The 60,948-nt window shown below is 48.3% G+C and overlaps 1 protein-coding gene across 1 annotated transcript; it reads left to right on the forward strand.

Annotated features, from left to right (window-relative positions):
• The first annotated feature begins 5,668 nt into the window (after window positions 1-5,668).
• On the forward strand, window positions 5,669-57,198 carry GPR68 (G protein-coupled receptor 68). The gene is made up of 2 exons (XM_089655709.1): window positions 5,669-5,801; window positions 52,449-57,198. Exon 2 carries the CDS (start codon window positions 52,519-52,521, stop codon window positions 54,166-54,168), a length of 1,650 nt encoding a protein of 549 aa, XP_089511835.1. The 5' UTR covers window positions 5,669-5,801; window positions 52,449-52,518; the 3' UTR covers window positions 54,169-57,198.
• Window positions 57,199-60,948: the final 3,750 nt, after the last annotated feature.

A 60,948-nucleotide genomic window follows, 5' to 3' on the forward strand; every position in this document is an offset into this window, starting at 1 on the left:
GACATGAAATACGAACAAAGCACATCCCTCTATAGTGTGTACTTGTCTCAATCCAGAGCACTAAGTGTTTCCTTCCTCTGCTATCAGCATGAGTCATATCTGACAAGTTTTCCTGACACCAAGAGAAAAATGGTGACGGGGAGGGAGCTCAAGCAGATCGACAGCTTCAACTCTGTTCCTGTGTGCTGTGTGAAGGGGATGTATACCTTCCCTCCAATCAGCTCTCCTCACTGAGTTCTGCAGTGTCCTTTCAGCTCCTCCTCTTTTTTCTGAACGCTCAGGCAAACATTATAAATTTTGGACTTTAAACGGATATAGAGAAGACTACAGATAAACAGGTACAACTTATGAAGGAGGATTTGTTTCATCTCTGTGTATCATCTGGGGCCTGTCACTTCAGTTATATGTGCCCACCCACATAAGAGACCTGTTTGAAAAGGTAACTCCCACGTTTGTGGGAAAAAAAATAGCACACAAAAAACAAACAAATTAATAAATAATAATAATAATAATAATAATGATACAATAATAATAAAGACCCTAACATAAATTCATAAAAAAAATGATTATTAAATATACCTACCTGTGTGAATACACACACACACACACACACACATTATATATATATAAAAAAATATAAAAATATATCCCCCCCCCCCCCCAATATTATACACATATACACAGGTGAAACTCAAAAAATTAGAATATGGTGCAAAAGTTCATTGATTTCAGTGCTGCAACTTAAAAGGTGAAACTAATATATGAGACTCATTCCATGCAAAGCAAGATAGTTCAAGCCGTGATTTGTCATCATTGTGATGATTATGGCTTACAGCTCATGAAAACCCCAAATCCACAATCTCAGAAAATGAGAATATTGTGAATAGGTGGAATAATCTCGGCTCAAAGTGTCCCACTCTAATCAGCTCATTCAGCCATAACACCTGCAAAGGGTTCCTGAGCCTTTAAATGGTCTCTCAGTCTGGTTCAGTAGGAATCACAATCATGGGAAAGACTGCTGACCTGACACCATCACTGACACCCTCCATAAGGAGGGAAAGCCTCAAAAAGGGAATTGCAGAAGAAGTTGGATGTTCCCAAAGTGCTGTATCAAAGCACATTAATAGGAAGTTATGGGGAAGAGAAAAGTGTGGAAGAAAAAGGTGCACAAGCAGCAGGGATGACCGCAGCCTGGAGAGGATTGTCAGGAAAAGGCCATTCAAAAGTATTGGGGACTTTCACAAGGAGTGGACTGAGGCTGGAGTCAGCGCATCAAGAGCCACCACACACAGACGGATCCTGGACATGGGCTTCAAATGTCGTATTCCTCTTGTCAAGCTGCTCCTGAACAACAACGTCAGAAGCGTCTTACCTGGGCTAATGAAAAACAGATCTGGTCTGGTGCTCAGTGGTCCAAAGTCCTCTTTTCTGATGAGAGCAACTTTTGCATCTCATTTGGAAACCAAGGATCCCGAGTATGGGGGAAGAATGGAGAGGCCCAAGGACCCCGAGTATGGAGGAAGAATGGAGAGGCCCAAGGACCCTGAATATGGAGGAAGAATGGAGAGGCCCAAGGACCCTGAGTATGGAGGAAGAATGGAGAGGCCCAAGGACCCCGAGTATGGAGGAAGAATGGAGAGGCCCAAGGACCCCGAGTATGGAGGAAGAATGGAGAGGCCCAAGGACCCCGAGTATGGAGGAAGAATGGAGAGGCCCAAGGGCCCCGAGTATGGAGGAAGAATGGAGAGGCCCAAGGGCCCCGAGTATGGAGGAAGAATGGAGAGGCCCAAGGGCCCCGAGTATGGAGGAAGAATGGAGAGGCCCAAGGGCCCCGAGTATGGAGGAAGAATGGAGAGGCCCAAGGACCCCGAGTATGGAGGAAGAATGGAGAGGCCCAAGGACCCAGAGTATGGAGGAAGAATGGAGAGGCACACACTGCAAGATGCTTGAAGTCCAGTGTGAAGTTTCCACAGTCTGTGTTGATTTGGGGAGCCATGTCATCTGCTGGTGTTGGTCCTCTGTGCTTCATTAAGTCCAGGGTCACCGCAGCCGTCTACCAGGAGATTTTGGAGCACTTCATGCTTCCTTCCACAGACCAGCTTTATGGGGACGCTGACTTCATTTTCCAGCAGGACTTGGCTCCGCCCACACTGCCAAAAGCACCAAAACCTGGTTCAATGACCGTGGGATTACTGTGCTCGATTGGCCAGCAAACTCGCCTGACTTGAACCCCATAGATAATCTATGGGGCATTGCCAAGAGAAAGATGAGAGACATGAGACCGAACAATGCAGAAGAGCTGAAGGCCGCTATTGAAGCATCCTGGTCTTCCATAACACCTCAGCAGTGCCACAGGCTGATAGCTTCCATGCCACGCCGCATTGAGGCAGTAATTGCTGCAAAAGGGGCCCAAACCAAGTACTGAGTACATATGCAGCTTCTACTTTTCAGAGGTGCGATATTGTTCTATGTACAATCCGTGTTTTATTGATTGCATGGAATATTCTCATTTTCTGAGATTGTGGATTTGGGGTTTTCATGAGCTGTAAGCCATGGATGGTATTTGGATGGTATTAATCATTTCCTTTTCAACCTGCATCCGCTGTAATTTTTTGTAAAATGCAATATGGCCACCTAGAGGCATTCTGTACGCACATGGTATACAGAACACCCCCCCACCAATACTTATCTGAGCCTGACCTCGATCCAGAAATGTGCACAAGAGCATATGCTCTCTCCTTCCTCATTGGCTCAGAGACAGCAGTGGAGCCATTGGCTCATGTTACTGTCAATCATAGCCAGTGAGGAGGGAGCAGGGGCGAGGCTCAGGAGAAAGAATGCATAAGTGCCCCCATAGCAAGTGGCTTGTTATGTGGACACACAGTTGGGGGGGGGGGGGGCTTTGGATCCAGGAGTACAAGTGAGATACCCAATAAAAGGGCTGCTTTGTGCAAAACCATTGCACAAAACCAGGCAAGTATACCATGTTTTTGTTTTGTTTTTTAATTTACATTTAGTATCACTAACACAGGTCCCTTAGTGCATTGTGTGATGATTTATTACCATTGACTGCTCAAGCCCTGAAGAAGGGGGGAGGCTTCCCCCCCCTGAAAATTATTGGCTGTAGTTGATGCTCCTAACTATGGAATATTTCATAATCCTTTTAAGTGAAAATTAATTTTTGTAGCAGGCGCTTCTTCGGACACATTCTAGGATTTACTGTCTGTTCTGGCGAGCACTCCCTACCTATAAAGAGAGGCAGCAGCCTAGGACCAGAAGAGGGTCCCCCCCCCCCTCTTTTCTTCATGGCTCGGTTTCTCTAAAGGAAAAAATAAATCACTTGCCTGGCGCCAACATGGCAGCATACATGTGGTCAGCATACTGCCATGGATTGGCGCCAGGAAAGGAAAGTTACGGTAAGTAATAGAATTTTCGGTTTTCCTTGTGCCAACATGCCAGCACCCTGACCACATGTATCCTGCCATGGATTGGCGCTAGGAAAGGAAGTTAATGCCAAGTATTTGATACCATTTTCCTTTTTACGGTAGACCCATCAGTACCAAATTTTCCCTTCTATTTGTCCAGCACCATCATACACACATCAGTCACCAGAAGACAACAAAATTGAGAGGAAATCTCAAGCGTGACTGGTCACTCCAGAGAACACGTCTTCTCTGCTCTAGAGTCCAGTGGCGGCGTGCTTTACACCACGGCATCCGACGCTTTGCATTGCACTTGGTGATGGAAGGCTTGGATGCAGCTGCTCGGCCATGGAAACCCATTCCATGAAGCTCTCTACGCACTGTTGTTGGGCTCATCTGAAGGCCACACCAAGTTTGGAGGTCTTTAGCTATTGACTCTGCAGACAGTTGGTGACTTCTGCGCACTGTGCGCTTCAGCATGCGCTGACCCCGCCCTGTCATGTGACGTGGCCTACCACTTGGTGGCTGAGTGGCTGTTGTTCCCAGTTGCTTCCACTTTGTTATAATCCCACTAACAGTTGAGCGTGGAATATTTAGTAGCCAGGAAATGTCACGGATGGACTTATTGCCCAGGTGGCCACCTATCACGGGACCACGCTTGGAGTCACTGAGCTCCTGAGAGCGACCCATTCTTTCACCAATGTTTGAAGAAGCAATTGGCAACTTCTGCACACTGTGCACTTCAGCATGCGCTGACCCCGCTCTGTCATTATACGTGTCTTCACACGATTTGCCACACGACAATCATGACAAAAACCGCACTACGTTTTAGGCAGCACTGAAAATTACGACACCCAAGCCTGCGTTTTGTAATCATGGCGATCCTGCTGCAATCCCAAAATGCCAAGGTGTGAACGGAGCAGCACTGGTTCCGAGATATACGATTCTGGATTTATTTTGAAACTCACAGAGTTGCTTGTATGACCCTTGAGGGTTAGGGACCTTAGATTGCACGCCCCTTGAAGGTTAGGGCCCTTAGGATTGCACGCCCCTTGAGGGTTAGGGCCCTTAGGATTGCACGCCCCTTGAGGGTTAGGGCCCTTAGGATTGCACGCCCCTTGAGGGTTAGGGCCCTTAGGATTGCACGCCCCTTGAGGGTTAGGGCCCTTAGGATTGCACGCCCCTTGAGGGTTAGGGCCCTTAGGATTGCACGCCCCTTGAGGGTTAGGGCCCTTAGGATTGCACGCCCCTTGAGGGTTAGGGCCCTTAGGATTGCACGCCCCTTGAGGGTTAGGGACCTTAGATTGTACGCCCCTTGAGGGTTAGGGCCCTGAGATTGTACGCCCCTTGAGGGTTAGGGACCTGAGATTGTACGCCCCTTGAGGGTTAGGGCCCTTAGGATTGCACGCCCCTTGAGGGTTAGGGACCTTAGATTGTACGCCCCTTGAGGGTTAGGGACCTTAGATTGTACGCCCCTTGAGGGTTAGGGCCCTGAGATTGTACGCCCCTTGAGGGTTAGGGACCTTAGATTGTACGCCCCTTGAGGGTTAGGGACCTTAGATTGTACGCCCCTTGAGGGTTAGGGACCTTAGATTGTACGCCCCTTGAGGGTTAGGGACCTTAGATTGTACGCCCCTTGAGGGTTAGGGACCTTAGATTGTACGCCCCTTGAGGGTTAGGGACCTTAGATTGTACGCCCCTTGAGGGTTAGGGACCTTAGATTGTACGCCCCTTGGGGGTTAGGGACCTTAGATTGTACGCCCCTTGGGGGTTAGGGACCTTAGATTGTACGCCCCTTGGGGGTTAGGGACCTTAGATTGTACGCCCCTTGAGGGTTAGGGACCTTAGATTGTACGCCCCTTGAGGGTTAGGGACCTTAGATTTTACACCCCTTGAGGGTTAGGGACTGATGTGAATGTACAATATATATGTAAAGTGCTGCGTAAATTGACGGCGCTATATAAGTACCTGAAATAGATAAATAAATATAATTAATGACTAGATATTTTGTTTTCCTATTGAGGCAGTTTATACAGATGGGACCCACATGCATTGTGTTCTGAGTGCCATTAGGAAACGCAAATGTTTTCTTAGGTTTCTATTCCCATTTCCTTTTTTCTTTTACAAAGTAACAAACAGACACCCGTGTGCACTAGGAACATGTGCAACGTTGTAGCTGCCTGTGAATGAAGTGTTCCATGCAGAGCAGCCAGGGAGGAGCGAGGAGGAGAGCAGAGGCGGACGGAGGAAGGATCACACACACAGCCCAGATCTGGGATGAGAGGAGGAGATCTGCCGGATGACAGGGACCAGAGAGGAGAATATCCCATACTACAGAAGACAACTCCATGGATCAACAAGCCCTGCAGGAGCGATGAGGTGAGAACTCATTTCCTAAATTGTATTCATTTCATTTCATTTCAGGTACTTATATAGCGCCGTCAGTGTACGCAGCACTTTACATATATATTGTACATTCACATCAGTCCCTAACCCTCAAGGGGCGTACAATCTAAGGTCCCTAACCCTCAAGGGGCGTACAATCTAAGGTCCCTAACCCTCAAGGGGCGTACAATCTAAGGTCCCTGACCCTCAAGGGGCGTACAATTTAAGGTCCCTGACCCTCAAGGGGCGTACAATTTAAGGTCCCTGACCCTCAAGGGGCGTACAATCTAAGGTCCCTGACCCTCAAGGGGCGTACAATCTAAGGTCCCTGACCCTCAAGGGGCGTACAATCTAAGGTCCCTAACCCTCAAGGGGCGTACAATCTAAGGTCCCTGACCCTCAAGGGGCGTACAATCTAAGGTCCCTAACCCTCAAGGGGCGTACAATCTAAGGTCCCTATCCCTCAAGGGGCGTACAATCTAAGGTCCCTAACCCTCAAGGGGCGTACAATCTAAGGTCCCTAACCCTCAAGGGGCGTACAATCTAAGGTCCCTGACCCTCAAGGGGCGTACAATCTAAGGTCCCTAACCCTCAAGGGGCGTACAATCTAAGGTCCCTAACCCTCAAGGGGCGTACAATCTAAGGTCCCTGACCCTCAAGGGGCGTACAATCTAAGGTCCCTAACCCTCAAGGGGCGTACAATCTAAGGTCCCTAACCCTCAAGGGGCGTACAATCTAAGATCCCTAACCCTCAAGGGGCGTACAATCTAAGGTCCCTAACTCTCAAGGGGCGTACAATCTAAGGTCCCTAACCCTCAAGGGGCGTACAATCTAAGGTCCCTAACCCACATTCATACATACACATACTAGGGACAATTTAGACTAGAGCCAATTCACCTACCAGCATGTCTTTGGAGTGTGGGAGGAAACCGGAGTACCCGGAGGAAACCCACACAGGCACAGGGAGAACATGCAAACTCCAGGCAGGTGGTGCTGTGGTTGGGATTCAAACCAACGACCCGAGTACTGCCAGGCGGAAGTGCTAACCATTTAGCCGCTATATAAAACACAACTAGGGTGCAGAAATATATCAAGTCATTAAATCGGTATTAAACCCAAAAGCAAACATTTTATTATATTGCATCTTACCAAGATGTGATGGCTGCTCTAGTTTTCTTTTTTTTTTTGCCTTGTGATCCAGCCAGTAGGTCTGTTTTTTTTTTTTAACATAACAAACAGTCCTGCATAGGGGTGGATTGACAACTTATGGGGCCCCCAGGCAATAGGGGATCATGGGGCCCGTGTCCTTGCCCAAACTAAAAAAAACCTATGAAAAAGGTACCAGGGGCATCTCATGGGGCCCCCTACTGACCCTGGGCCCTCGGGCAGTGCCCCAGTTTCCAAATGGTCAGTCCACCCCTGGTCCTGCAGATGTAGCAGCTAGAGGAATGAGAAAAAAAAAAAAAACATATACCACTGCCAGGGGTGCTTACAATGATCAGCGTTTATGTAGGACGATTATACAACAGGCACAGCGCTGTCAATGTAACTGCTTTTAAAGTGTGAGCTGGTCTTTGGCTTCAATTTGCTAGTCCATCTAATACGTCCCTCCCCCCAGACTGAGAATGCTGCTCACCAAAGCTGCCCCCTGTGCCCCTTCACGTGCAAGTGAGGGGGGGGGTTGCTTTAATATAGGAGGTGTTACTGGCCAGATCAGCAGGTGAAGGGGGGGGGGGGGCCTTAAAATAATGAAAATGCATTCAATGGTTGGTAAGCTGTAATATACTACTGTTAGAAATTCTGTACAGAGCCCTACAGGACAGACGGGGTACATGTGGTTTTTCTGCTTCACTGCAACCAGGAAACTCTATTCGGAGAAAAGATAGTATACCAGGGGTCTCCAAACTGCACCTCGGGGGCTGGATGTGTTTTTTAACAGAATAAATGGTCCTGCAGATGTAGCAGCTAGAGGAATGAGAAAAAAAAAACATTTCCCACTGCCAGGGGTGCTTACAATGATCAGCTTTTCTGTAGGACGATTATACAACAGGCACAGCGCTGTCGCTGTAGCTGCTTTTAAAGTGGGAGCCACTGTGCTGCCCTTACGTATGAAAGAATTGTATTCCTGAGTCTACAATCGTAATCATGTCCTGAGAAAAATACGGGAACGCCAACGCTGATCATCCTCTAAAGCTGGCTATACACTGGGCCAGGGGCGGACTGACAACTCATGGGGCCCCCGGGCAATAGGGGATCATGGGGCCCGTGTCCTTGCCCAAACTCAAAAAAGCCTATGAAGAAGGTACCAGGGGCATCTCATGGGGCCCCCTACTGACCCCGGGCCCTCGGGCAGTGCCCGAGTTTCCAAATGGTCAGTCCACCCCTGACTGGGAGATTTCTGAACGCTTGAAGGAAAATTCCCGGTACATTCAATGACTTGATCTCATTCTCAGATGAACTACACAGAGAACTGGAGGGGACGAGGGACCTGATGAATGTTAATTAGCATGCTGTTTAGGCTCAAAAAAACTCTGGAAAAAACAAACACTGGTAAAAGCAGTTTTTAGTAGCATTTCAGTAGCTACATCGTTACATTGTTACATAGTTAGTCTGGCTGAAAAAAGACAAAAGTCCATCCAATTCAATCATAGTAGCGTTCAGAAGCCTTCAGAAGTTTGCTTTTTATTAACGGTTTTATAGTACATGTACTACAACACAGGGTCTGGGGAGAGCGGATACAGTGAACGCGGGGTCCGGGAAGAGCAGATATAGTGAATGCGGGGTCCGGGGAGAGCGGATATAGTGAATGCGGGGTCCGGGAAGAGCGAATAGAGTGAATGCGGGGTCCGGGGAGAGCGGATATAGTGAATGCGGGGTCCGGGGAGAGCGGATACAGTGAATGCGGGGTCCGGGGAGAGCGGATACAGTGAATGCGGGGTCCGGGAAGAGCAGATAGAGTGAATGCGGGGTCCGGGAAGAGCGAATAGAGTGAATGCGGAGTCCGGGAAGAGTGGATATAGTGAATGCCGGGTCCGGGAAGAGCGGATATAGTGAATGCCGGGTCCGGGAAGAGCGGATATAGTGAATGCCGGGTCCGGGGAGAGCGGATATAGTGAATGCGGGGTCCGGGGAGAGCAGATACAGTGAATGCGGGGTCCGGGGAGAGCAGATACAGTGAATGCGGGGTCCGGGGAGAGCGGATACAGTGAATGCGGGGTCCGGGGAGAGCGGATACAGTGAATGCGGGGTCCGGGGAGAGCGGATACAGTGAATGCGGGGTCCGGGAAGAGCGAATAGAGTGAATGCGGGGTCCGGGGAGAGCGAATAGAGTGAATGCGGGGTCCGGGGAGAGCGAATAGAGTGAATGCGGGGTCCGGGGAGAGCGGATACAGTGAATGCGGGGTCCGGGGAGAGCGGATACAGTGAATGCGGGGTCCGGGAAGAGCGGATATAGTGAATGCGGGGTCCGGGAAGAGCGAATAGAGTGAATGCGGGGTCCGGGAAGAGCGGATATAGTGAATGCCGGGTCCGGGAAGAGCGGATATAGTGAATGCCGGGTCCGGGAAGAGCGGATATAGTGAATGCCGGGTCCGGGAAGAGCGGATATAGTGAATGCCGGGTCCGGGAACAGCGGATATAGTGAATGCCGGGTCCGGGAACAGCGGATATAGTGAATGCCGGGTCCGGGAACAGCGGATATAGTGAATGCGGGGTCCAGGGAGAGCGGATACAGTGAATGCGGGGTCCGGGAAGAGCGGATATAGTGAATGCCGGGTCCGGGAAGAGCGGATATAGTGAATGCCGGGTCCGGGAAGAGCGGATATAGTGAATGCCGGGTCCGGGAACAGCGGATATAGTGAATGCCGGGTCCGGGAACAGCGGATATAGTGAATGCCGGGTCCGGGGAGAGCGGATATAGTGAATGCCGGGTCCGGGGAGAGCGGATATAGTGAATGCGGGGTCCGGGGAGAGCGGATACAGTGAATGCGGGGTCCGGGGAGAGCGGATACAGTGAATGCGGGGTCCGGGAAGAGCGGATATAGTGAATGCCGGGTCCGGGAAGAGCGGATATAGTGAATGCCGGGTCCGGGAAGAGCGGATATAGTGAATGCCGGGTCCGGGAACAGCGGATATAGTGAATGCCGGGTCCGGGAACAGCGGATATAGTGAATGCCGGGTCCGGGGAGAGCGGATATAGTGAATGCGGGGTCCGGGGAGAGCGGATACAGTGAATGCGGGGTCCGGGGAGAGCGGATACAGTGAATGCGGGGTCCGGGGAGAGCGGATACAGTGAATGCGGGGTCCGGGGAGAGCGGATACAGTGAATGCGGGGTCCGGGGAGAGCGGATACAGTGAATGCGGGGTCCGGGGAGAGCGGACACAGTGAATGCGGGGTCCAAGGAGAGCGGATATAGTGAATGCGGGGTCCGGGGAGAGCGGATATAGTGAATGCGGGGTCCGGGGAGAGCGGATATAGTGAATGCGGGGTCCGGGGAGAGCGGATATAGTGAATGCAGGGTCCGGGGAGACTGCACATGTGCACAAACCGCAGTCACATAGCTAGGGGGTGAAATGTTCACTGCAGGGGCAGACTGACAACTCATGGGGCCCCCGGGCAATAGGGGATCATGGGGCCCCTGTGTCCTTGCCCAAACTCAAAGAAGCCTATGAAAAAGGTACCAGGGGCATCTCATGGTGCCCCCTACTGACCCCGGGCCCTCGAGTTTCCAAATGGTCTATCCACCCCTGGTTCACTGTGACTTTTACCAAGACCTGGGTCACACTTTAGCATTTTGCAGAAAAAGATGTTTGAAAAAAGTCAGGAACTTTTTCCAAAACACAAAACGTGGTGTTTTGGTTCAACAGACTTCAATGGAGTTGCTGCAGAAATGCATGTACTGCGTTTTGATGCATTTTTTTAAACCTGCCCAGCAAACAGTGCCCCCCCCTAAAAAAAAAAAATCCTGAAAAATGCGTCAAAAATGCATGTGCAAAGACGCAAACACGCACCGCAAAAAAAGCGCTGCAGAAATGGATCAAACGCAAACTGCATCGGTGCGAACCAGGCCTTACCCGTCTTCACTGGATCAGGGAACAGCAATAAAAAACGGATGAAACAATGTTACTATTCTTACTCTTGGAGGTCTCTTTGTAAAGCAGTGAATGTGACTTTCCCCAAGCATTCTCTGGTGGAGAATCAGTCACTGTCATTTGAAACACAAGAACCTGGAAGATTCACCTGCAGAGAATGTTTGCTGAAATTCAGATTCGCTGCTTTTTTAGAATACGCCCCATTAGGTCAACAGCGCCAACATGTTCTGCAGAGTTTTGTGGAGTACAATCCGGGGAAATCACAAAATAGACACAGGAGGATTATTAGAATGGAAGAAATCATGAAACAAAAGGTGGAAGGGCCCCGCCCACAGGAGCTTACGCTCTTGGAAAATTTGGGAAATGTGGCGAGAGGGCTTTTCTTTCTTTATTTTTTTGGTGCAAAAGGACCGGGCTATACACAGAATTCAATGCCAAGGCTGCAACCAAACTGTCACCTAGAACACGTTTGTGAGAGGACCCAGAATAAGAGCGGTTGGGGGGAGCAGATTTTGGGAATAGCGGGGGCAGGGGGGAGAATCATAATGAAGATACGTTGTAGCAATCAAAAGTACAGATGTATATGAGGTCAGGGCTGCTGTTAGAAACCACAGAGCCCCATACAGCCAGCCTGACAGGGCCCCCTTGAAAAAAAAAAAAATAACACCAAAAAAAAAAAAAACCCCACAGTTTACTGTGCTTTAGTTATGAATGAACACAGCGAGTGATCAGTGCTGATCACTCAATTGTGTTCATTCAGGAAATTTAGGAGCTGGTTAATGTGACTATATATATATATATATATATATATATATATATATATATATATATATATACATACATATACACATACATATACACACACACAGTGGGGATCGAAAGTTTGGGCACCCCAGCTAAAAATTTGTATTAATGTGCATAAAGAAGCCAAGGAAAGATGGAAAAATCTCCAAAAGGCATCAAATTACAGATTAGACATTCTTATAATATGTCAACAAAAGTTAGATTTTATTTCCATCATTTACACTTTCAAAATAACAGAAAACAAAAAAATGGCGTCTGCAAAAGTTTGGGCACCCTGCAGAATTTATAGCATGCGCTGCCCCCTTTGCCAAGCTGAGACCTGCCAGTGCCATGGATTGTTCTCAATCATCGTCTGGGAAGACCAGGTGATGTCAATCTCAAAGGTTTTAAATGCCCGGACTCATCTGACCTTGCCCCAACAATCAGCACCATGGGTTCTTCTAAGCAGTTGTCTAGAAAACTGAAACTGAAAATAGTTGATGCTCACAAAGCTGGAGAAGGCTATAAGAAGATAGCAAAGCGTTTTCAGATGTCAATATCCTCTGTTCGGAATGTAATTAAGAAATGGCAGTCATCAGGAACAGTGGAAGTTAAAGCAAGATCTGGAAGACCAAGAAAAATATCAGACAGAACAGCTCGCAGGATTGTGAGAAATACAATTCAAAACCCACGTTTGACTGCACGATCCCTCCAGAAAGATCTGGCAGACACTGGAGTTGTGGTACACTATTCCACTATAAAGAGATACTTGTACAAATATGGTCTTCATGGAAGAGTCATCAGAAGAAAACCTCTTCTACGTCCTCACCACAAAAATCATCGTTTGAACTTTGCAAATGAACATATAGACAAGCCTGATGCATTCTGGAAACAAGTTCTGTGGACCGATGAGGTTAAAATTGAACTTTTTGGCCGGAATGAGCAAAGGTACGTTTGGAGAAGAAGGGGCACAGAATTGAATGAAAAGAACCTCTGTCCAACTGTTAAGCATGGGGTTGGATCAATCATGCTTTGGGGTTGTGTTGCAGCCAGTGGCACAGAGAACATCTCACGAGTAGAAGGAAAAATAGATTCAATAAAATTTCAGCAAATTTTGGATGGTAACTTGATGCCATCTGTGAAAAAGCTGAAGTTAAAGAGAGGATGGCTTCTACAAATGGATAATGATCCTAAACACACCTCAAAATCCACGGGGGGGATTACATCAAGAGGCGTAAACTGAAGGTTTTGCCATGGCCTTCACAATCTCCTGACCTCAACATCATTGAAAATCTATGGATAGACCTTAAAAGAGCCGTGCGTGACAGACAGCCCAGAAATCTCAAAGAACTGGAAGACTTTTGTAAGGAAGAATGGGCAAAGATACCTCAAACAAGAATTGAAAGACTCTTGGCTGGCTACAAAAAGCGTTTACAAGCTGTGATACTTGCCAAAGGGGGCAGTACAAGATATTAACTCTGCAGGGGGCCCAAACTTTTGCAGACGCCATTTTTTTGTTTTCTGTTATTTTGAAAGTGTAAATGATGGAAATAAAATCTAACTTTTGTTGACATATTATAAGAATGTCTAATCTGTAATTTGATGCCTTTTGGAGATTTTTCCATCTTTCCTTGGCTTCTTTATGCACATTAATACAAATTTTTAGCTGGGGTGCCCAAACTTTCGATCCCCACTATATATATATATATATATATATATATCTCAGACCCTTCCCCCACACTCCATCCTGAAGGATCCTATTGTGTGCTTGCAGCTGCCAGTGGGAAGGAGAGGAGGGAAGCCGGCACCGTGGGGGCCCAGGCAGCTAGGTGAGTCAGATGTGCACAGGGTGGGTGATCGGCATGGTGGGTGGGGCAATTACTGGAACCGATGCCCTGTATGGCTCTCCCTGCAGCAGCTGAAATCCAGCGGGAAGGAGAGGAGAAGAATCCAGCTTTCAGATGCTGCAGAAAAGAGTTATACAGGGGATCGGTTCCAGTAATCGCCCCCCCACCGGTCCGATCACCCTCCGTTCCCACATCCAATTCGCCTGGGCCCCCCTGTTGGCCTGGGCCCTGTACAGGAGACCTGGTGGTACCCCCTTATCCACGGCCCTGTATGGGGTGTACAGAAGAGACACTCCAGGATACCTGGACATTTGTGAAATGAGAGAGACAACATTAAAGGGGATGCCTAAAACAAAGCTGAACTCCAGGCTGATATAAAATACCCAAACGAATGCCGCTCTGAATTTTTTTTTTTAATACATCATTAAATCTAATTAAAAGGCAAGCAGTGCAAGGACCTGGATCTGACCTGGCATCAGCCTCTGGCAGTCTCTGTACAGCAGAGCTCAGACTGGGAGAGGGAGAAGTAGCACAATGAGGCTGTTTTGCTGCAGTAGTCATGTGCCAATTAGAAGCATGCTGATAATAGGAGAGAGCGGAGTGACAGATGAGCTCATTCGTTTGCCGCTTCTCCTTTCACTATCCAATCACTGGCTGGGGAAGGATTACTGAACCGCAACAGAGAAAAATCAGGTTTCCTGCCCTGCCAGACAGGACTGTGTAAAAACAAAAGAAAAAAAAAAAAAGAAGGGGGGCGCACCAGCCTTGTGCATTACCTAGGGGGATAGCTTTATTAATCCGAAGGAAAATATACTCACAAACATTGTGGAATACAAAAGCGTGTCAGAAACAAAAGCGACCAGTACACAGGATCAGCTCCCAAACTCGTGAGAACCCTCTTAAGGCATTTCAAGGAGCGGTCTCCTCTTCCTCAGAGCCCGAGTTAGTTCCTGCGGGTTTTCCCCCCAAACCCCTAAAGGGCAGCAAGGCCAGTGCTAGTATTTGATGCACGAAGGATCTGTTACGGTTCCATCTTTGTACACCACTCTTGAGCACAGGGGACCAATATATTTCTGTTATACAAGGACTGTGCTGCGTAGCTGGTTAAATCGCAGGACTGGATGAACAGAAATTACAAATCCTTTAGGATTTCAAAAAAATGGGTGCAGCACGGGAGAAATTCTGAGCATAGCACCAAGGAGGGAAGGTATCTAAAAGGTCCTACATTTTGTTGTAGAGGTGGTTCATGGCTTATAGAGCAGTTAAAAAAGAAATAAATATATATATGAAATTAAAAAATACATATAAATTAAATAAGTAAATAAATTATATATATTTTATTTACTTTTTTAATTTATATGTATGTATGTATATACATAAATATTTGTGTGTGTGTGTGTGTGTATTTATTAATTACACACACATTAAAATGTATATATTTTAGTGTGTGTATATAGATATATATATATATATATATATATATATATATATATATTTTTATTTATATATTTATTTTTTTTAATTCTTGTACTTATATAGCGCCGTCAATTTACGCAGCGCTTTACATATATATTGTACATTCACATCAGTCCCTGACCCTCAAGGGGCGTACAATCTAAGGTCCCTAACTCACCTTCATACATACACATACTAGGGCCAGTTCATCCTCAGTTTTCTTTTCTGCCAGCAATGTCTGATGTTCATCAATAGTGAGCGAGAGGCCATAGGCAACTTCTACAACAGTACCATTATCCTGCACTAGTACGCCGAAGCAACAAGCGACCGGAAAAATATAGATTGAACAAGTATTCTTTACTTGGCACAGCTGACTCTGATCACATGCTCACTCGCACGAACTGCAGAAAGCTTCAGGTGGTGACGAAAAATGTAAGGCTCCATTCATACTCGTGCAATTTCCATTAGGACTTTACATGACAGCTTTGGTTGGGTGCTGTAACGGAACCGGAACCCAGACCGCACTGAGTTTTTCCGTTATAGCACAACTTCCCCTGTCCGAACACCATCCACGGACCACGCCCTTGAAATCCCTCAGGAAACAGACAATACCCAGCTCTTCATAATACAGGAAGCCAACAACTCTTTATTTTACACAAACAACATGTTTTATACAGAGGGCGGGGAAACACAACCAGGAACAGGAAATACATCATCAGCCCGCCCCAGCCCACCCAGACACAGAACAATGGGATGAAACACATGGTAAAGGACATCGACCAACCCCCACACCAATACACAAACAGTACATCCCATAATAGTTGGCTGGACAGGAAGACACAGCACAATGGGGGGGTAGCACATGGCAAACAGACAATGGACAGCCATGTGGCCTAGACAAAGGAACACACATTATACACAGGACTCAGACATTCACATACACACCCTGTACCCCTTAAACAGGCACAGGGTGGGTTAAACAATGATTTGGGGAGATGACACAGAGGTCCCTCCACCCCCAAAAGTCACTCCCGTCACATATCTCCCCTTTCGGCAGGAGACTAACGCAGGAGTAGATCCCAGACGGATGTACTCTGAAGTTAGTCTGCACCTCCAGTCCCCCAATGCCAGCACCCGCACAGTACCCCATGCAAATTGTCCCACACCAAGCGTTACTCACCCAGCCAACCTCTGCCTCTCCCGTAAAACATACCCACCACTGGGGAGAAGTACGGACTGGTCCTTCTCCCAGAAATCCTCTCAGCCGCTGGAGAGAAGACAGGGTGGCTGGGCCGACTCCATCCTTCTGTAGGGGATCTGGGCCAACTACCCAGCATCCCTGGGGTATCCAAGTGGTGACTGTAGTTGCTAGGCAGAGGCCAGTGGCACTCTGCCCTGGTGCCAGCGCTTCTGCTGGGGACCCCACATCTGCTCCGGCTAACCGTGGGGGAGGGAGGCTGTCTTCCTCCACTCCCAGACTGTGGATCTGCTGCTGGGATGGCATTCCTCTGTCACTGTCCCCCTGGTGCCCAGATCCTGGCTTGGGAGGGAAAAGAGTTTCCTCCACTTTGGCTGACTGTGGGGGAGGGAGGACAACAACCTCCTCTCCCTTCTCACGCTGGGCCTCTGAAACTACCACAGGTGTGGGGCAGAGGTCCTGGACCCTCTGTCCGGTTGTCAGCGCTTCAGCTGGCAGCTCCCCGGATGGTTCCTTAGAAAAAAAATCAGTACAATCCCCAGTCTCTGGAATGGCTAAATGTCCAGGGCACGGGCTGGTGGCTCTTGAGTCCAGTGCCAGCACTTTGGCAGGTGACTCATCACCCCCAACGTCCTCCATTGAAAAATCAATTAGATCCATACATTCTGGGATCTGTACTTGGAGGGATGAGCCAACTTCTCCATCTTCCATACCCTCATCCAGTTGTTGGACAGACACGTCCCTCCATCCAAGCTCATCCCATGTAGAAACAGGATCGTCTAAATACACCAGCACTTGCTGCATCTGCCATAAGACCTCTGTTTCCATAGCTGCAGGTGGTATCTCTCCTCTCCTGCTATCTGAACCTTGGATCCTGGTGGTGGTTTGGATGTCCCAGACTGCAGGTGATTCATCACCCATAACATCCTCCAGCGAAAAATCCATTAGATCCATACATCCTGGGATCTGTAACTGGAGGGATGCGCCGACTGCTCCATCTTCCACACCCTCATCCAGCTGTTGGACAGACGTATTTGTCCATCCACGCTCTTCCCATGTAGAAACCGGGTCATCTAAATAAGCCAGCACTTGCTGCATCCGCCATAAGACCTCTGTTTCCATAGCTGCGAGTGGTATCTGTCTCTCTTCTCCTGCTCTTGGATCCCGGTGATGGTTTGGATGTGTTTACAGGTTGGAAGCACAATCCCACCGCTGCCACCAATGTAACGGAACCGGAACCCAGACCGCACTGAGTTTTTCCGTTATAGCACAACTTCCCCTGTCCAAACACCATCCACGGACCACACCCTTGAAATCCCTCAGGAAACAGACAATACCCAGCTCTTCATAATACAGGAAGCCAACAACTCTTTATTTTACACAAACAACATGTTTTATACAGAGGGCGGGGAAACACAACCAGGAACAGGAAATACATCATCAGCCCGCCCCATCCCACCCAAACACAGAACAATGGGATGAAACACATGGTAAAGGACGTTGACCAACCCCCACACCAATACACAAACAGTACATCCCATAATAGTTGGCTGGACAGGAAGACACAGCACAATGGGGGGTAGCACATGGCAAACAGACAATGGACAGCCATGTGGCCTAGACAAAGGAACACACACTATACACAAGACTCAGACATTCACATACACACCCTGTACCCCTTAAACAGGCACAGGGTGGGTTAAACATAATGATTTGGGGAGATGATACAGAGGTCCCCCCACCCCCAAAAGTCACTCCCGTCACAGGTGCAACTTTGGCTTTGACTGTTGCACAACTGTCGCATGGATAACATTAAGATGCAACTTTTGAGAGTTTACATTGCAATCTATGGCACACCCAAGTCACATCAAAGTAGTAACCACTGAACAGAGGGATAAGCAGTGCTGGGGGGTAACCAAGAGGGGCATCAGCAGTGCTGGGGGGTAACCAAGAGGGGCATCAGCAGTGCTGGGGGGTAACCAAGAGGGGCATCAGCAGTGCTGGGGGGTAACCAAGAGGGGCATCAGCAGTGCTGGGGGGTAACCAAGAGGGGCATCAGCAGTGCTGGGGGGTAACCAAGAGGGGCATCAGCAGTGCTGGGGGGGTAACCAAGAGGGGCATCAGCAGTGCTGGGGGGTAACCAAGAGGGGCATCAGCAGTGCTGGGGGTAACCAAGAGGGGCATCAGCAGTGCTGGGGGTAACCAAGTGGGGCATCAGCAGTGCTAGGGGTAACCAAGTGGGGCATCAGCAGTGCTGGGATTTACTATTGAGTGGGGCATCAGCAGAGCTGGGAGTACGATGGAGGAGGGGATCTGCTGAATGAGGGTACTGATAAGCTGGAGATCGGCTGAATGAGCATACCAATGAGCTATGGATCTTCTGAACAGGGGTACTAATGAGCTGGGGATCTGCTGAGTGGGGTTACTACTGAACTGGGATTCTACTGGGCCCTTTTGAAACAAATACAAAACAAAAACCAAAACACACACAGGGCATTTGCCAAGCTTCACTAAAGCTTCAAAAAAGCATCAAAGAAGCATGAAAAAAGTCGAAGCAAGTGTAAATGAGCCCTAATATAGCAATGTCACTACTGAGCCAGGTGGCCACTTACTGGACAATTTGGTTTGTGGCACTATATGGAGATGTGACTAGATCGCCCTCCCCCCCACTCCTTATATAAGATCGCTAGTAGCCACTGTTATTCATGACTTGATAAAGCGCATGCACGCGAGACGCGTTGTCATGGCAACCAGCTTAGATTGCAGTTCAGCCTGGTTCTTGGTGGCCGACTTCTGATCCCTCCCGGAACCCTTGACGTCAGTTCCGATGTGCCATGGTCCCCGGGACGGCCAGCTTGCTTCCATTGATCAAGGAATCCCCTTTGTGTTGCCATCCACTCCGGCTTGGGGGCTCATGCTGCCTAGGTGAGCGGATATTCCATCATGGCCAGGGGTGTATTTACCACAAGGCAAACAAGGCATTTGCCTAGGGCGGCATTTTTCAGGGGGGGCAGCACTGCCCCGTGGAAGAAGGTACACACGCGGCATGGGGACTTGGGGGGTTCCGAGAGAGGAGGGCGAGTTTCATGACGGTGTATGCACAGCCCGACTCTCGTTCCCGGGGACGTTCAGAGCTGTGAAGGTGAGTGTCTCTCTTTCTTTCGCCATGGGGGATGGTGGCTGGTATATGGGGGGCAGTGGTAGTGGAAGGCTCTCTTGGGTGGGGGGCTGGGGTGTTGTTGGTCAATGTTAGTCTCTTTCTGGGGGGCGGGGTCAATTTTTGTGTTGCCTAGGGCAGCACAAATCCTAAATATACAACTGATCATGGCCACAATTGGGCGTTAACATACTGCTGTTGGATGATACTGTTCTTTTATCGGAATGAATGTATATCTTTCACTGCTGAGGTATTACAACTAGAAGCCTAACGTCGGCCATACGCGGGTTGAATTCCGAAAGAATTTTCTTTCGAAAATCTTTTCTAAGAATTTTTGTTCAAATTTTGCACCATAATTGGGCCACAACAGCCGATTTTCGAGCAACCATCAAATTTGAGTAAAATCGGGCATGTTGAAAATTTTCAGAAAAACGACATAATTTCTAATCAACGATGGGAGAAATTTAATCAAAAAAAGAAAAAATAATGAGCTTGAGCCATGAACTGGAAAGAAAATAAAATTCTTGGCTATGAAATTTATTTTCTGTAGCAACATGAAATGAAATGAAAGGCTTGGTTGGTCGAATTTTTAAATCAATGGTGGCACCATCTGATTATAAAAATGCATGAAATTTCCGATTTTCTAAAGAAAACGTAGAATGGACATGTTGGAAATTTTCTGAAAAACTAATTTCTAATCAACGATGGGAGAAATGTAATCAAAAAAGAAATGAGCGTGAGCCGTGACCTGGAAAGAGAAAATTATTTTCAGTAGCAACACGAGGTGAAATCAAAGGCTTGGTTGGTTGAATCTTGAAATCAATGGTGGTACAGACTACAAAACGCATAAAATTTTGTAAAGAAAATTTTGTTCAGAATTTGACCCTTGTATGAACTGCACTGGTCCCTTGAGCGCTGTTCCTTTGGACTCTATTTATAGGGTGACAACCTGTCTATCATAACAGGAGAGACTTGTGTGGTCACCATCGGGCACCCTGTGGTCCAACCTTCGATTCTTCTCTCATCTCATTACCCCTGCAGTGGTTCTCCCGTAGATTCCAGCTCTTCATGTTCTGTACGGTCAATTATCCTAACTAACTGTCACCTTCCCCTCTGTGGGAGGATATGAACAGCTTGTTAAGAAGCTCTGAGCATTGACCGCGCATACGTTAGCAGCATAGCGAATGTCTCATTACAGACACTCAGGGGGCAGCAGGCAGATCCGATGACAACTCCAGGGAGACCATCATGATAAAGCCACGAACACCGGGAGCAGATCTCTAATTTATCAATAGATAGAGCAGTACAGTCCTTGTATGCCACAGAATTGAAAAATAGTATTCCGGCCCGCGGTGCCTCTACTCGCCCGTTCCACAATGTAGGATGTTCTGAATATGAGAGCTATTATCAGCAACATGGAGACCGCTTGAATCTTTCTTGCATTGCAGAGCGATTCAAGCAAAGATGGAACTGATGAGATGCAAGCCCCTTACACCACTAATAAGATGTCCATCAGATTGGGTTCACACTTCCAAATGCACAAACCGCTCACATTTTCAAATGCCTGTTAAAGTAGATGTAAGCCCAGCCACTAAAATCTCACATAACCATCATCGTGCCCACATGGAAGAAAAATATATTTGAAATACTACAATTTTGGCCATATTCAGTATTTTGCAATAGATACATTTTATAGATCTATTATCTATATAATTTTTTTTTTATATATCACACACACACACATACATATATATATATATATATATATATATATATATATATATATATATGTAATATATAAAAAAAAATATTGATATATGTAACACACACACACACCACTGAAATGCACTTTTTATATATTCTTCATATAAAAAAGTCATTTTGACATTTTTACATATATTTGTAAATTCATTCCAAAATTGTAGATAAAATGTATTTTTAAAGACATACAGGATATTTGAAAATATTTTTCATATATTTGGATTAGTGTGTATATATATATATATATATATATATATATATATATATATATATATATATACATACAGTGGGGCAAAAAAGTATTTAGTCCCCACCAATTGTACAAGTTCTCCCACTTACAAAGATGAGAGAGGCCTGTAATTGGCATCATAGGGAGACCTCAACTATGAGAGACAAAATGAGAAAACAAATCCAGACAATCACATTGGCTGATCTGGAAAGAATTTATTTGCAAATTATGGTGGAAAATAAGTATTTGGTGAATATGAAAAGTTCATCTCAATACTTTGTTATATATCCTATCCTTCAATGCCTTTGCTGATGGAAGGAAGTTTGCACTCAAAATCTCACGATACATGGCCCCATTCATTCTGTCCTGTACATGGATCAGTCGTCCTGGTCCCTTTGCGGAGAAACAGCCCCAAAGCATGATGTTGCCACCCCCATGCTTCACAGTAGGTATGGTGTTCTTTGAAAGCAACTCAGCATTCTCTCTCCTCCAAACACGACGAGTTGTGTTTCTACCAAACAGTTCTATTTTGGTTTCATCTGACCATATGACATTCTCGCAATCCTCTTCTGGATCATTCAAATGCTCTCTAGCAAACTTCAGAGGGGCCCGGACATGTACTGGCTTAAGCAGGGGGACACGTCTGGCACTGCAGGATCTGAGTCCCTGGCGGCGTAGTGTGTTACTGATGGTAGCCTTTGTTACATTGGTCCCAGCTCTCTGCAGGTCATTCACTAGGTCCCCCCGTGTGGTCCTGGGATTTTTGCTCACCGTTCTTGTGATCATTTTGACCCCACGGGGTGAGATCTTGCGTGGAGCCCCAGATCGAGGGAGATTATCAGTGGTCTTGTATGTCTTCCATTTTCTAATTATTGCTCCCACAGGTGATTTGTTCACACCAAGCTGCTTGCCTATTGCAGATTCAGTCTTCCCAGCCTGGTGCAGATCTACAATTTTGTTTCTGGTGTCCTTCGACAGCTCTTTGGTCTTCACCATAGTGGAGTTTGGAGTGTGACTGTTTGAGGTTGTGGACAGGTGTCTTTTATACTGATAACAAGTTCAAACAGGTGCCATTGATACAGGTAATGAGTGCAGGACAGAGGAGCCTCTTAACCCCTTCACGCCTAAGGGTAAAACAAATCTAAATGCCTAAGCACAATTCTGCAACGTTGACATGTGTTAGTAGAACCGTACAGATCATCACAACTACTTTGTACATCCAGGTGGATTATACCTTGTTTTTTTCAGGACAAATTGGGCTTTCATTTAGTGGTAAATGGTAATGGATAGCTCCTATTTTTTTTTTTTATTATTAAAGGAAAACTGGGCCAAAATAGTAAAAAAAATCATTTTTTTAAATTTAACTGTGTTTCTTGTTACGACCATAACCTACCACCAAAGAACAACCCAAAATACATTCTCCAGTTCTTGTTGATCGCAGTGATACCATATATGTGTATGTTATTTGTTGTTTGTACCCGTAGTACAGTCCAGAAACAATAGTGTGCATTTTGTTTGTCTTTTTTTTTTTTTTTTACATAAAACACACTGTCACTGCCATTAACATTAACACTAACTGACACTGATACCAATTTTTTTTTTAAATCCTGACCTTTGACCCTGACCTTTGACCTTGACCCTGACCTTGACCCAAACACTAACCCTGGTACTGAACTAGATCAAACCTTGATCTAGGTATTTTTCTTTATTTTTTATTTTATCTTTTTTTTTTTTTTTACAAACTTTTTTTTTCTCTATCTCAGGAGTTCGAGAGATACAATGTATCTCTCTTCTCCATTCATAGAGAGAGAGAAAACAAGGGGGCCGGGCTGCACAGTGATTGATCACTGTGATAGCCAATCAGAGGCTATCACAGCGATCACGTGACCCGGAATCGGGAGTCCCGGGTCCCGATCGTTAGAACGGGACCCGGGGCTCTCAGTGACACCGCGGTCTTGGTGCTGGGAGCGCGCCGAGCGGCGCGCTCCCAGCACAAAGACAGGTACGCAAATATGCGGCCCCACGGAAAAAAGCCCAGGTCCGTGAGGCCGCATATTTGTGTTACGTCGGCGTCAAGGGGTTAAAGAAGAAGGTCCAGGTCTGTGAGAGGCAGAAATCTTGCTTGTTTGTAGGTGACCAAATATTTATTTTCCACCATAATTTGCAAATAAATTCTTTCCAGATCAGCCAATGGGATTGTCTGGATTTGTTTTCTCATTTTGTCTCTCATAGTTGAGGTCTCCCTATGATGCCAATTACAGGCCTCTCTCATCTTTGTAAGTGGGAGAACTTGCACAATTGGTGGCGGACTGAATACTTTTTTGCCCCACTATATATTATATATATATATATATATTATATATATATACATACACACACACACACACACATTTATTGAAAAATATAGAATACAGCCAAAATTGTAGTATTTCAAATATATGTCAATATATTTGGGAAGAATATTTTTAAATATAATTAAAATATACTTTTCTTCCATGTGGGTGGCGATAACATTTCAAAAGTCATTTTTAATCTTTGCCAATCTTCAGCTTTTATTAACCGCCAGCTGTCCAGGGCAAATTTTGGCACATTAAAAAAAAAAAAAAAAAAAAAAAAAAAAATCAGCATTTCTGGCTACAAAATGACTTGCAACCCAAACACATATTTTCTGAAAGCAGAGGCCCTGGAGAATAAAACGGTGGCTGTTTCAATCTTATTTTTATAAAACAAACATTTGTTTTCCAACATAATCCAAAATGTCACACGAGATCAATTTTCAGGAGACATTTTTAAAGCTAGCGATTGAACTTCGGTATCAGGCAGATCATACCAGTAATATATCTGTAGTGCTGCCACCTTAAGAGCCATTTGTTTTGGGTTACACTCACCCCCCCCCCCCCCTCCCCATTTCCTGCATGGCCAGGCAAAATGCATTTTCCAACTTCCATTCAGAGTCAGTGACCAGTCCATGGGCTTGTTTTTTGTTGTTTTATTTGGGATAAACACTTGGATAGGGTCTAGGGTTACATTATATGGGATGGCCAACTTGACTTGAAACAATAACTTTGAGGACAAACTTTCTAAAGTCTGTACAAAAATGATGCATTCTGGACTTTCACTGCCTCAGGAGTGGCATCAGTGTCTTGATGGATCAGTAACAGTCTGTTGGTTCCCTCTTTATGAGCCTTTTCAGACCCCAGTTGGAAACTGCCCATCCACCTGGCTGCCTTTGAAGAGCATCTCAGAGCAAGAGATTCTAGAACAGACTTGTAGCCCTGCCCCAAGTAGAAATGGTTGGGTATAGCACCTAGCAACCCTCTTTCCTGTAGGCCCGGGGGGTGTAGAGGTACTCTCACTGTCCTCATGTCCTGTAGCGTTGGGTAAACTGCTTTCAGGCCTTCCGCTGAGCTAGTTTTTTTCCCAGCTTGCAGACTATCCTTCCTCAGTGGACTGCAGGGCAGTGGAGCTCCCTCTGTCAACTTCCTTCTCCCATTCCAGGCAACCCCCCCCCTCTCTTCTCCGGGATCCCCTCCCAGGCTACAGAGCAACACACCTCAGTACTCCATCTTCCACCCAACTCACCTGCTGGCCAGGCTGTTACATATTTATGGACAGATTAGGCCACCTTGCCAGGCCTCCTGCCTGGGGATTGGCCAGATTCCCATAAATATCTAGATCAGCACCTTCTGACCTCCACCCACTAGTTTCTAGAAACTATTCCAAGCTTCTAGAACCAGGGGGAGGTACCAGAACCCCAACCTGTAGATCCCTCCGGCCTGCCTAAAGTAAAAACTCACCGACTCACACCCAGTCGTCTAACTACGCTACAAAACTATGTACAGCAGCGGGTGCTAAATATTACATAAAAAGACATAAAACATATAGAGCAAAGGGTGACAATATTTAGTACACCAATATGTTTAACTAGGTCTAATATACAATGGAGGGAATCATATCTCAATTGCATACAAGGCCAATCAATCCTCTGTTTAAAAAGTTGAAGTCTTCTTAGAAGTAATGTGAGCAAGGCCTGCACTGCTCTTTAAACTGTCCTGAGTATCAGAGTACTTGGAACAAGAAAAAAAAAAAACACCTTTAGAAGAAACATAAGAATGAGAAATAGAAAGAATGAAAGATATGGATCTCTCCACCCTCCTGACCACCAACCACACTGTGTAAGTAAGATAAAAGCGTATCAGAAGGATTCTACTAAGGCGGGTCCTCATTACTATTCCACAACTCCCACACCTTATTACATTGTCTAGGGAATCATGCAACCGCGCCATGAGTGTTTCTGTCTTTAAAATGGTTGTAAACCTCAGACATGAAATATGAACAAAGCATATCCCTCTATAGTGTGTACGTGTCTCAATCCAGAGTACCAAGTGTCATTTCTGTCTGCTGCCTCCTTCCTCCAATATCAGAATGAATCACTTCTAACAAGTTTTCCCTGACACCAAGAGAAAAATGGTGACAGGGGAGGGTGCGCCAGCAGATTGACAGCTTGTGAGCGGTGTGGATGGCAGGGGCGTATTTACCACAAGGCAAACAAGGCACTTGCCTAGGGTGGCATTTTTCAGGGGGGCAGCACCTCCCTCCAGAACAAGGGATGAAAAAACGGACACGCGCGCCATGGGAACCAGGTGGGATCCAAGAGAGGATATAGGCTGTGGGGTGGGGGGGTAGTGGAAGTCTCTCCTGGGTGGGGGCAGGGGTGTTGTTGGCCAATGTCAGGCTCTCTCCGCAGGAGGGAAAAGGGGGGTGATGGTGTTGGTCAGTGTATGTGTGTGGACAGACGATTTTTGTTTTGCCTAGGGCAGCACCAGTGGTGTATTTAGATTTTGTGCTGCCCTAGGAAACACAAAAATTTTGCGCCCTGCCCCCCCCCCCCCTACCCAATGAGAGAGCGAGAGAGTCAATAAGGCAGGCCATAGACGGGCCGTTTATTGGCCGAATTGTCGGCCGATAAACGAAAAATAGGTTGGTGCCGTTGCCGATGCTGCCACCATCGTCCATGAAAAATGGCCGTTTTTTCGTGGATTTTACAGCTTGACCGATAAAAGTAAATGAGACAATCCACGGAAAATGGCCAATGGGTGGGCCCCACTAACGACGTGAATATCGGACGATTTTTCGTGCGGATGATCCGTCTATGGCCTTCATAAGTGTGTGTATGTACATATGATGCTCTCTCTCTCTCCCCCCCCCCGCCCCCCCCCCCCACTCTCTCTCTCTCCCCCCTCCCTTCTCAGATCATATGGGGCTGCACACACACCTCCTCCAAGGGCTGCTGATCTCCGGGCAGCAGGAATGAGGGGGGGAGGTGTGTGCAGTCCTATACGATCTGTCAGTGTAGGGAGGGAGGCAGGGAGATCCCACAGAACACAACACAGCTCACCTCCTCCGGGCTCTTTCCTCTCCTCTCCCTGCTCCAGGCTTTCCCCTTGTCCTGGCTCGTCAGCTGCTAGAGGGAGATACACGAGCATCACTCTGCAACTGCCCTCTCCCACATCGATCCTCCTGCTGTCTGTCCGGGCCACTGCAAGAGTACAAGTGCCACCCCCCTAAAAATTGCCTTGTTTGCCTCGCGGTAGATACGCCTCTGGGCAGCACAAAATCTAAATACACCACTGGTAGAGGGGGGGGGGGGTTGTCTCTTCCCTCTAATCATCTCTCAGTGCTCTCCTCACTGAGCTCAGCAAAGTGTAACTTCAGCCTTCCGCCCCCTTTTTTTTGAACGCTCAGATAAGCTTTAAAAAAGTCAGCACTTTGAATGGATGTACAGAAAAAAAAAAAAAAAAAAAAAGACTGCAGATAAACAGGTACAACTTATGTAGGAGGATTGGTTTCAACTTCGGATCACCTGGGGCTGGTCACTTCACTGGGTATATGTAAGAGTTCACAACCACTTTAATTCTAGCATAAAGTGGTAAAAAGAGATGGAGGTGCTCTTCAAGTATTTTCTTCGGCTCGTCTCCCCCAACTCTCTCCTAAACTGCTGAGGTACATACTTAAGGCAGCGAGATATCTTGTCGCACTCAATTGGGGTGAAAAAAAAATTTTCCCCCTATTGAGTGCGAGAAGATATTTCGCTGCCGTAGGGATGTAACTCAGCAGTTTCTTAGCAGTTAAGGAGAGAGGTGGGGGAGACGAGCCGAAGAGAAATACTTTAGGATTGAAGAGAATAGCTGATTCAAAGAGGCGTTGCAGTATATGATGAACCGACCACCAGGAGGGTTCAATACATGGACATTGGCAGTATATGTGGATAAGAGAGCCTCGCTCTGACATCTCCCGCAATGGTCGCTGGCCGTAGAATGCATGAAAGGATTTTATATGAAAGATGAGGTTGCATTGAGTAAATCGAGCCAAAACATGTCAAGATTTACAAATTGCCCACAGCTGGGAAATGGCAACAAAATTGTCCATAGGCGACGCGTTAAAAGCCTTTACCGGTCATCAGCCTAGAATTCAGCGTGAAATTATGGTCCTAGAATTATTGCTCTCATGCCGTTTGTGGCCGTACCCCACATGTGGGGGGCAATCACCGTTTACATACGATTTCTGGACCTATGCACACATTTGCCTTTGCATGTATGCAGTGGTGTATTTAGGTTTTGTGCTGCCCTAGGCAACACAAAAATCGTCTGCCCCCATAGACACAGACCAACACCACCCCCCCTTCCCCCTTCCGCAGAGAGAGCCTGACACTGACCAACACCACCCCTTCCCCACACCTGTGAGAGCCTCCCACTAACCCCCTCCCGGCACTAGAGAGAAAGACACGCGTCTTCACAGCTCCGGACATCCCCGGGAATGAGAGTCAGGCTCTACCCTATCAAGCAGCCCACAACCTCTCTCGGATCCCATCTGGTTCCCATGGAGTGCATGTCCCTTCTTCCATCCCTTTTTCTGGAGGAGAGGTGCTGCCCCCCTGAAAAATGCCACCCTAGGCAAGTGCCTTGTGGTAAATACGCCCCTGCATGTATGTGCAGGGGAACTTCTAATTGTTTTTAGTTTATGGGGTTTTTTTTAAACATTTTTCCCCCATTTAAACTTTTTTGCCATCACAAAAGGGGGCCAAAAAAGCCCCTTTGTGATACGCTCTTTCAGCGTTACCTATAATGCTACCACCTCCCCCTCACTCCCCCTCTCTGTTGGGGTCCCTCAAGGCTTCGTCCTCGGGCCCCTTCTCTTCTCCATCTACAACTCCTCCCTTGGCCAACTCATACACTCTCACAGCTTCAACTACCACCTCTATGCCAACGACACAGAAATCTATCTCTCAACCCCCCACCTCACCCCCTCAGTCTCCGCCCGAATCGCACACCTACGGAGTGACAGACTGGATGTCGCTCCACTTCCTTAAACTGAACCTCTCCAAAACCGAGTTTTTTGTCTTCCCCCCCCCAGCCCGCACACCACCCCCCATTGACTTCTCCATCACATCCAACAACGCCACCATTAAACCCGCCCCGCAGGCCAGAGTACTTTGTGTCATTCTGGACTCCAACCTATCCTTCCAGCCCCAAGTCCAATCTTTAACAAACTCGTGCAGACTCCACCTCCGCAACATCGCCAAAATCCGCACGTTCCTAACCCCAGAAACCACTAAACAGCTCATCCACTCCCTCATCATATCACGACTCGACTACTGCAACTCCCTCCTCACTGGCCTGCCTCGCTGCTGGCTATCCCCGCTTCAGTCCATCCTGAATACGGATGCCAGACTCATTCACCTTTCCCACCGCTCCGTTTACACCACCCCCCTCTGACAATCCCTCCACTGGCTTCCACTCAGTGTCCTCCACCCCCCTCTGCCAATCCCTCCACTGGCTTCCGATTGCGCAACGGATCAAATTCAAAATCCTAACGCTGACGTACAAAGCTGTCCACCATACTGCCCCAAACTACATCACGGACCTAATATCCAAGTACTGCCCAGCACGCACACTCCGCTCCTTACAAGACCTCCTCCTCTCTAGTTCCCTGGTCTCCTCCTCCCATGCCCGCCTCCAGGACTTCTCCAGGGTGTCACCCATCCTCTGGAACTCCCTGCCCCAACCCATCAGATTATCACCTACTCTCCTCTCCTTTAGGCGCACCCTGAAAACCCATCTCTTCAGGGAAGCCTACCCCACCCCCTGCTAACTTGACCGACCTCCTCCACTCTTCCTACCACTCCATCCCCCACAGCTATCTCCTCCTGTACCACCATCCCCTCCCTCCTAGATTGTAAGCTCCAAAGAGCAGGGCCCTCGATCCCCTCATGTTTTGCATTGTATTGGTGTTATTCTGTCACATGTTCTGTCCCCCTTTGTAATGTACAGCGCTGAGCGAACTATTGGCGCTTTATAAATACTGTATAATAATAATAATACTGTAGCTTTGAGCAGGTGTGGAGACATCTTGGTGCAAAGCAGTCAGTTGAGCACAGATCTTGCTCGGTAAGATTCTTCTCTTTCTGTAACAGCCGGGGAATGACAGGTCTGAAAGTGGAAGTGACAAAATCATCTGCAGTTTGTGAACACCATTCCAGAATGCTAAATTACTCTGATTTTAGAAACATCCATCCCATACCCACTATTTGTGCATGGTGTGAAGACTGCCCCAAATGCTTCTAATAGTTTTCACAGCTCTGTGTGGTCCTCCTTTCAAGGACAAACAAGTCACTACGATGAGTGACTTCTAGTGGCACAAGAGTGAGTGCCATCCTTCAGAGCCCCGCACGTGTACAACGCCATTTCTTATCACCACAGATGACCTCAGCATCTACCGCACTCATCTGAGAGCACAATGTGCACATACATCGCTCATAAGGACAGCGCTCACCCTAATGATTTCCACAAGATTTTGAAGGGTGTCTGTGGGAATTTGTGCCCATATGCAAGGTCAGGTAGTGATGTTGAATGAGAAGAAGATTTGGCTCACAATCGGCGTTCCAATTCACACCAGAGGTGTTCAGTAGAGTTGAGGTCAGGACTCAACCACACCAAACTGTACAAAGCCAGCTCCATAAAAGACATGATTTGGCCAAAGTGGCACAGTCATGCTGGAACAGAACAGGTCCTTCACCAAACTTACCACAAAGTCTGTTGCCTGTGGAATTTGCACCCATATGTGAGGTTAGATTCTGATGCCGGAGGAGTTGGAGGATCTGGCTCCCAAGCAGTGTTTCAGTTCATTTCAAAGATGTTCAGTAGGGCTGAGGTCAGGGCTCTGTGCAGGACACTTGAGTTTCTCCAGACCAAACTGGTCAAACCATGTCTTTATGGAGCTGGCTTTGAACACAGGGGCACAGTCCAGCTGTAACAAAAAAGGGTCTTCACCAAACTTGTAGACAGTCTTCTCCACTGCAGCAGCATCAGAGAGGGGTAGGAAGCCAGGAGGAACATGGTTCCTCTATGGTTCTTGGGGCAGTGACCCAGTTGGTTGCTGGCTGCCCATGTGTCTCTGGCAGACCTCTCTATTTACGACCCTGTCTCCTGGGTTTGGTGCACGTTTTTGCGAGTGGACAAGTTAGGGACAGATCTGTCTGCCATGGAAGGTAGCTAGCAGTAGGGAGAGTTTCTTGATGCGTAGGCTAGGGATACGCCTTCCTTCTTGGAAACCTCCCGCTTGGGTGCAGAACGGCCAGCCCACATTTCGCCCTCTGGGACAGACACTGTCAGCATCCTCAAGAACCGCTCAGTTCCACCTTGCCCAGACATACTGAGTGTTCCTAGTTGGGAACTCTCTCAATACAAATTGCAACCAGATTCTGTGTCTTCACTGCCGTCGCATTATGCTGCACCCACCCAAAAACTGTTAATGCAAGGATGGAAGAGAACAGTGGTCTAAAATATCTTTGTATGATGTAGTACTGCTCAATGGAAACACCGGAGATCAGCTTTGGTCATAATGGTGTACCACCGCCATACCCTCTTCATCTGTAGCACACTCTTCCCTGGTCTTCTCTGCTCTTACCATCACCCCAGTTTTCAGATCTCTGTAAATGGATGAGATGTACATTTTCCTCCCTCTGGTCTCTGACTCAGCTGATCGGTAATATGACTGGACCTCTTCATATACGGAAACTATTTTCTTTGGAAAAACATGTGTTTGGGGCCAGAAATGCAGATTAAATGGACTGCCTGGCAGAGAGTGCTGTGATTGCGTGAGCTCATTGCCTGAACCACTAATCTATTAATTCTCATCGAAGGATGACAGATGCAGCCAGACCTAAAATTTACTGCTTCGATTAGAACAGCATCTCTCAACCTCCAACATGGAAGAAACTCTAAAATAATGTTTTGGTCTCAAGGACCCCTGCTAATAACGATTATGTCTACACTCTGGTGGGGACACCCTGATGCAAGGGGGCACGGGTTCTATTTAATCACCCTAATGTAATGACAGCATACATACTAGTGTTCCCCAGGTCAGGACACTGTTTGACAGACTGTCAGTGACTCACAAACAGTGCTGACATTATGCCCCCCTGACTTTCCTACTGCACCCCCAGATCAAGGGCCTGTAGTACACCTGCCTGGAGTTTGCATGTTCTCCCTGTGCCAGCGTGGGTTTCCTCCAGGTACTCCGGCTTTCTCCCACACACCAAAGACATGCTGGTAGGTGAATTGGCTCCTGTCTAAATTGGCCCTAGCATGTGTATGTATGATGGGAGTTAGAGACCTTAGATTGTACGCCCCTCGGGGGCGGGGACTGATGTGAATGTACAATATATATGTAAAGTGCTGCATAAATTGAGGGCGCTATATAAATACCTGAAATAAATAAAATAAGTGTGAACAGTAAGTTGTGAATATAGGGGGGGGAAAAAAAAAAAAAAAGAAGAAATAGGGTTTTCATTTTTAACATTTAGGGCAGCTCTAGATGACATTTTCAGTACTATTGATATGAATAATAATAATTCAAGAAAAAAAAACGGATATTGCAGTGTACTGTCACATTGATATCTAGTGAAATGTGCCCCTTTGCTTTGGAAGCAAGTGTAGTTCCCCCTTTCACTGGTAGTCAATAAAGAACAGCCCTTTAAATTGGTTGCCAATAGCTAAAGGGCCCATTACAATGCTAGTCAGTGGAAGAAAGGTCTCTTTAATCTACTACTTAGTGTGAGATAGGCTCTATTACATTGGTGGTCAGTGTAGTGCCCCCTTACTCTGGTAGCCAGCGAAGAAGAGCCCCTTAGATTGGTGGAAGAATCCTTTAAATTGGTGGTCAGTGGAAGAATCCCATATTAAGTTGGAGATAGGCCCCATTAATTTGGTGGTCAATAGAAAGAATTTTCCTACATTGGTGGACAGTGAGAAGAATGCTTACTGTATTGGTCAGGGGTAAGTATTCCCCCCTTACAGATAGCCAAAAAAGACTGACACCAATTAACAGAGAGGCATAAATAATTGCCCAGGGTACCCCTAGAAACCTTTAAAAGCAAAGTAGATGTTCTCAACCAGCCTATCAAACACTCATGGGAAGGGGGGGGGGGGTCACATTTCCCCTCTTTAGCCTCGATAACTAAAGGATCAAACTGCCAAACCTTGCAAGCTTTAGGCTTTCACGCCATCACTCACCCGCTGAAAACATGTCCCCCTCGCTGCATGTTTTCCGGTATGTTGGTGGGCAGCCCAGGAACAGCAGCTTAGCCTCCTTATTTAATGCCTAGGGTTTAGCAATAGAACTGCCTCTCACACCAGCTTTAGAGTATATATCCAGCTCAAGCTTTGTTTTCAGATAGGTTGAAGAAAGGTTAGAATCCCTTTTGGGTTTTTACTCCCATGTGGTCATCTGTTACAACACTTTCCTTCACTTACTCTGCCAGCAGATATGGTTTTACCAGACCAGTTTTGTCTCATTTTGGGGGCCCTCTTTTTAGAAATGGAATATCGGATATAATGGCCAAAAGCAACAAGTGTACAGGTAACACTTGAGGTAGAGAGGTGTTCCATAAGATGGTATGTATGGTATTTCATAAGTGAACTGTAATTTCAATTTGGTTTGGACCATCACATACAGATACCATAAGAAGGTGTGAACAGGTAAAGGCCACGAAGGTGCAACCAAAATGGGTTGGGGTAATACCTTAGGCTAGATTTACACATTTTAGAGGGAGAAAGATAGGAATAGGAACAGACAGTCCAAAGGGGAGGGGATTCTACTGAGTGGTCTGGTTAGAGGGCAGGGGTAATTGAGGTACTGCATGGTGGTTAAGTCAGTGGAGAGGAGGAATGATTTGAGGGAACAAGCCAGGCAGAGGCTGCCAGATTCCCAAACTAAGGGTAGAAAAGGTGTAGGAGAGAGAAGGGGTATTGGGAACAAGGGCAGGGTAGGTCATGGTATAGGGAAGGGAAGAAAGGTCAGGAGATGGCTTGAGGGTAAGAAGGCAGAGGGAGTTGGTAGAGGTGATGTTAGGCATTGCGGAGGTGGAAGGCATCTGGGAAGACTTATGCTGGCCATACACTAGTAGACTTATGTTTGAAAATATTTGCTTAAAGAACATTTGTTTGATTGTCTAATGGTTAGTGAGGTCAAGGATGGGAAATGTATACTTTCAAACAACACTAGTGAAGAACTGGAGAATTTTTGTACAAAGTTCATTGGGAAATGTACTAGTGTATGGCCAGTTTTAGGCAGAGTTTACTTGAAGAGGAGTTGCTTGTATTCCTCTTTGTGGAAGCCATCTATCCAGGAGCACTAGGAGGTTCGGAATTTGGAGTCCATACCCTTTAGCAGGGCCTGGACAAGGGCAAAAGGTGTGGCTGCCCTGTGCATAGTGGTTTACCTTAAGGATGGGGGCACCAGTGAGCTCATTTTGATATAAAAGACATTTTGACAAGTGGATGACTGCTGAGGGTAGCATCTCCTAAGCCACATAAATGTCAGGAACCATGAACCAGGCGGAGACAGAAAGTGCAGTTAAAAAAATCACACCTTTCAAGAAACAGCAAAAATAACATAGATCAGGAATGCAATCAAAACAGAAGCCAGGGTTTGGATGCCAGAGCGGGAAATCAGATGAGCCAGAGTCAGGAAACCAGAAGTCAGCACAGTCAGGAGCCAAAAATCAGGAACAGGAATCGGAAGAAAAGTCAGCCAGACAGAGTTGTACACAGGAGCACACTGGATATAATAAACCATGCAACGGCAAGGAGGAAAAGAGCCAAGCTGCTAAAATAGCAAAAAATGGCTGGCTGTAGAATGGACTAATGAGGCAGGTAATGGTATCCAGGTGAGTCACTGGAGACAATGAGTGGCTGGTAATTAACAGCTGAGCAGCTTCTAAGCACTGAAAGAAAAGAGCTTCTTGTTAAGTAGCAGGAGCCCAGCCCTGACAATAATGAAGGGGGTTCGCAGTTCAGCTTCTTTGCCCTAGGCTCTGGATGACCTTGTCCCGACATTGTCCTTGAGGGACCTCCTCAGGTCCTCCATAGGTTTGATGTCCTAGATTGTAAGCTCGAAAGAGCAGGGTCCTCAATCCCGTCATGTTTTGCATTGTATTGGTATTGTTCTGTCACATGTTCTGTCCCCCTTTGTAATGTACAGCGCTGAGCGAACTATTGGAGCTTTATAAATACTGTATAATAATAATAATAATAATGTCTTCAACGAGCCAAACCAAGAGATTTTCTTTGTTACAGAGATAACAGTCACATATTACATTTCAAGTAACAAAGTGGAGATTATTTTTTTTTCCAGTCGAGAGACAGATGGTGAGAACTTTCCCTCACTATCCAAGGAATAAAAAAAAATCTTCCATTCCAAGAGTACCTCCAGCCAAACCTTGTTTTGTAGTTTTGGATATAGTTGGGAACAGTTAAACCCTCAGTCACATTTTTGTTTCAGTTTGTATTTTATTTCTGCACCAATTTGCCTTTTTTTGTTGTCACAGAAACAGGAGGTAAAGGGAAATCTTTCAATAAAAAGGACACCTTTTCCTTTGACAACAGTTAACAGCAAGTTTACTCTCCATTTGGAGAGATTTGTACTTTCCACTGTCTCCTAGGATATAAAATCCAGAGAAACTCCCCGATGGGAACACAGACTGCAATAAAGTACTGGCAACGTTTCCAACTTGTCCCTTCTCTAACCAAAATGTTAGAAGAAAAAAAAAAAAAAAAGTTTTGATTGAGTTTCACTTTAAAAAAAGGGAAAGAAAAGGATCCAGAATCCACTGTACTGCTTCAACCTTTATTGTACATTCCATAAAGTCACCACAGACAGTGAGGGGTACAACTGAACGTTTACGCGTTTCACGCTTGCTCAACCTCCCAGCCTAGACAAAGAGCTTGCATAGTCTAGGACACGGGTGTCAAACTGGCGGCCCTCCAGCTGTTGCCAAACTACAAGCCCCATGAGGCATTGCAAGATTGTCAGTTACAAGTATGACTCTCAAAGCCAGAGGCATGATGGGACTTGTAGTTTCGCAACAACTGGAGAGCCGCAAGTTTGACACCCCTCGTAGGGGATTTCTTCCCTCGCTCCAATATTAGTCATTCGTTGGCATGTAAATGGGATCTACTGAGCATGGGATAGTAAGAAGTTGGCATATAAACACTCAAAAAAAAAAAAAAAAGCTTAGATGTTTCTTGGAACAGGGGGGAATGAATACCCTAGCCCAGTGATGGCGAACCCGTGGCACGCGTGCCACAGCCGGCACGCCGAGCCTTATCTGTGGGCACGCCAGGAGAATCCAGCGGCGCGCTGTCTTCCCGGCTGTAGTGTGCGTGACAGCCGGGTCCCAAGTGCGCATGCACAAGAAGCAGTGCTCTTTGTGAATGGTAAGGCGGTACCTGGGACACATGACAGATCCCAGAAGCCGCCGGACCAATCACAAAGCGCAGCGCTTCTCGCGCATGCGCACTGGGCATCCGGCTGTCCGACGAGCGCCCACACTACAGAAGCCGGGAAGACAGCGCGCGGCTGGATAAAGGAACAGGTAAGATAAAAAAATTCAGGTACCCGCTCCCCCTCCCTCCCCAAAGGTCAGCAGTCATCTCTGTACTGTCCGCAGTCTCTGGTCATCTCCTGTACTGTCCGCAGTCTCTGGTCATCTCCTGTACTGTCCGCAGTCTCTGGTCATCTCCTGTACTGTGTCCGCAGTCTCTGGTCATCCCTGTACTGTGTCCGCAGTCTCTGGTCATCTCCTGTACTGTCCGCAGTCTCTGGTCATCTCCTGTACTGTCCGCAGTCTCTGGTCATCTCCTGTACTGTGTCTGCAGTCTCTGGTCATCTCCTGTACTGTGTCTGCAGTCTCTGGTCATCTCCTGTACTGTGTCTGCAGTCTCTGGTCATCTCCTGTACTGTGTCTGCAGTCTCTGGTCATCTCCTGTACTGTGTCTGCAGTCTCTGGTCATCTCCTGTACTGTGTCCGCAGTCTCTGGTCATCTCCTGTACTGTGTCCGCAGTCTCTGGTCATCTCCTGTACTGTGTCCGCAGTCTCTGGTCATCCCTGTACTGTGTCCGCAGTCTCTGGTCATCCCTGTACTGTGTCCGCAGTCTCTGGTCATCCCTGTACTGTGTCCGCAGTCTCTGGTCATCCCTGTACTGTGTCCGCAGTCTCTGATCATCCCTGTACTGTGTCCGCAGTCTCTGGTCATCCCTGTACTGTGTCCGCAGTCTCTGGTCATCCCTGTACTGTGTCCGCAGTCTCTGGTCATCCCTGTACTGTGTCCGCAGTCTCTGGTCATCCCTGTACTGTGTCCGCAGTCTCTGGTCATCCCTGTACTGTTAATTAGTTTGCACTACTGTACGAGTTGTTTTTTCTAAACCAAAAGCTCGATATTCAGGTTTCATTGCAGTGTTGGCACTTTGAAAGAAATAAGTTGGTTTTGGGTTGCAGTTTGGGCACTCGGGCTCAAAAAGGTTCGCCATCACTGCCCTAGCCTATGAAATCACTCTGCTAGTATGTATCTGTGGTTTCTAGTGGTGTAGGATACAAGATTTGTGGTGATACATCAGTCTGACAGCTCACCATGTGTGTGGGGGGCTGTCTGGCTCCAGCAGATGGGGTGGGTCTCAAGCCTGGATGTTGACCCTTGGCTTGGCTAATGAGTCGAGTACTACTTCTTTGACATTTATACTGTAATTGATGGAGCTGACAGTATATTATACTAACATGTGGTTCTGGCGGGTCATTATTCCCCATCTATTATGAGTGAGAAGATGACATCTTAGTCCACACAGCTTTATGAATATACGGAATGTTAGATGAGGTTCCGGGTTGTTTTATACTTATGTTGGTATTATTTGTTACAGTCATGACCAAAAGTATTGCCCCCCCCAGCATTTCTGTCAGATAATGCACCACTTCGCCCAGAAAATTGTCGCAATTACAAATGTTTAGGCATTCTTATGTTTATTTCTTTTGTTTGTATTGGTATTACACAAAAAAAGTGAAGAATCAAAAAGCCAAAATCTGACACATTCCACCCAAAACTCCAAAAATTAACTGGACAAAAATTATTGGCATCCTCCATGTAATATTTGGTAGCACGCCCCTTGGAATAAGTAACTGAAATCAATGGCTTCCTGTAACCATCAATGATTTTCTTCCACCTCTCTACTGGAATTTTGGAGCGCTCTTCTTTCACCAACTCTATGGGATTGAGATCTGGATTCATTGCTGGCCAGTTCAGTCCTCTCCAGTGCCTAAAACCATTTCTGGGGGCTTTGTGACGTGTGCTTTGGGTCATTGTCCTTCTGTAAGACCCATGACCTCTAATGGAGGCCCAACTTTCTGACACCGGGCCCTACATTGCACCCTACAATTCTTTGGTAGTTTTCAGATTTTATAATGCCATGCACATGGTGAAGACATCCAGTGCCTGAGGCAGCAAAGCAACCCCAAAACATCAGTGACCCCCCCCCCCCCACACCATGTGTGACTGGAGGGACTGGATTCTTTTCTTTAAAGGCCTCGTTGCTTTTTCTGAAAACAGTAGAATGATGGGCTTTACCAAAAAGCTGTCATTTTGTTTCGTCTGTCCACAGCACATTCTCCAAAAAGGATTTTGGCTTCCTCAAGTTTTGGCAATCTCCAACCTGGCTTCCAATATGTTTCTGTGTCAGCAGTGGGGTCCTACTGGCTCTCCTATCATAGCGTCCCTTTTCATTCAGATGGTGACGTATAGTGCGAGTGGACACCGTTGTACCCTGTGCCTGAAAGTCAGCTTGACTTTGTTGGAATGGTGGATAAAGAACCTCGATCAACTTCCAGACAATTCTTTGTTGCAATCTTTGATCAGTTTTTCTCTTTCGTCCATGTCCAGAGAGATTAGCTGCAGTGCCATGGGCAGTAAACCTCATGACAACGTTGCACACAGTGGACACAGGAACATGAAGATCTCTGGAGATGGACTTGTAATCTTGAGCTTGTCCATGCTTTTCCACAATTTTTGTTCTCAAACCCTCAGACAATTATTTGCTGAACCCTCTTCTCCATGCGGTACACAGAGATACAACAGAAAGGTGGAATCCATTTTTCACCATTTTAAACTTGTTGTTGGTGTGATTTCTGTATTGTCCCTTGCTCAGGCGGGACGAGTCTTCCCCTCCCCCTCCAGACAGGACGGGACGGAGTCTTCCCCCCCCCCCCTCCAGGCGGGACGGGACGGAGTCTTCCCCCCCCCCCCCCTCCAGGCGGGACGGGACGGAGTCTTCCCCCCCCCCCCCCTCCAGGCGGGACGGGACGGAGTCTTCCCCCCCCCCCCTCCAGGCGGGACGGGACGGAGTCTTCCCCCCCCCCCCTCCAGGCGGGACGGGACGGAGTCTTCCCCCCCCCCCCCCTCCAGGCGGGACGGGACGGAGTCTTCCCCCCCCCCCCCCTCCAGGCGGGACGGGACGGAGTCTTCCCCCCCCCCCCTCCAGGCGGGACGGGACGGAGTCTTCCCCCCCCCCCTCCAGGCGGGACGGGACGGAGTCTTCCCCCCCCCCCTCCAGGCGGGACGGGATGGAGTCTTCCCCCCCCCCCCCTCCAGGCGGGACGGGACGGAGTCTTCCCCCACCCCCCCAGGCGGGACGGGACGGAGTCTTCCCCCCCCCCTCCAGGCGGGACGGGACGGAGTCTTCCCCCCCCCCCCCAGGCGGGACGGGACGGAGTCTTCCCCCCCCCCCTCCAGGCGGGACGGGACGGAGTCTTCCCCCCCCCCCTCCAGGCGGGACGGGACGGAGTCTTCCCCCCCCCCCTCCAGGCGGGACGGGACGGAGTCTTCCCCCCCCCCCTCCAGGCGGGACGGGACGGAGTCTTCCCCCCCCCCCTCCAGGCGGGACGGGACGGAGTCTTCCCCCCCCCCCTCCAGGCGGGACGGGACGGAGTCTTCCCCCCACCCTCCAGGCGGGACGGGGAGGAGTCCTCCCCACCCTCCAGGCGGGACGGGGAGGAGTCCTCCCCACCCTCCAGGCGGGACGGGGAGGAGTCCTCCCCACCCTCCAGGCGGGACGGGGAGGAGGCTTCCCCACCCTCCAGGCGGGACGGGGAGGAGTCTTCCCCACCCTCCAGGCGGGACGGGGAGGAGTCTTCCCCACCCTCCAGGCGGGACGGGGAGGAGTCTTCCCCACCCTCCAGGCGGGACGAGGAGGAGTCTTCCCCACCCTCCAGGCGGGACGAGGAGGAGTCCTCCCCACCCTCCAGGCGGGACGGGGAGGAGTCTTCCCCACCCTCCAGGCGGGACGGGGAGGAGTCTTCCCCACCCTCCAGGCGGGACGGGGAGGAGTCTTCCCCACCCTCCAGGCGGGACGGGGAGGAGTCTTTCCCCCTCCAGGCGGGACGGGGAGGAGTCTTCCCCCCTCCAGGCGGGACGGGGAGGAGTCTTCCCCCCTCAGGTGGGACCAGTTCCATAATCATATAGACAGATTATACAGTATATGATTAGGTGTGTATTGAGGATAGGAGATTATGAGTAAAATGATTGTGAACCCCTTGCCTACCGGCACTTTTACCCCCTTCCTGCCCAGGTCAGTTTTCAGCTTTCAGTGTTGTTGCACTTTGAATGACAGTTGCGCGGTCATGCCAAGGAGAGCCGATAACCATCATTTCCTATTTACAGCTGCTCACTTGACAGAGCCTGTGTCATCAGCTCTTTAACCACTTGCCCTCCTGAGGATTTACCCCCCTTAATGACCAGGCCTCTTTTTGCTACTCGGCGCTGCACTAATTCAACAGATAATTGCGCGGTCATGCAATATTGCACCCAAACAAAATTTACGTCCTTTTTCACACAAATAGAGCTTTCTTTCGGTGGTATTTGATCACCTGTGCGCTTTTTATTTTTCACGCTATAAACAAAAAAAAGGCAAAAATTTTGAAGAAAAACATTATTTTTTTACTTTCAGTTTTAAAAAATATATAGTAAACTCAAAGTTGGTTATAAATTTAGACCAAAATGTATTCTGCTCCATGTTTTTGGTAAAAAAATCCCAATAAGTGTATATTGATTGCTTTGTGTGAAGTTATAGCGTCTACAAACTATGGTATAGATACTGCAATTTACGCCATTTTTCTGCTATACAGCGCTGCGCTAGTTTAACGGACAATTGCGCGGTCATGCAATACGGTACATAAATAAAATTTACATCCTTTTTTTCCCCACAAATAGAGCTTTCTTTTGGTGGTATTTGTGCGGTTTTTATTTTTTGCGCTATAAAAAAAAAAGGCTGACAATTTTGAGGGAAAAAAAAAAACAATATTTTGTACTTTTTGCTATAAAACATGTCCAGTAAAAAAAATGCAAAAATCAAATTTAGTCATAAATTTCTGCCAAAATGCATTCTGCGACATGTCTTTGCTAAAAAAAACCCAGTAAGTGTAAATTAATTGGTTTACGTGAAAGTTATAGCGTTTACACATGGCGGGAAAGATACTGGAATTTTTAGGTTTTTTTTATACCAATAATGGCGGCGATCAGCGAATTATGGCGGCGATCAGTGACTTATGGCAGCGACCAGCGACTTATGGCAGGACTGCGGCGGACATTCTGACATTGGGGGGTACTGACTTGGGGTCACTGACATCCCCAAAAACACTAATACAGTGATCAGTGCAAAATAAAAAAAAAAAAAAAAAAAAAAAAAAACACTGACACTGTACTAATGGCACTGGAGAGGAAGGGGTTAACTTTATTTTGCAGGGAAGGGTTATAGGAGTGAGGGGAGTGTTTTACTAGGGGGCGGGGTGGGGGGGGGGCGGGGGGGTGTACTGCACGGGGACACGCTGATCGGGAGAGAGAAACTCTTCTTTCTCGATCAGCTCGTCCTCGAGCTGTCAGGGAAGTGACAGACAGCACAGCTACTGCAGCTGTGCTCTCTGTCACTGTTTGCCGCCGATCGCCGGGAAACAGCCGGTAAAGACCGGCTGTGACCCAGCGACTGACATCCGCGGCGGTGATCGGCGGGACAGATAGGGTGGCGGCACGCCTCGCGTGCGCGCCCCGTTTAAAAAACATGCGTTTTAAAATGTGGTTTTGCCTGCCAGTGCCACCCTGCCGCCGTATTTCTACAGTGGCAGGGCGGCAAGTGGTTAATGCGATGGGCGATCTGCTGTGTCCCAGAGACACAGCGCACCACCGATTGCAGCACCGCGCGCCCCCGGGGGCGTGCATGCGCAGCTAGAGTGGGAGGACATCACATGACATCCTCCCAGAATGAGAGAGCCGCCGCCTGTCCGGCATTTCCTGACATGGCGGACGGGAGGCCCTAAAACACATCAACTTTCAGCTGTACCCCACACTGATGATTTTATGGAGTGTACAATAAGTGCTCGGTCATACCGGTGTGATTTGTGAATTGAAATCGCATCTAATGAATGTGAATGTCGGTGTCTTAACACGTGCGATTTGCTGCAGCGTGATTTCTAAAGTAGTTCTTGCGTGACTTTTTCTGCACTTTTTTTGCGATTTCACATCCATACAATATAATGGAAATCACAATGCAAATTGCAAGAAATCGTTGAAAATCTTCACAAAGTAACAAAGTCTTCAGAAATTGCACACAAATCGCAGTGGTGTGTCCGGTGACTAAGTCTCCGGTCACACTGGCTGCGACTTGGCATGCGATTTACAAATTGCACCCTATTGTCCACAGTTACATCGGTCATATCGGTGCGGTTCCAACTTCGCTAGAAGAGGGAAGACGTTCATTTATTGCCTCCCTAGAAAAAAAAAACAAAAAACATCTTTATTCAAGGCAGAAACAATTGGCTTCCTTTCTAAAGGCAGTTAGGAAAGTTGAGGATTTCTCCATCTCTTGGAATGCGCTGGAGGGTGAGCTTTCACCTAAACCTGAATATGAAGGAGCGACTTCTGGGGGAATTCCAAGCATGCTGCTGCTATTTTTCTCCTGGGTAATATCATGGATAGCAGGTGTCTCCAAACTTTTCAAACAAAGGGCCAGTTTACGGTCCTTCAGACTTTAGGAGGGCCAGACTGTGGCCATTGGGAGTAGAAAAGGTCCTGACATCAGTGGGGAAAAAAAACAAAACAAAATACCCCATCTTTGGTGTCAGTGGGAGAAATGGTGTCCCATCATTTATGTCATTGGTGGGAATTGTGTCCCATCATTGGGGTCATTGGGCCCCAAAGCTGGCGTAATTGGGAGAAATTGTGCTTCATCATTGGTGGGAATTGTGTCCCATCATTGGTGTCACTGGGTCCCACTGTTGGTATAATTGGGAGGAATTGTGTCCCTTCATTGGGAGGAATTGTGCCCCTTCATTGGGAGGAATTGTGTCCCATAATTGGGGTCATTGGGCCCCAAAGCTGGCGTAATTGGGAGAAATTGTGCTTCATCATTGGTGGGAATTGTGTCCCATCATTGGTGTCACTGGGTCCCACTGTTGGTATAATTGGGAGGAATTGTGTCCCTTCATTGGGAGGAATTGTGCCCCTTCATTGGGAGGAATTGTGTCCCATAATTGGGGTCATTGGGGCCCAAAGCTGGCATAATTGGGAGAAATTGTGCCTCATCATTGGTGGGAATTGTGTCCCATCATTGGCGTCACTGGGTCCCACTGTTGGTATAATTGGGAGGAATTGTGTCCCTTCATTGGGAGGAATTGTGTCCCATAATTGGGGTTATTGGGCCCCACTGCTGGTGTAATTGGGAGAAATTGTGCCTCATCATTGGTGGCAATTGTGTCCCAACATTGGTGTCACTGGGTCCCACTGTTGGTGTAATTGGGAGGAATTGTGCCCCTTCATTGGGAGGAATTGTGCCCCTTCATTGGTGTCAGTGGGTGGGGGGGGGGGGGGTAGAGGAAATATGCCTCATTGTTGGTATCAGTGGATGATATAGTTCCCCAAGGGTCAGATAAACGCATGCCACATCTGGCTCCCGGGCCGCAGTTTAAAGACCACTGATGTCTCTAAAAAATGAATATTGGTGATTGTGCCATTATGAGCCCCCCTCCTTCCAAAGCATACACAACATTTGAGCCCTGAAGGAGGGGATGGTTGTGCCCCCAAAATGTGTTGACCGTTTCATGTCGTCTTGTTGTAATTGAGCATCATCACTGAAAGATCTTGGAGTTTCCAGTCTTGTACTCATTGGACTTCTTAACCCCTCGATGCCGATCGCACGCAAATATGCGGCCTCTCTGCGTCTGGGCCTTATTAAACAATACATATGTGTTGAGAGTGTGCGCCCTGTGCGCTCCCAGCACATATATCCGCTACTCCCAAAAAGGTCCCGATCTCCCCTTTCAATCGGGACCTTTTCCGATCATGTGACCGCTGTGACGGCGAATCACGGTGGTCACATGACCCTGAAGCCCTGCCCCGCCTCCCGGCTTCTGAAACTCTTAAAGGAACGGGAGGCGCCGGCGCCAAGAGGTTAAAGAGGTATTAAAGGCTCAAGGTTTTTTTTACCTTCATGCATTGCATACATGAAGATAAGAAAACCTTCTGTGTGCAGTAGAACCCTCAGCTCCCTCAATACTTACCTGAGCCCCATCACAATCCAGCGGTGTTCGAGAGTCTTGGCTCTCCAGGAACTCTCCCTTCTCATTGGCTGAGACAGCAGCAGAGCCATTGGCTTCCACTGCTGTCAATCACAGTCAGTGGGCCAAAGAGGAGAAAAAGGCGGCGGGGCCAATCTGCAGCTCCAGGTGTGAAGAGCAGCGGCTTAGGAGCAAGCCTGCTTGGGTGCCCCCATAGCTCTCTCGATACTTACCTGAGCCCCATCACAATCCAGCGGTGTTCGAGAGTATTGGCTCTTCAGGGACTCTCCCTCCTCACTGGCGGAGACAGCAACAGAGCCATTGGCTTCCACTGCTGTCAATCACAGTCAGTGGGCCAATGAGGAGAAAGAGGCGGCGGGGTCAATCTGCAGCTCCAGGTGTGAAGAGCAGTGGCTCAGGAGCGAGCCTGCTTGGGTGCCCCCATAGCAAGCTGCTTGCTCTAGGGACACTTGTCAGGAGGATAGGGCCAGGAGAGCCAGCGAGGAAACAGAGAAGAGGATCGGGGCTGCTCTGTGCAAAACCATTTACACACAGCAGGCAAGTAGGACTTTTTTTTTTGCCTTTATTATCACTTTAGGTTGGCCATACACTGGTAGAATTTTGTTCAAAAGTTTTCATTTTTCAGAACATTCTTCAAATTTTCTAATGGTGACGTCCGAATCAAATCAACTGTCATGTATCTGTATGCAGAGCCCAAGGTGATGAGGGTGCAGTTCTAGGATGACCATCCCTGGAAGTGGAGACAGGGTGGTGCAGGGGTGATGGAAAGGCACAAGTGCCAGGGTGCCGACACTGTAGGCTGGAACTTGAGAGCGCTGGCATCAGGTGAGCAGGGGTACAGCTGGTGGTACTGCGGATGCACCAAATTCAATTAAAAGTGGAGCCCAAGTATACCAAATCTACCTATAAACTCCTTAAATCCAAGCTCTTCCACTAGCATTAAGGTGGTGACCGCGCTTTATGAGTCGGCCCTCTCTGACTTGGATACAAACAAGTCCTGTACCAACACTGAGAGAGTTTATTCTCTATCTTTGTTCTCCAGTGCTCATCTGGAATAACTGGTTGGTTCTGGTTGGGCAGCTCACATGAAACTAGAATTACCCTCCAATGGGCACCCAGGAATGTCATTCGAGAGCCTAAAAAGGGTAATGACACTTCTGTGGAGAAAAATAAATTAATTAAAATAATAAATAAATATATATCAGTGGCAGAAACTAGTGCCCCATCATCGGTGTCAGTGGAAGGAATAGTGTCCCATCATCGATGTCAGTGGGAGGAATAGTGCTCCATCATCGGTGTCAGTGGGAGGAATAGTGCCCCATCATTGGTGTCAGTGGGAGGAATAGTGCCCCATCATTGGTGTCAGTGGGAGGAATAGTGCCCCATCACTGGTGTCAGTGGGAGGAATAGTGCCCCATCATTGGTATCAGTGGTAGGAATAGTGCCCCATCATTGGTATCAGTGGTAGGAATAGTGCCCCATCATTGGTATCAGTGGTAGGAATAGTGCCCCATCATTGGTATCAGTGGTAGGAATAGTGTCCCATCATTGGTGTCAGTGGGAGGAATAGTGCCCCATCATTGGTGTCAGTGGGAGGAATAGTGCCCCATCGTTGGTGTCAGTGGGAGGAATAGTGCCCCATCATTGGTGTCAGTGGGAGGAATAGTGCCCCATCATTGGTGTCAGTGAGAGGAATAGTGCCCCATCATTGTTGTCAGTGGGAGGAATAGTGCCCCATCATTGGTGTCAGTGGGAGGAATAGTGCCCCATCATTGGTGTCAGTGGGAGGAATAGTGTCCCATCATCGGTGTCAGTGGCAGAAACTAGTGCCCCATCATCGGTGTCAGTGGCAGAAACTAGTGCCCCATCATCGGTGTCAGTGGCAGAAACTAGTGCCCCATCATCGGTGTCAGTGGCAGAAACTAGTGCCCCATCATCGGTGTCAGTGGCAGAAACTAGTGCCCCATCATCGGTGTCAGTGGCAGAAACTAGTGCCCCATCATCGGTGTCAGTGGCAGAAACTAGTGCCCCATCATCGGTGTCAGTGGCAGAAACTAGTGCCCCATCATCGGTGTCAGTGGCAGAAACGAATGCCCCATCATCGGTGTCAGTGGCAGAAACTAGTGCCCCACTGTTGCTGAATAATGGCCCAAGGGCCAGAAGAAAGCAAGCAAAGGGCCGCATCCGGCCCCCCGGGCCATAATTTGGAGACCTCTGATGAGTTGATTCCAGTGCCAGTATCCACACTACTAAAGCCAACATTTTTCAGCACACGATTGCAACCCTTTTATGAAAGAGTGAAAACGTTTACCACCCCCCAGCACAATTTCTTTCCTTCCTTTCTAAAGCAGATAGGAAAGGTGTGTGGATCTCTCCATCTTTTGGAATGTGCTGGAGGTCATCGAACGACCTTAAAAAAGGTGAATTTTCATGTAAACCTGAATATGGAGGAGGAACGCCTGCTGGAGGAGGAAGCAAATTCCAAAAGGCAGGGAGGGTGACAGGACTGTTGAAATATTTGTAATATGAATCCTGAATAATAATAAAAATGAATAAAGTACTACAAACCGATATCCCGACTCGGGTTCAAAGTGAAGCTCGAGATAAAAACCTTTTTTTCACATTTTGGATGGACTGAAAGCGTTGGGTTAGGATCAGGGGCGGACTGACAACTCATGGGGCCCCCGGGCAATAGGGGATCATGGGGCCCCTGTGTCCTTGCCCACACTCAAACCAGCCTATGAAAGGTACCAGGGGCATCTAATGGGGCCCCCTACTGACCCGGGCCCTCAGGCAGTGCCCGAGTTTCCAAATGGTCAGTCCGCCCCTGGTTAGACCCAGCAGGGGCTCCCTGTGGTAACGGGGGGCTCGTGGAGCGATACCTGCGAACAAACGATTGTCCCTGGGCACAGGTAATCAATCGATGACAGGGACGGACTGACAACTCATGGGGCCCCGGGCAATAGTGGATCATGGGGCCCGTGTCGTTGCCCTCACTCAAAGCACACCCAAAAAAGCCTATAAAAAAAAAAAAAAAAAAAAATGTACCAGGGGCCCCCTACTGACCCCGGGCCCTCGGGCAGTGCCCAAGTGCTCTAATGGTCAGTCCGCCCATGAACATAATAGTTAGCTTGTTGTCGTAAATTCACGACTGGTCGCCATCTAATGTCCGCAGGTGGCTCTAAACCAGGCTTCCTTAACCCCTCGCCTGCTGGGCACTTGTACCAGCTTCCTGCCCAGACCATTTCAGCGCTGTCGCACTTTGAATGACAATTGCGCGGTCATGCAACATTGTACCCATATGACATTTTTTTCACACAAATTGAGCTTTCTTTTGGTGGTATTTTTTGCGCTATATACAAAAAAATTTAATTAGAAAAAAAAAAGGTTTTCTTTGTTTCAATTATAAAATTTTGCAAACAGGTAATTTTTCTCCTTCACGGATGTGCGATGATGAGGCTGCACTGATAGGCAGTACTGGTGAAGCTGCACTGATATGCAACAATAATGGGCACTGGTAGGTCACCCTGACTGGCGGCACTGCTGGGCACCGGTGGGTGGCACTGACTGGCGGCACTGCTGGGTACAGGTGGGCGGCACTGCTGGGCGGCACTGACTGCCATCACTGCTGGATGGCACTGCTGGGAACAGGTGGGCGTCACTGACTGGCGGCACTGCTGGGTACAGGTGGGTGGCACTGCTGGGCACAGGTGGGCGTCACTGACTGGCAGCACTGCTGGGCGGCACTGATCATCAGGGCACTGAAATTGCCAGTTTTTATCAGTACCAGGGGTGGACTGACAACTCATGGGGCCCGTGTCCTCGCCCAAACTCAAAAAAGCCTTTTAAAAAAAAAAAAAAAAAAAAAAAAAAAAAAAAAAAAAAAAAAAGGTACCAGGGGCATCTCATGGGGCCCCTACTGACCCTGGGCCCTCGGGCAGTGCCCGAGTTCCCAAATGGTCAGTCCGCCCCTGGGACAGTAATTTCCTCAGCTGTGACAGGGTGAGGAAAGTGCAGCCGATAACCGGCAACTGGATTTACTGGAGATCTTCTGTGTCATTGTGTGTGATTGGCCTTTTACCACATCATGTGATCAGCTGTGTCCATAGGACACAGCAATTATGGAGATCTCCGGTTGCGCGTCCACGGACGCACACGCTCTGGGAGGACGTCATATGAGGCCCTCCCAGGACTGGACAACTGCGCTGTAGTCATCATTCGGCTATAGCGCGATTGGCAAGAGGTTAACCCCTTCACGCCGGCCTCACGCAAATGTGCGACCTCCCGGCATCTGGGCCTAGACACCGAGCGGCCGCACATTTGCGTTCATATAAAAAAAAACATATGTGCTGAGAGCGCGCGCCCTGCATGCTCCCAGCACACGTGATGTATTCACGGAAAGGTCCCGGTCTGCTCTTTCGATCAGGACCTTTTTGCCGATCATGTGACCGGCCGTGACGTCACAGCGGCCACATGACACTAAGCCCCGCCCACCTCCCGGTGCAGGAACTCCTCTTCACGCCGGGACGATCCGGCGTGAAGGGGTTAAAGAGGTGAAGATCTATGTGAACGTGGGAGAAGTTACAGATCCCCGGGCGCAGTGTCGCCTCCTCACACCCGATTTATACCTCTCATTGTCATACTACCATGTCGCAGTCACATGCATTGCACAAATCAGGTGGTGAAGAGGCAACCTACCTCCTCCTCACCACTTGGATTGCTTTTCAGAGGAGCAGCAGTGTCTGCTGCACTTGTGAATGAGCCCTTAGTTGCATTCGGCAGCAGCAACCACAGGGCTCGTTCACATGTAAAGTTGGGAGGGGTGGTAAAACCTTTTTTTTTTTTTTTTTTTAAGTCCGCAAACGTGCAACTATAACGAAAAACCCGTAAGTGAATCACAAAAAAAGTGCAAGTGTAAAACACCACACGAAAAAGTGCACTTAGGGGTGTGCTTTGTCCTACCCCTAAAGGGGCTGGACCGCTACCCTGATCCCCCGGGGCACGAAGCTCCTGACAGGGACAAGGTTCCCATTTGGTCCTCCTTGCCAAAAGGCCTGGTGGACCACCGTTCCTTGTGTCCAGCCGAAGCCGGACACTCAGTACTTGGTCAGAGGGCTCTCCCTAAGAGAAAACCCCCTAGGGATCAGGGGAGGAAGAAACCAAAAGGCCACACATCCGCCCCCTAGACTTCAGGTGGTAAAACCTTGTGGTCGAGTTGCGGTTTTACTACCCCCAATCCCTACCACCAACCAAAAGGTGTACAGGTGCCGCTGCAGGAATTAAACCTTCGGTTACTTTTGGCGAGTGCTCCTGTCTGCCAATCAAAACCCATTCAAATAAATGGGGCACTGTGCAAGCACCCCGCAACTGCATCCATCTGCGGGGTCCAAGGGGTTAAAGCCGGTGGTGAGAAAGCGGCACAATGCTGCCTGTTTAACCCCTTGTTTGCTGCACAAGGTTGCAGGGCACTTGCAGAGCGGCCTCATGTTTGGCAGGTACCTACCATAGCAGGGTGTATAACTCCTGCTGCAGCTAAGGGGGTGCGGTTGGGACGGGGGTGGTAAAACACAACTATGTGGTTTTACCCCTCCCCCCCCCAAACTGCAAATGAACCCTTACTGTTCTGAGCCCTCTATTAGAAGGCTGCTTTCACACTGGTGAGCTGCGGTTTACCTGCACCGTGGGTGCAGCGCAGTGCATCTGCAACTTTTCTGGGTTAGCTATGCTTTGCCATAGACTTCGAATTATATCTTGCAGGTGTGAGGCACGTTCCGGCTTTCAGAAACTGCACCAAACCCGCAGGTTATAATAGAAGTCTATGGCTAAGCGCAGGAAAGCTGCAGGTACATGGCACTGCATCCGTGGTGTGGGTAAACCGCAGCAGCTCAGTGTGAAAGCAGCCTTATACTGTTATGCCCAGTGTATTGCTTCACACTGACTTGAAGATCTCTTCTTTCCTGCTGCTGGCACTAGGGCTACTGTTAGAAACCACAGGACCCCATACAGCCAACCTGACAGCCCCCCCCCCCCCAAAAAAAGGGAAAAGATAGGGCTATAAATACACTTTATATCCAGAACTTATTTTCAAAAGCTATAGGACTGATCCACTACTGCCAAGCCATGCAACCCCCCCCCCGCCCCAACCCGTTGTCTCCAACAGCAAGAGCCTAGCTGTGCACAGTGGTTAACCCTCGGTTCACATCTGTGCGGGTGGTGCCTCTGCGGATCCGCACAGAAATCAGTGCGGCCTCACCACCCTCACAGAGGAATGCGGACCCAGGGGCAGGTGCCATTAATTCTAATGGCACGCCGCCTGCACTGGAAAACGCAGCCGTACTGGGAACCACGGTTCGCGTGTGGGCTGCATTTTCCAGAGTAGTGCAGGGACTTCTACCCTGCGTGTCATGGGCACGGGAGGCCATTCAAATGAATGGGCTCTTGTGTCCATGCAAAATGCGGCCCGTATAGACCCGGGGGTAAATAGTTAGCACTTCCGCCTGGCAGTACTCAGGTCGTTTGTCCAATTCCAAACCACGGCACCGCCTGGAGTTTACATGTTCTCCCTGTGCCTGCGTGGGTTTCCTCCAGGTACTCTGGTTTCCTCCCACACTCCAAAAGACATGCTGGTAGGTTAATTGGCTGCTGTCTAAATTGTCCCTAGTATGTGTATGTATGAATGTGAGTTAGGGACCTTAGATTGTACGCCCCTTGAGGGTTAGGGGCCTTAGATTGTACGCCCCTTGAGGGTTAGGGACCTTAGATTGTACGCCCCTTGAGGGTTAGGGACCTTAGATTGTACGCCCCTTGAGGGTTAGGGACCTTAGATTGTACGCCCCTTGAGGGTTAGGGACCTTAGATTGTACGCCCCTTGAGGGTTAGGGACCTTAGACTGTACGCTCCTCGGGGCGGGGACTGATGTGAATGTACAATATATATGTAAAGTGCTGCGTAAATTGATGGCGCTATATAAGTACCTGAAATAAATAAAAATAAAAGCAGACAGAAAGACAAATAGGCCCAAAATAGGAGGAAGGCTGTCGCTTGTTGGCTGAGAAGAACTAACTATATAGCCAGGGGCGGACTGACAACTCATGGGGCCCCCGGGCAATAGGGGATCATGGGGTCCCTGTGTCCTTGCCCAAACTCAAAAAAGCCTATGAAAAAGGTACCAGGGGCATCTCATGTGGCCCCCTACTGACTCCGGGCCCTCGGGCAGTGCCCGAGTTTCCAAATGGTCAGTCCGCCCCTGTATATAAAACTTATCTTTAAGAATGGATTCACACATTTTAAGAATGGTCTGTTTTACCTGCATAATACAGAAGCTAAAAGATGGCAAGATGCTGTGATAGGAGTGACTTTGGGTGGGGGGCCCATGGAACACAGGTCACTTTGGAGAGGTGGGGAGACCCCTGTCTCAGCTCCCCATATCCCTCCTATGTGTAAGTCACCCTGTGCCTGTTAGGGGTACAGGGTAGAATGCCCTGATATTGTGTGGACATGTATAGGTGGGGTATGGGGGTTGTTCATTGTTTACTGCCACATGGTTGTCCCATTGTTCTATTGTGTGTCTTGCTTGGGAGCAAACTATTATGGATTGTATGTGTTGGTGTATTGGCTTGGTGGGGGGGGGGGGGGGGGTGTCTGCTGATGTGTCTCTGGTTGCTAGATGTGGTTTGCCACGCCCTGTGTCCATATGCAGGGAGGTGGGTTGTTCCCTTGAATGTTTATATCTTGTGTATGTGTTAAGATAAAGCAGTCTATTTCCTGGTTTAATTCAAGTCTGGTGGTCTCTAGTCTTGTTTGGTCAGCGGTGGTGTCCGTGGATCTGTGTTCGGACAGGGAAGCGGGAGGCTAACGGAAATACCCTAGTGCAGTCGGGGTCCAGTTCCGTTACAGATGCGGTCTACCACATGCCAAAACAGAAAATGAAGTGGTTTGTAATATATTTTATTTATAAGTTCCTGTTTTAGCTGACAACGCGTCTGCTGTACTGAAATCCCAAGCAGTCCTGCCCAGTTCTCCCCTGCTGGACTTCAGAACACCCCTGCCTCATTGTATGGAGATGAGGGAAGGGAGTTTTCTATAGTTCAGCTGGGCCAAACCCAGAATTCTAAGCTCCTATTAAATGCTTTATCTATGCAAAATAAATAAATACCTTTCATCTTTGCACAGGTTCCCAAGAACACATCGTAAACCTTTGAGATCATAAAAAGAGAAGATATGACACTGGAACATCAAGGTCATGGGAAACGGAACGGAAGAGGACGACCTTAACGTCACCTATTGCACAATTGACCACACCATACACCAAACACTGTTCCCCGTCGTGTACGTGACTGTACTCGTCATTGGTCTACCGGCAAATTGTGTGTCTTTGTATTACGGCTACCAACAGATCAAAGCCAAGAATGAACTAGGAATATACTTAGTCAACCTAACCCTGGCCGATCTCCTCTACATCTTCTCTTTGCCTTTCTGGCTCCAATATGTCCTCCAGCATGATGACTGGACCTATAATGAGACCATGTGCAAAATCTGCGGCATTCTCCTCTACGAGAACATCTACATCAGTATTGCCTTCTTGTGTTGCATTTCCATGGATCGGTACCTCGCTTTGGTCCACCCTTTCAGGTTCCACAAACTCCGGACAATGAAAGCGGCTATTCTAATCAGCGTGGTCATTTGGCTGAAGGAACTACTGACCAGTTACATCTTCTTTGAGCACGGGGAGGTCAGCAAGGACCCGGACAGCCACATAGTCTGCTTTGAGCACTACCCCATCAAAAACTGGGAGCACAGTATTAATTATTATCGATTCTTCGCGGGTTTCCTCTTCCCGATCTTCTTGCTCTTGTTTTCTTACTGTAGGATCTTTAAAGTGGTTCGAAAGAGCCAAGGTACGCAGACCAGGAAAAAGCTGCAGATCAAGCAGCTGGTCCTAAGTACAGTCATGATTTTCCTGGTCTGCTTTGGTCCCTACCACATCCTTGTGGTCATTCGGAGTTTGTTCGAGAAAACTTGTTCCTTTGCATCAAAAATTTTCAACGTGTATCACTTCTCACTTCTTCTCACCAGCTTCAACTGCGTGGCGGATCCCATGCTCTACTGCTTTGCCAGCGAGAACACCTACAAAGACTTTGTGAAGTTCAAGGATTCGTGCATTTCCTTCATCAGATGCCTGCAGGGCAGCAGCAAGGAGACATACGAGCTGAACTATACGGACGTGTCCAGCGCAGAGGCTGGCAGAATAAAACCACCACCTGCGGAAAATGAGACTTCAACCTTCTGCCAACAGAAAACTGGTGTCCACAATGAGACTTCAACCTTCTGCCAACAGAAAACTGGTGTCCACAATGAGACTTCAACCTTCTGCCAACAGAAAACTGGTGTCCACAATGAGACTTCAACCTTCTGCCAACAGAAAACTGGTGTCCACAATGAGACTTCAACCTTCTGCCAACAGAAAACCGGAGTCCACGATGAGACTTCAACCTTCTGCCAACAGAAAACCGGTGTCCACGATGAGACTTCAACCTTCTGCCAACAGAAAACCGGTGTCCACGATGAGACTTCAACCTTCTGCCAACAGAAAACCGGTGTCCACGATGAGACTTCAACCTTCTGCCAACAGAAAACCGGAGTCCACGATGAGACTTCAACCTTCTGCCAACAGAAAACCGGAGTCCACGATGAGACTTCAACCTTCTGCCAACAGAAAACCGGAGTCCACGATGAGACTTCAGCCTTCTGCCAACAGAAAACCGGTGTCCACGATGAGACTTCAACCTTCTGCCAACAGAAAACCGGTGTCCACGATGAGACTTCAACCTTCTGCCAACAGAAAACCGGTGTCCACGATGAGACTGAACCATCTGCTGTCCCTCAGTCCTAGCGGGATGGAATGTTCTTGGTGACAAGGACTTCTTCATACAGGGTGCGCGGAGCACAACTTCTAATTTGTGAAAGACTTGTGAAGTTACTGCAGGGGTCTCCAAACATTTCAGTACAAGGGCCACATCATAGATTTCACAAATATTTACAGGGTGAAAAAAAGAAATACCCATCAGAGTCCCCCTGTTCCTTATATTATGGTCCCCATCATAGTCCCCCCCCCCCCACCTCTGAATACCCCTTATATCTGGGTTCCAAGGGCCACATCATAGATTTCACAAATATCCACAGGGTGAATAAAAAAATACCCATCAGAATCCCCCTTACATCAGGATCCCCTCTTACAATAGTGTCACCCCTTAGGTCAGGTTCTTCTTTAGAGTCCTTCTCATCTTGAAGTCCCCCTTACATCAGGGTCCCCAACAGTGTCCCCCCCCCCCCCATCTCAGAATACCCCTTATATCTGGGTTCCCAACAGAATCCCCCCTTACATCAGGAACCCCTCTTACAATAGGCTCACCCCTTAGGTCAGGTTCCCCTTTAGAGTCCTTCTTACCTTGATGGAGACTTCAGAGTCCCCCCCCCCACCTTAGAATACCCCTTATATCTGGGTTCCCAACAGAATCCCCCCTTACATCATGATTCCCACCTATATTAGGTTCACCCCTTATGTTAGGTTCCTCTTTAGGGTCCTTTCTTAATCGAAGTCCCCCTTACATCAGGGTCCCCAGAGGGCCCCCCACCCACCTCAGAATTCCCATCAACACTCCCCCCCCCTTACATCAGAGTCCCCACTTACATCTGGGTCTTCATCAGAGTCCCCCCTGTTCCTTACATTATGGTCCCCATCAGAGTCTCCCCCCCTCCCACATCTGGGTTCCCATCAGAATCCCCCCTTACATCAGGTTCACCCCTTATCTTAGGTTCCCCTTTAGGGTCCTTCCTTCATCGAAGTCCCCCTTACATCAGGGTCCCCATCAGAGCCCCTCCCCACCTCAGAATCCCCTGTATATCTGAGTTTCCATCAACCCTCCCCCCCTTACATCAGAGTCCCCAAAGTACCCACTTACAAAAGTGTCTTCATCAGAGTCCCCCCATTCCTTACATTATGGTCCCCACCAGAGTCCCTCCCCACCTCAGAATCCCGGTTATATCTTGGTTTCCATCAGAGCCCCCTCTTGCAACATAAACCCCCTTTAGAGTCCACCTTATATCTGGGTTCCCATCAGAATGCTTCCCTTACATCAGAGTCCCCATCAAAGCACACACTTACAGCAGGGTCTTCATCATAGTCCCCCTCTTACATCAGGGTCCCCATCAGTGTCCCCCAGTTCCTTACATCAGGGCCCCCATCAGAGTCCCTCCTTACAACAGCATCCCCATCAGAGTCCCCTCACTTCAGAATCCCCCTTATATCTAGGTTCCCATCAGAATCCCCCCCTTACATCAGCGTCCCTATCAAAGTACCCACTTACATTAGGGTCTTCAGCAGAGTCCCCCGCTCCCTACATCAGGGTCCCCATCAGAGTCCCCCCTTACAACAGCATCCTTATCAGAGTCCCCCCACCTGAGAATTCCCTTTACATCAGGGTCCCCATCAAAGTTCCCCCTTACATCAGCATCCTTATCAGAAGCCCCCCCTTACACCGGTATCCCCATCAGAGCCCCCAACACAACAGCATCCCCATCAGAGTCCCCTCACCTCAGAATCCCCCCTACATCAGAGTCCCTGTCAAAATGCCCCCTTACATCAGAGTCCCCAGCAGAGTTTCCTTACATCACAGTCTCCAGCAGCATCTCCTCCCTTACATCAGAGTCCCAACAAGAGCCTCCTGTTCCTTACATCAGGATCCCCTTACATCAGAGTTCCCTGTTCCTTACATTAAGGCCCCAGTCAGATTCCCCCCTCACACCAGGGTCCCCTTCAGAGTTCCCCTTTACATCAGCATCCCCAGTTCCTTACATTAGGGCCCCATCAGAATTCCCCTTTACATCAGGGTCCCCATCAGAGTTCCCCTTTACATCAGCATCCCCAGTTCCTTACATCAGGGCCCCATCAGAGTTCCCCGTTACATCAGCATCCCCAGTTCCTTACATCAGGGTCCCCATCAGAGTTCCCCTTTACATCAGGGTCCCCATCAGAGTTCCCCTTTACATCAGGGTCCCCATCAGAGTTCCCCTTTACATCAGGGTCCCCATCAGAGTTCCCCTTTACATCAGGGTCCCCATCAGAGTTCCCCTTTACATCAGGGTCCCCATCAGAGTTCCCCTTTACATCAGGGTCCCCATCAGAGTTCCCCTTTACATCAGCATCCCCAGTTCCTTACATCAGGGTCCCCATCAGAGTTCCCCTTTACATCAGGGTCCCCATCAGAGTTCCCCTTTACATCAGGGTCCCCATCAGAGTTCCCCTTTACATCAGGGTCCCCATCAGAGTTCCCCTTTACATCAGGGTCCCCATCAGAGTTCCCCTTTACATCAGGGTCCCCATCAGAGTTCCCATCAGAGTTCCCCTTTACATCAGCGTCCCCAGTTCCTTACATCAGGGTCCTCATCAGAGTTACCCTTTACATCAGCATCCCCAGTTCCTTACATCAGGGTCCCCATCAGAGTTCCCCATTACATCAGGGTCCCCATCAGAGTTCCCCTTTACATCAGGGTCCCCATCAGAGTTCCCCTTTACATCAGGGTCCCCATCAGAGTTCCCCTTTACATCAGGGTCCCCATCAGAGTTCCCCTTTACATCAGGGTCCCCATCAGAGTTCCCCGTTACATCAGGGTCCCCATCAGAGTTCCCCGTTACATCAGGGTCCCCATCAGAGTTCCCCGTTACATCAGGGTCCCCTGTTACATAGGAAGGGGGGGGGGGAATATTGAAGTGGAGATCTTAAAATGGGCACATCTAGGATACACCACTGACCCTGCTGCAGGCCAGGTAAGATCTTGCCAGGGGCCGGATATGCGACCTAATAGACATGTACTAAAATGTTTGCTTTTTTCATAAAATCATAATAAATATGCCGATGATAAAGGGCCAGTGAAAGCAGAAAAGTACACAAAGAGGCTCAATGAGAAAACAAACCCGAGGGACTATAAACCGGTGCAAATATTAAAGAGAGGAATATTTCCAACAACAACATAGCATCTTCTTCCTTCCTTCACCCATCAGACACAATCCTCTCCCATACCTCCATCAGTCTTCCTGCACACGGGACGTTTTTACAGCGGCTGTTTTTGGCTTTTGACTTTTTTTTTCTACAGTAAACCCCCCAGCATGTTATCCTGTGTCCATACACACACAGACTGGAATCAATGTTTTTTGGCTGGAAAAAACCCAGGACCAGGGGTGGACTGACCATTTGGAAACTCGGGCACTGCCCGAGGGCCCGGGGTCAGTAGGGGGCCCCATAAGACTTTTTTCATAGGCTTTTTTGAGTTTGGGCAAAGACACAGGGGCCCCATGATCCCCTATTGCCCGGGGGCCCCATGAGTTGTCAGTCCGCCCCTGCCCAGGACTAGTGGGTTTCTAGAGGAGTTTTGTAGCTGTACAAAAGCTGCAAAATGCAGCGTTTGTGAACTTTTTTTTGAGCAAAAAAAAAATAAAAATTTTTCTTTGGTAGAAAAATAAAAACCCTAAAAAAAAAAAAAAAAAAACACAACAACTACAACACAGGAAAAAACAGCAGCTAAATGCTAATGCAAAAACGCTAAAAAAAGAACAAAAAAGAAAAAAGAAAAATCATGTTTTTAACCTGACTTTACACAGCTAACATTACCAGCGTTATTAAACCCCCCCCCCCCAGTGTGTATGGAGCCTCATACACAGGAGTTCAGATGTGCTGATAGTTCAGTAATATAAAGGACACATACCATGAGCAGATCTGTAGGCAGAGCAGGCTTGCTGGTACTTGTGGTGCACCACTGTAGGTAAAGCAGGAATGAGACTGGTGCTTAGCAGGAGCCGGTCAGGACGGCCAAGTTGTAATGTGGAGTCTGGAAACAGGACGGTCAAGCAGAAGCGTGGTCTAGACGAGCCGGGTCACGTATGTGTAGATCGAATCCAAACGGTACAAAATCAGCAGCGAGGAAACAGCAGGGTCAGAACCAGTCGGGTCACACATGGTATACACAAAGCCAGGGGTGGACTGACCATTTGGAAATTCGGGCACTGCCCGAGGGCCCGGGGTGAGTAGGGGCCCCATGAGATGCCCCTGGTACCTTTTTCATAGGCTTTTTTGAGTTTGGGCAAGGATACAGGGGCCCCATAATCCCCTATTGCCCGGGGGCCCCATGAGATGCCCCTGGTACCTTTTTCATAGGCTTTTTTGAGTTTGGGCAAGGATACAGGGGCCCCATAATCCCCTATTGCCCGGGGGCCCCATGAGTTGTCAGTCCGCCCCTGCACAAAGCAGATAAATATTGGGTCAAACAAGAGCACCCAAGCCAAGGCAGCATTTCCTATCATGAGTACTGAAGGGTGTGAGGACAGGTGTCCTAAACATGAACACTAATGGGCCAATCACGGTCATTTCCCAGGCAAGGGGTGAGTTCAGCTCAGTCATGGGGCCCTTTCAGTGCCGGTTCTGACCAGTGAGGTGTGGAATTTGCAGTTTTCTGTGCGATTCCCACACCGCATCAAAATCGCACCCTGTTCATGCGAACCGCTGCGGGTGTGTACGTTAAGGACACCACAAAATCGGTTCTCAAAACACGGTGCGATTTGCAGAATCAGATCGCATGTAGGGTTGCCACCTCATCCTTTTAAAGGTCGGGCTCACACTTGTGAGGTGCGGCTCTCGTGCGAATCACATGCGATACCCCGCACCGCAAAAGTGTGAACCCGAGCTTAAAGGGATGAGGTGGCAACCCTACATGTGATCTGATTCTGCCAATCTCACCGTGTTTTGCAAACCGATTTTGTGGTGTCGTTAACTTCACTCACACACCCGCAGCGGTTCGGCATATCGCATGTGATTCGCACAGGAACCGCACCACATTCCTGCGCAAATCACAAATGCGAATTGTGTGCGGAGCGATTTGAGCCATACACTTTGTATGGCTCAAATCGCACCTTATCTGCACCAAAAAAGGCGCAGGACCCATTTTTTGGTCCGCACTAGAATTGGATCACACGGGTATTCACACCTATGCGATCCCATTTTGCACATCGCACTGCGTTTTGCGGACCGATTTCGGGGTGTTGTTAACATACACACCCGCAGTGGTTCGCATGAACGGGGTGCGATTCTGATGCGGTGTGGAATTCGCACTGAAGCCGGACTACAGTGTGTACCCGGGCTGAAACCAAACACATATTAATGACACGGGTTCTGAATGCAGATAAGGCACTAATGAGTTCAATGACCACCTTAATCAGCCACAGAACCTGTCATTAACCCCTTGGCGCCGGCGCCTCCCGGCCCTTTAAGGGTTTCAGAAGCCGGGAGGCGGGGCAGGGTTTAGGGTCATGTGACCTCCGTGACACGCCATCACGTTGGTCACATGATCAGGAAAGGTCCCAGTCGAAAGAGGAGATCGGGACCTTTCCGTGAGTACTGGACATGTGTGCTGGAACGCGCAGGGCGCGCGCTCTCAGCACGTTTTTTTTAATAGAACGCAAATGTGCGACCGCTTAGTGTCTAAGTGCACATTTGCGTTCGGCCGGCGTCAAGAGGTTAATATGTGTTCCGTTTTAAAGGGATGAGGCAACAACCCTGATCGCATAGGTGTGAACACCCATGCGATGCGATTCTGGTGAGGACAAAAGATTCCTGCATGATTTTGATGCGAATGCGTTGCAATTTGAGACATACAAAATGTATGGCTCAAATTTAATTGCACAGAAATCGCATGTGATTTGCACAGGAACGTGGTGCGATTCCTGTGCGAATCACATGCGATGTGCATTGTAAACCAGCACTCACCGGCACTCACCGGCACCGGCGTTTTCCAAAAAACACATATTGCGTTTCTAATGCATTTTTCGGGTGTTTTCTGGATTCCTGACTCCTGACTCAAACTTGGACATGTGACTCCAAAAAACACACCAAACACGCGGTTTGCTACTTGTTCAGTTCAGTTGTGTGAATCCGCAGAGTGACAGGGTCTCTTTAAAGGGCAAAGTGGCATTGGAGGGAGATTATCAAAATTGGGAGGAGCCAGCATCTGGAGTAGCTGCATGGCAACCAATCAGCTTCTCTCCTTAATTTTCCAAGCTGAATTCTAATTATGGCATTTTTTTTTCACAGTTAAATTGGTCTAACTTGGACCAATGTATGTATGTATGTATGTATCAGGGGCGGACTGACCATTTGGAAACTCTGGCACTTCCTGAGGGCCCGGGGGCAGTAGGGGGCCCCATGAGATGCCCCTGGTACCTTTTTCATAGGATTTTTTGAGTTTGGGCCAGGACACAGGGGCCCCATGGTCCCCTATTGCCGGGGGCCCCATGAGCTGTCAGTCCTGGTATGTATGTATGTATGTGCTATATTGTGGAATCCCTGGGGAGGCTGGAAATCACTGGAGTAGACACTGCTACTACACCGCTACTACAATGATCTCCACTAGCTTCTGGGTCCCGTGCTGAGCAGCTGCCCTGCTGCATTGTGTTTGTCACTGGCATTATTTATTTCTCAATGAATGCAAAGTGTTCTATGATTGGATAAGGTGGAGATCATGATGTCACCACCTCATCCAATCAAAGAACGCTTTGCATTCATTGAGAAAATACAAAGGCTTCCCTGAATGGCACCTGTGCCTGGGAGCAGGGGGCTAGTGGAGA

Source organism: Staurois parvus, unplaced genomic scaffold (genome assembly GCF_062004578.1).
Source record: "Staurois parvus isolate SC_StPar_1 unplaced genomic scaffold, SC_StPar_1.0 ptg000863l, whole genome shotgun sequence".
Taxonomy (NCBI): Eukaryota; Metazoa; Chordata; class Amphibia; order Anura; family Ranidae; genus Staurois; species Staurois parvus.

Excerpts from the sequence above, each read along its gene's own strand:
- GPR68 (XM_089655709.1), top strand. The coding sequence starts at position 52,519 with ATGGGAAACGGAACGGAAGAGGACGACCTTAACGTCACCTATTGCACA.